Source organism: Mustela nivalis, assembly GCF_964662115.1.
Source record: "Mustela nivalis genome assembly, chromosome: 3".
Classification (NCBI taxonomy): Eukaryota; Metazoa; Chordata; class Mammalia; order Carnivora; family Mustelidae; genus Mustela; species Mustela nivalis.
Genome location: NC_139022.1, coordinates 161,107,982 through 161,180,070, shown reverse-complemented (window position 1 = coordinate 161,180,070; position 72,089 = coordinate 161,107,982).

The window sequence follows — 72,089 nt, the reverse complement described above, 5'->3', positions numbered from 1 at the left end:
ATATTTGAGACAAATTGCTTTAGGATAGTCACTTGATGATTTTTTTGGTTGTGTTTTCTTCCTATTTCTCCTTTTGTCCAGAGAAAATAATCTGAACTAGCTGTAAGATGAGGTAAATAGTAACATTAATAGAATTTTTGGCCTTCATCAGGATAGAAAAGTCAGAAGCTCTAAAAGCCTTACTGTCTTCTGCAAAGTTAATTTTCTTTGGAAGCTATATTAATTCCTGCAGGACACATGGGCCCTATTTACTCTTGAGTTGGTTACTGCTCTCCTTATAAACCTCCTTCCAGTGGTCCTGAATCAAATTATTGAAGTATAAGAAAGTTAATTGAGATATCTCAGTTATTTCAAAAAAGGATGTGGCTTGGGGCACCTGGGTGGCTCAGTGGGTTAAAGCCTCTGTCTTGGTCTCAGGTCGTGATCCCAGGGTTCTGGGATCGAGCGCTGCATCGGGCTCTCTGCTCAGCAGGAAGCCTGTCTTTCCCTCTCTGTCTGCCAGCCTCTGTGCCTACTTGTAATCTCTCTCTGTCAAATAAATAAATAAAATAAAATTTTTAAAAAAGCATGTGGCTTGACAAATTACAGTCAGCATCTTTGTTTTTCTTTCAGATTGAACAGTTTTTTCTGACTACATTTTCTTTCCTTTTTTAAAAATAAATTTTATTTATTTATTTATCATTATTTATTATTTTATTTATTTATTTTATAAAAAAATAAATAAATAAAATTTTTCATTAAAAAAATTTTATTTATTTATTTTTCGAGCACAAGTAGACAGAGAGGCAGGCAGAGAGAGAGAGAGAGAGAGAGAGAGAGAGAAATAGACTCTCTGCTGAGCAGAAAGCCTGATGTGGGGCTCAATCCCAAGACTCAGATCATGACCTGAGCCAAAGGCAGAGGCTGAACCCCCTGAGACACCCAGGTGCCCCTAACTACATTTTCCTCTTCCCTGAACAGGATAAATTTCAACCAGCAGGGCCGCTCATAGTCTCACTTTCACTATCTAATGATAACTGTATTCAGAAGAAATGGTCTTTTACATATTTAATTCTCATGTTTAATGTTCTCAGAACCCCTTTCTCATGTTTAATGTCCTGAATGTGAGAAGATGGAATCCCCTGAATTAAGCAAACAGCAGAATAGGTTGCAACACAGTATTGATTATGATTTTTAAAATATTTTAAGATAGCTGATCTACTTGTATGCTGCAGAAGATTTCAAGTTTGGGACACTTGCTTAGGTCTCACCATTTGGATACTTCTGTATAATAATTTTAAACTTTTCCTTGACTCAGTCTAGGGCTCATAGAAGAATATGAGTATACTAGAGTGAGTTAGAATATTTTTTCAACTTGAGAACTAATGTACTTTCTTAATTCTAAAATTGTGTAGTTATTGCTGCTGAAATACTGCTACTCAACTGTCAGTCTTTTAAATTCTTATTACGTTTATCTTATAGACCTTACTTTTTTTTTTTTTAAGATTTGTTTATTTGAGAGAGAAAGAGAGAGAGAGAGCAAGCACAGAGAGGGTCAGAGGGAGAGAATTTCAAGCAGATGTCCCTGAGCGAGGAGCCCCAAATGGGGCTAGATCCCAGGACCTTGAGATCATGATCTGAGTTGAAATCAAGAGTCAGATATGTCCCCTCACAGCCTTAGTTTTGATTTAAACACACACACACACAATAACATCCCTGTAACTTCTATATTCATTTTGTATATTATATACACATTATATACATATATCTTGAATTTTTTCCTGTTTTATAATTTTTGTCACTGTTTTTTGACATTATTCATCCATTTCTTTTTGACAATTAAAATTATACTTAGCTTTGCGCAGTGGCAGTATCGTAGCCAATGAGGTTTATCCGAGGCACGATTATTGCTAAATAAAATTATACTTAATAAAAATTAATTTTATGTCATTATGTCAACTAACTTGGAGTAAATTGTATCTACTAGTTTTCTTTGTTTGTTTTATGATGTTGTATTTACTCATGTGTTTTTGTGATTGTGACTCTTTCAAGATGTAGCTTAACTTTCCCTTTTACATCTCTACTTCTGTGTTTTACTTTCTCTGTCTAGATGTTTTGGCAATGACTTCAACTAACTCCAGTCCCTAGAAATGCAAAAGCAGCTTGGGGACCTTGTCACTTGATGAGAGCGGATATTGTAGAATCAAGCACCAGTAATCATGGTGGTTTGCCTCAATCACCACCTCTTCCAGGACCTCCAAATAATTCATAGCCTCAGGGAGTGATAATCAGCAGCTTGTTCCATTTACTTCTCAGAAACAGATTCTGTCCCTGATGCCTGCTTTAGAGTAGGGAGCCTTGTTTTGCCACTGTGCTCTAAATGGAATGGTTTGTTACAGAGGAAAACTTTCTTTTCCTCTCTAATGTCTGACTGCTGAGGGTCAGGAGGCTTGAAACTTCAGCCCCATAGTCTAATTTTATGTTTAAGTTCTGATTACCGATTATGGAATTGGTTATAGGTGAACTCAGCAAATTATTTTCTAAATCTTAGATTATTAATTAAAACTATTATGAGCTGGGTAGTAAACCTACTTTTGAAATTTATAAGAACTCAGCTTCATATCTAAGAACATTGTATACTGTGGCATTTTTTCTTCTTTGAAAACTGTGTCTTTTCCTCTGTTAACCTTATTTTGGACTACATTACAATGTTATCCATAGACTGAGTATATAAAAAGAATAATCCTAGAAATTCAGTGAGCTATGATTTTGGCTATTGTTAGTAAATTCTCTACAATAAGACTCAGAGAATTATTATACTGTTTGGCAAATGGTTACACAGGAAATTATATGTTGTCTCTAAAATGCCAGATTCAGGGGCACCTAGGTGGTTCAGTCGGTTAAGCATCTGCGTTCAGCTGAGGTCATGCTCGCAGGATCCTGGGATCCAGTTCCACATCAGGCTCCCTGATCAGCAGGAAGCCTGCTTCTCCCTCTCTCTCCGCCTGACGCTCCCTCTGCTTGTGCATGCACATGCTTGCGCTCTCTCTCTCTCTCTGTCAAATAAATAAATAAATCTTAAAAAAACAAAACAAAAACAACCATAATTCATAATCCAAATAAGAACATGAAAGTGAAAAGAAAGCTTTGAATATGTTCATCTGACATATTCAATTTTTCTAGCTAAGTGTTTATGGATTTGCTGGAATAAATGTTTATATACAGGGTTAAATAGACTTGTTTTTTTAAATCATGAAAAGATGAAATTAAAATTTAAAATTTTCATTTTGCAAGTAAGACTAAGTGTATTTTGTTTCTGGAAGGAAATTTATCCCTAGTTTAACCTATTTCATTTATAGGTAATGCCATGATCACTGTTTATAATGAAGTTACTGTTGGGTATATATAGTGTATATATTTTGAGATAACATAAATAAGGAAATTGAATATGTTCACTACTAAGTTAGTGTGTATGAAGTTGCATTCATTAATATTAAAAGACTATTGCTGTTCCATGAGTGTTGAGTGAATACGCTCTTCTCATTAAATATTATCATATATTAAACTAGAGACATTATGCAGATAATTGTTTTATATATTTTCTCAGTGAGAAATTAGCACTAATTGGAGCAAAAGTCTTATGTGTTGATTATGTTTTTTAAAATATTGTGGATGAGATGATCCAAGAATAACCTTAAAAATCATTTATATCTGATGTAGTGCTCTTGTGTATATTTCTTCGTAGGTAAATTGGATAAGTGATAATTATTTAGAGATTTTGAGACCACTAAATTACTTGCCTTCAATGATATCAAGAGAGTTCAGATATAATTTTTTTTTCAAAACTTATGCACTCCTCTTTATCCAAGATTAAGTAAATTTGAAGTTTTCCTTCTAATTTTATCTTTTCTGCTGAGGCTAATTAAATGGGTTAGCAGTCTTCCTATTTGGATAGAAGGTATGTAGGCCTTTAACCTAATAGGGTCTTTCATAATACTTTGGATTGGAAGGTACAAATTACTCTGCTTTGCTCGCTGAGTATCTGATTTCTATAATAAGTTATAAATACACTCTTCATATAAAGAGTCAAACCATAATAAGATAACAAGTAATCCAGTAATTTTAGCCAAACTATATATTTTTTCCAAGATCTGTGGAAGTTTGATAAATATTTCAATTTTACTAATAAAAAAGTTTAAATGTACTGTTCTCCAGAATTATTAAAATTAATACAAATATCATTACATAGACAAAAAATAGATATTGAGATTGCAGTTAAAACTGTATTTTTTATACTTATATACATAAAAATTTTTATATTTTTATAAAGAGTAAATATGGTATCTTAAATGTCTCACAGCAGAAGAACAAATTATGAGACTTGTCCTCTTATAAAAAACATAGACCCCACAAAAGCAAAATAGTGTGGCACTGTTTAATTATGAGAAATCAGTGGAATGGAATAGATAGACCAATATAATTTAAAAACCATCACAAATACATGACGGGAAGATAACTATTTAGGAGTGGCTTTTGTTAAATTAACTCTTTGGGTTTTTTTAAGCTTTTATTTAAATTCTAGTTTGTTAACATAGTGTAACATAAGTTTAGGTGCAGAATACAGTGATTCAACACTTTCCAATAACCCCTAATGCTCATGCTCACCACAACAGGTGCACCTCTAGACCCTGCCACCCAGTTCACCCATCCCCCCCACCTGTCTCTCTTCTGGTAACGATACGATTGTTCTCTATAGTTAAGACCCTGTTTCAGGGGCGCCTGGGAGGCTCAGTTGTTAAGCGTCTGCCTTCGGCTCAGGTCATGGTCTCGAGGTCTTGGATCGAGCCCTGCATCTGGGCTTCTTGCTCAGCAGGAAGCCTGCTTCTCCCTCTCCCTCTGTCTGCTTACTTGTAATCTCTATCTCTCTGTCAAATAAATGAATAAAATCTTTAAAAGAAAATAAAAAAGACTCTGTTTCTTAGTTTGCTTCTTTCTCTCTCTCTCTCTTCCCTGCCCTTTGCTCATTTTTTCCCCTTAAATTCCACATATGAGTGAAATCATATGGTATTTTTCTTTCAATGACTGACTTATTCCTCTTACCATTATACTTTCTAGCTCTATCCATGTCATTGTAAATAGCAAGAGTTCATTCTTTTTTATGGCTGGGTAATATTCCATATATATATATATAAATGAACACACACATACATACACACATATGTATGTGTGTGTGTGTATACATATGATGAGAAGTTATATAATATATATATCAGTTGATGGACAATTGGGCTTCTCCCATAATTTGGCTATTGTAGATAATGCTGCTATACCCTGGGGTGCATGAATCCCTCTGAATTAGTGTTTTTCTATTCTTTGGGTAAATACCTAGTGGTGCAATTGCTGGATCATAAGGTGGTTCTACTTTGAACTTTTTGAGGAACTTCTCTTCTGTTTTCCAGAGTGGCTGTACCAGTTTGCATTCCTACCAACTTTGCAGGAGGGTTCCCCTTTCTCCACATCCTCACCAGCTCCTGTTACTTTTTGTGTTGTTGATTTTAGCCATTCTGACAGGTGTGAGGTGAAATCTCATTGTAGTTTTGACTTGCATTTCCCGGTGATGAGTGATACTGAGCATCTTTTCATGTGTCTGTTGGCCCCTTCTTTGGAGAAACGTTTATTCATGTCTTTTGCCCATTTTCAATTGGATTATATGGGTTTTGGATGTTAAGTTTTATAAGTTCTTTATATATTTTGTAAACTGACCCTTACCAGATGTCATTTGAAAATACTTTCTCACATTCCATAGGTTGCCAGTTAGTTGTGTTGATTATTTCCTTCACTGTACAGAAGCTTTTTATTTTGACGTTGTCCCAATAGTTTATTTTTGCTATTGTTTCCTTTGCTTCAGGAGACATATCTAGAAAGAAGTTGCTATGCCTAATGTCAAAAAAGATACCAATTGTGTTCTCCTCTAGGATTATTATGGTTTCAAGTCTCAAATTTAGGTCTTTCATCCATTTTGAATTTAGTTTTATGTATGGTGTAAGAAAGTGGTCCAGTTTCATTCTTCTGTTTGTTGCTGTCCAGTTTTCCCAACACCATTTGTTGAAAAGACTGTCTTTCTCCCGAAGGATATTCTTTCCTGTTCTTCCAAGATTAATTGTCCATATAGTTGTGGGTTCATTTCTGAGTTTTCTATTTGGTTCTATTGACCTGTATTGACCTGATTGTGCCAGTACCATACTGTTTTGATGACTACAGCTTTGTAATAGAGCTTGAAGTCTGGAGTTGTGATGCCTCCAGGTTTGCTTTTCTTTTACAAGGTTGCTTGGACTATTCTGGGTCCTTTGTGGTTCCATACAAATCGACTCTTTGTAATATAAATTTTATATTAAGCTTTCTCCAGTGTCTTTGAAAACTCAAGTTGCTACAACAAATACCATGGACTATATGGCTTAAGCAACATCTATTTCTCACAATTCTGAAACCCTGAAAAATCCAAGATCAACATTGCCAACCAATTTGCTTTCTAGTGATGATCTTCTTTTTGGTTTGCAGATGAATACCTTCTTGTTGTATCTTCACATGGTGGAGAGAGAGTTAATTTTTCTCCTCTGTTTTCTTATAGGAATGTTAATCCCATCTGGAGAGCTCAACTCTCATGAATAAATTGCTTTCCAAAGCCCTCACCTCCAAATGAGGATTAGGGATTCAACATGAGTTTTGGAGGAAACAAACATTCAGTCCAAAGCACACAGTATCAAATTAAAAAATACGTAAAGTGCATAAAGGACACTAGTTAGAGTTAAATGTAGCCAATAAAATTACAAAATACAATGTTCTAACTGCTATTAAAAATAAATAAACTCCTTCTAAACTGAATATTTACCTGAAAAAAAGAAAGGCAAAACCAAAAGATACTTTCTGGATTTGACAATCTACAAAGGAAATATGACAATAACAAAACATCAACAAAATTAACATACAAAACTAGGAAGAAATTGCAAGAAAATATGAGAGGCAACATTTTTAATTCCTATCACATAGAGAAAAATATGTATTATTAGTCAATTTCACAAATGTAAACAAAGATATTCAAAATATCTTTGAAACCAAAATATCTTTGTAACCAAAATATCTTTGTAACCAAAATACGACAAATAGAAAGAAACTACCCTTTCATAATTAGGGCCCTTGCAAAAAAAATGTATTTCTTATTTTTTTATTCTTATTTTTTAATTTTTTTCTCCCTGCAGAGGGAGCCCGATGAGGGACTTGATCCCAGGACCTTGGGATCATGACTTGAGCCGAAGTCAGATGCTTAAATCACTGAGACACCCAGGTATCCCAAAATATATAGTTTTTAAGTAAGATATAACCTTAAGGGGTGCCTAGGTGGCTAAGTTGGTTAAGTGTCTGCCTTTGACTCTGTCATGATTCCAGAGTCCTGGGATGGAGCCCCATGTTGGGCTTCCTGCTCAGTGGGGAGCCTGCTTCTTCTTCTCCCTCTACCCTCTCCTGCCCATGCACTCTTGCTCTCTCTCTCTCAAATGTTTAAATAAAACATTTATGTATGTCTTTATATATATATATATATATATATATATATATATATATATGCATGTATGTATGCCTTAAGTAGGTGAAAAGTGAACTTGGCAGTATTTAAAATAATGTAGTAGCACATATTTATTGAGCATACCTTATGTGCAGGACATTTTTCTGGGACCTTAATTATATTGTACCACAAATTAAACCTCATAAAATCCTTATGGAATAAACATTATTATTATTAATAAGTATAGGCATAGAAAGATTCAAAACTTGTTTAAGTTTTCATAATCAGTGAAGTGGCAGAACCAGTATTCATTTTCAAAATTTCTTCACTAGAGGACAAGTTCTCAACCATAATGCAGTGCTTGTAAGTTTCAGTAATAATATTTACCAGTTATAAACACTATTTTGCCAGACATTATGGTAGATAGATAAATAGATATCTCAAGTAATCTCTAGAGTAAAATGTATGTTTTTCTTGGACTAGACAAGGAAACTGAGGCTCAAATAGTTCATGTAAATTTCCAAAGTAACCATTAAACAGTGTAACTGGGTATTAAATTCCTAACTCATGGAGTTTTGTGCCTTTTCCACTTTGGCAGATTGTCTTTCTCTAAAGTAAAATTAGAGTATACATAGTAAAGATTTCAGTAATTTAGACCATGTTATTTCATTTGTAGGATATCTACTGAAAAAATAATAATAAGTGGAGACAATAAATCATATTTGTGAATGTACTTGGCAACCCTGATTGCAAAAAGGTAGAAGCAGTTCAAATATCTAACTGTAGAGAATTATTAAATCCAAATACTGGCTAGAATGTAGGTATTGAGAATCAGGTGTTCAAAGATTATTTGATGATATATGCATACATTAATTTTTTCTCTATCCATACACATGAGATAAATAATGATGGAGCGAAGTTCACAAAAACTAATAGCAGTGATTAATATATTAATATAGATATTATATTATATTATTATTTGTTATATATAATTTATATTACATATAAATTATAAATATATATAAAACATAAATTATAATTTCAGTATTTTTTAAAGTTTCCTATTTCCTGTTATTTATTTTGGATATGTGACCCAGCAAGCAAGAATGATGGCAAATACAATAGCAGAAAGTGAAATGCCAAAAATGAAAGTTAAATAATTAAATAAGTAAAAACTTGAAAAAGGTTTATATCTTCTCACATAATGAACATCTCATGGCAATTGGGCAGTCCATTGAGTCTCTAAATTAGAGCAGATTTGGATGTTTCTGACAGTGTTCAGATTTTGTTTTCATCCTCCGAGATACTGAGATTCACTAGGGAAACCTAGCGTTCCAAATGTGTTAGAAAATACATAATGTGTCAACACATTGTGACATGGGAGTGATACTAGTAAAAGCTGTTTGGGTCTATTAATAACACAAAACCAGTTCATTCTAATAGCAGGGAAAATATAATTCTTTCTTTTACTTATTTTTTTTCTTTTTTGTATTTGTAGCATTATTTTGTAAATTAAGAGAAACGGTATATATATATATGACATATGATGAATAGTATGGAAATATCTTCTTCATTTGGAGCTAGTTATTTGCAAATTATATCCACAACTGTGTTTCTTTTCTGCATTTCTCTCTCCCCCTTGTATTATCCCTAATGCTATCATGCAGATTACAAATGAGAGAAGACTATTTAGCAAGATTAATGAATTGGTATAACATTAGTTCATGAAAGCTATTTGTTGGCTGTTCTGCTGTTTCTGATGCCACTTTTTCCCAAAGTGATAGAGAAAGGAGAGAACACGAACAATAGGTAAGCGAATCTGACTTTGTGAAAATGTTGCTGTTTTTAAAAATCTTAATTTGTTTAGAAGCATCAAGTATGTGTGTTTTTTAATTGTTTCAAATGGCTGATTGAAATTTGAAGGTCCTAATCTTGGCTAATACATTGAATTGCTTCCATTTGGTCAATAATATTTTGGAGAGATGACAGTGAAACCTGTCTGGATGTATACTGATTATTGCAGTTTCTACAGAAGTGTGTTTAACTAATGTGATGTATGACAAGGTGACCCAATGATAGTGATGGTAGTGATAACAAGTGGACTAGAAATCTCAGAACAGTTGTCAACTCAATTTAGTAAGGCGAAAGAAAACTCTGCAAGATTTTTTCCCTTGGGTAGCTTATTTTCCATTTAGTTTGCTCTTTCATTATTATTTTAAATTGAAATTAACTTATTTCCTCAATCTCATCTTTAATATGCTAAGATATGTCAAATGTGTCCAATTGCATTGAACAATTTGAATACATTCTATTTTAATCTTATTGATTACATTGATCTCATTCTGCTCCACAAACAACACAGCCAAAAATATGCCATCCTTTTCTGCAAATGAAACCTCTAGGTAAAGGTTAATTACAAGGCTTTTAAATGAAACAACTGAAAGAGACAATGATCAATTGAAAAGAGACCCTAATAGAATATGAGAATTTTCCCTTACAACATAAGGGTTGGAATTATAAACCACAGATGCCAGTTCCCAGCTCCCCATGCCAGCTGGGGGTACATTTGATCCCACTCTTTCCCATTGGATTTGAAAACTGCTTAATTACCCTTGTATTCTAATGACTGTGTTTGCAGCAGGGCATTGAGACCTAAATCCTTTCTCTACACAGAGATGGGTTTCAGTTTATCTGTTAAAAAGGGGGATTTTTTTTCTTATGCAGATACATATTCAACTTTGAGATAGTAAGAAAAAGACACATTTGCATGCTTTCAATTAAAAAAAAATGTGCAGTGAATCTGTTCTGTGCGCGCGTGTGTGAGAGAGAGAGGGAATGTGTGTGTACACGCGCGTGAGGGGCGGTTGGGGAGAGAGACGCAAACTGGCACTTTTTCAGGGACAGTCTAGCTATTTGCTATTCCACAGTTGCTCCAGGAGTCTGCGGTGGCAGCTGGTAGTTCTTCTCTGATGGCCATGCTTCCAGGAAACAGCAGAGAGCTGAAACTTAACCTACAACAATATAAACTCAATCCTATTAACAACTTCCTACCCTTCCCCCTTCCTACCGAACCCTTCCCAGAAAACATCTGTCTTCCTGGTCTCCCTTTTGCATGCATAAAGTCACTTCTAAAGTTCACAGCTTCCTGAGCATTTTTCTATTTTCTATTTAAAAATGTGTTTTTGCCACCATCATCTGACAACCTTTCAGCAAGCAGAAGTTGTGCCTACTATTTAGCTTTATTGTCTCTGTCAAGAATACTCAGCTCCCATTCTAAGCAGTGAAGGCTATGCGTGACTAATGAGAAGCAAAAATTATTGGGGGCAATGCTGTGAAATAAGACAATGTTTTCCTATAGGAAAATAAACCTTAATAACCTCACTCACCTCCTAGAACCCTTCCTCCCAATTGCTTGTTTGGTGTGGGGATAGTTTATTTTATCTTAATTTTGTTTCGGGGTATTTACTAGTTTTTCCTTTCCACTAATATTGCACATTCATCCATTTACATTAAACTAAATGTATTTCAAGACTCATTGGTCACCCCCAGTGCTTCCCCTCTCCTTTTAACTTCCCTGTTAAAATCCATGTTCTTAATTCACATATATTTTCATTAAGAATACTGTTTGATGATTTCCTTCCAATAGATCCATAAAAGGTACATTCTTTCAGTTTTTGTTGTTGTTCACAAATGCCCGGTGGGTTTGAAATTTTGATCAGGGACATGATAGTTGAATCGCAGTCTCAACTTCTTGGTAGTCAATAGGTGTTCTCCCGTCACCTTCCACCTTTTATTTTTGAAGATGAGAAGTCCACTAAAAAAAAAAAAAAAAAATTTTTTTGTACATCAATTGTTATTTCCTGGAAGGTGGTTCATTTTTTTGGGAGGGAGGGATAAACCTCCATATTATATTTCACAAAAATATTGCCTCTCTTACTCTCTACTCATTTTCCATTAACAACTTGATACATAGTAGCACATGATAAATATTAGGACACATAAATAAATATTGGTAGAGTGCCTGCTAATGCTATCTACTCTGCTAGATACAAATGTAGGCCCTTTTACGTAACCTCTGCTCACTAAGTTTAGAGTCGGTAAGTAAGGTGGGCAGTTAAACATTTTATTATAAAGAATACTGAGTGAGAATTGTTTGGGGTCTCAATGAATTTCTCTCTGGGGAAGTAAATAAGTGATTTGTTTTAACAGATCATACAAAAGTCATCAGGGCTTTAAAAACAACAAACCTGTTGTCTCTCTGTTTAGTTTTCATACCAAATGTCTGAAAGTTTTAGCCTAGTAAGAGAACATAGGGTGATAGTATCTTCCTTTGTATCCTTGTTCATTCACCATTTGGGCACCTAGTTTGTTATTTATGCCAAAAACACAGAGAAAGTAATTTTGCTGAACCTGACCCAGCATTCATACTCATCTGTAATCTAAACCAAATTTCATGGTTTCATCCAGGTTATATGAGGAGCTACATAGTTACCAGGTTTAGGAATAGGAAAGAGTCAGCGATTCTCCTAGATGGAAGAAAGGGCATATAAGAAAGGCTGGTAACAAGAAAGAGAAAGAAAAGCAGGTAGGAGATCGTAAAGTATACACAGCCGTATTAAAAGTAGAAACTTGAATGCTAGAAGGAGGCACTGAATGGACATGGATTCTTGATGTGAACTGATGTGAAAAATCATTCTAGAAGTCTCTACAGACAGGAGCAATATTGGAGTGATCTTCTAGTTGTGTGATAAACAGGCATGGAAACAATATAACCCTTATTTTGATGAAATGCTTTCCATTTAACTCAAAACATTAGCAATAAGGAAAACTATCTAGGTATAAAGGAGCCTTTTTTTTTTTTGTAATAATGGGTCATGTTTTTGTAAATTTTGTACTTGATTCATATCTTAGCTGGTGTAAAACATATTAGCTTTTGTTTAAAATTCAGCTATTTTCGCTTTTGAAAAAATCTCTTTAGAAAGCAGACACTAGTTGTGGAATGATTTCTGCAACTTGCAAGGCACCACTGAAATTCTGGGATTTCCTTAAAAAATAAAATAAATCTTCAGAACATTGATATAACCAAAATGAACAAAAATCCCAGTCACAATTAAAAAAAAAAAACAGTTTTGTAGGGTTAGTATTCCAAAATGCTTTTTAAAAACCGGATAAAACTCAATACCCAAAAAACAAATAATCCAATTAAAAACTGGGCAGAAGACATGAACAGACATTTCTCCAAAGAAGACAGACAACAGATACATGAAAGGTTGTTCATCATCACTCATCATCAGGGAGATGCAAATCAAAACCACAATGAGATACCACCTCATACTTGTCAGCACGGCTACAATCAACAGCACAAGTAACAAGTGTTCACAAGGATGTGGAGAAAATGGAACCCTCTTGCACTGTTGGTGGGAATGCAAACTGGTATAGTCAGTCCGGAAACAGTATGGAGTTCCCCAAAAAGTTAAAAATAAAACAACCTTATGATCCAGTAATTGCACTACTGGATATTTACCCAAAGATTACAACAATGCTAATTTGAAAGGATACGTGCACCCCTATGTTTATTGCAGCAATGGATGAATAGATAAAGAAAAAGTGGTATACGTATACATACATATATATATACACACATACATATATATATATATATATATATATATATATATATATATATATATATACACGCAAACTGAACATTATTCAGCCATAAAAGTCTTGAAATCTTGCCATTTGCAATGATGTGGGTAGAGCTAAAGAATATAAAGCTAAGTGAAATAAGTTAGAGAAAGACAAATACCACATGATTTCACTCATCTATGGAATTTAAGAAACAAAACAAATAAGCAAAAGAGAGAGAGAGAGAGAAATCAAGAAATAGACTCTTAACTCTAAAGAACAAACTGTTGGTTACCAGAGGGGAGGTGGGGGGGGAGATGGGTGAATAGGTCATGGGGATTCAGGAGTGCACTTGTCATAGTGAGCACTGGGTATAGAATTTCCGAGCCACGATATTGTATACCTGAAACTAATGTAGCACTGTATTTAATTCCAGTTAACTACACTGGTATTAAAAGTTAAAACTTAGTAAAATAAATAAATAAATAAATAAAAACACAGCTTTTTATCAATACACTTTCGTTCAGTTGGCTAAGAGGGGCATAATCAAAATGCATTTTGTTTGAGGATTTGTGAAAATTGAAAAGCTAATAGTTTCAGGTTATTTCGAAATTGTCATCTAAAGCAGCAATTTAAATGTTTATATTCAAATATTTTAAATGTAAATTAATATTTGATGTATTATTAAAAATATACAGCTTTTCCACAGAAAGCTTTTGGGCTTCTTTTCTACACTGAGAATATCATAGTCCTAAGTCCTAACATATCTGGTTCTGGGGCGCCTGGGTGGCTCAGTGGGTTAAGCCTCTGCCTTCGACTCAGGTCATGATCACAGGGTCCTGGGATCGAGTCCCGCATCAGGCTCTCTGCTTGGCAGGGAGCCTGCTTCCTCCTCTCTCCCTCTCTCTGCCTGCCTCTCTGCCTACTTATGATCTTGCTCTGTCAAATAAATAAATAAAATCTTAAAAAAAATATCTGGTTCTGTTTGAGGCAATATACTCAGAGGGCAGAATACATATTCACTTTGTATGTAGTTTGTGAGGATGTGCCTATGTGTAATTGCATGTGTGCACATGTATGCACTGCTGGGTTAGGTTGCAACCTTCAATAAATAGTTCTTCAAGGTAATTTTTGTATGCTTTTTTCTTTTTAACATGGACTCTTGAAAATAAGACAGTTGTTACTCTAAGGACTTATTGGCTCGTTGGTATATCTTCTAGTTCTACCACCATCTAGCTTTTTTTTTTTTTTTTTTTTTTTTTAGATTTACTGAAATACCGTTGCATGGTTTTCTTTAACTTTAAAATAATATAGGCATCCCATCCATGCCCCCAAGAAGCAACTATCTTACTCCACATAAAAGTTATTTCAATGTTCTTCCTCTTCAAACAATCTCCAGAAGCAAACATACTCAACAGTTAGTTATTCTTATGGATGAATAAGAATTCATCCATAATTCTTATGGATGTTATTTTGATTGCCCTCAAATTAATTTTAGGCATCACTTGCTAGCCGACACTTTATTTTTTCTGATATATAACTAAATAAAATATTATTCCAGGAGTGCCTGGATGGCTTAGTTGGTTAAGTGACCGAATCTCGATTTTGGCTCAGGGTGTGATCTCAAGGTCTTGGGGTGGGTTGGGCTCCATGCTCAGCACAGAGCCTGCTTGAGGATTTCCTCCTTCCCCCTCTACACCTCCACCTATTTGCATTCTCTCTCTGTCTCTTCCTCAAAATAAATAAACAGATCTTCTAAAACTATACTATTCCAGTTCTTCTTAAGATATGTTTCTCTTTTCTTAAATTTTGTCAGATCAAGATTGTTTCCTTTTACTTTAGATTATGGAAGATGAGAATATTTATTTATTACCCAGAGTTCTTCTTTTCCCCATATGACCTCCAAACCCGTGTTGATTTTAATTTCAAAAAATAATCTTACCATTTCATTGATTTTCTTTCTCATTTTCTTTCTTCTTTTCTTTTTTTTTTTTTAACCTTAATTATTTCCTTTCTCCTTTTTGGAGTAGAACATGATTTTTTTTTTTTTTTAATTTTGCACTTCTTGCATGTGTTGGTAGGTATAACATTTTCTTGAGCTTTCACTATTGGAATTGTACTGAACTTTAAAGTTAGTGTGATATAGAATTCTAAATTTACTTTTTTTTTTCATTTTCCAGCTTCAAAGATGTTATCCCATTGTTTTCTGACCTGTTTCTGAAGAAAATGAAGCTATCATTATATGTTGGTTGTTACACTTAAGATAGTTTATGTATTAGTTACCTTTCTTTTTTTTTTTCTTTTCTCTTTTTTATCTTTTGATATGTTGGCTTCCGGAATGTAAACTATTACATACCTATGCATCTTTTTTTTTTTTTTTTTTTTGTATTTATCATTAGCATCAGTCATACTTTTGGATAAATAGGTTTATAAAAAAATGTGTAAAGTTTCTAGTTAGTATGTTTTCAAATATTTTTCTGCATAATTTCACTTCTGGGATTCCAATTACACTTATATTATAATGTCTGATATTATGTAAAATGAGACATTGTTAATTGCTTGCAAACATTTTATCTGAGTATGCTTTAAATTTGATAATATCTATTAATCTGAGGAAGTTTACTTATCTTTTCTTCTGCAGTGTCTAGTTTGCTGGTAAGCTCATCTAATCAGTTTTTCATATTCTACATTATAATTTTATTTCATTAACTTTAAGCACTGGATACAATAGTTTAATAAAATAATTAAAATTTAAAAATAATGTTAACATCCTGGTGAATTGCATTTAAAAAACTGTTTTCAGGAACGCCTGGGTGGCTCAGTGGCTTAAAGCCTCTGCCTTCGGCTTGGGTCATGATTCCATGATCCCACGGTCCTGGGATGGAGCTCTGCATCAGGTCTTCTGCTCAGCAAGGAGCCTGCTTCCCTTCCTCTCTCTCTCTGCCTTCCTCTCTGCCTACTTGTGATCTCTGTCAAATAAATAAATAAAATCTTAAAAAAAACTGTTTTCATAGTGAAATATCTTATATTTCTTAGTGAATCTTATTTTTTAGGTACAAAAAACATGAAGACAGAACAAGCACAGAATCCAAGAACAGTGCTGCTTAATTACATGGAACTAAAAGAAAGAAAGGGGAATTACTTATTCTTGCTTGTAGATAAACACCACACTTTTATATAAGGAAATAATGATAATATTTCAGTTAGTGAGTTACAGATAACTGTTCAAGTTTTAAAATATTTTTGCTGAATGAATCAGTTTATAGACTCATCCATAAATATAATAATTCTCCTCCACAATGACTTTCTTAAAAAATAAATATTAAATGTAGATAATTTATAGTGGCAATTTACAATTGCTGTTTTCAGAATGAACCCAGAAAAATATTGTTCAATTTGAGATCGAAGCAGTATAGATTCTGATGAAAGCAATAAAACAAACTTCAATCAGCTATCTCTGTTTTCTTGTCTGATATTGTCAAAAATTTTGTGAGCAATAAAAGCAGAATGATCACATGGATAGATAAGAAATAGTAAGTTCTTAAAATAAGCAACCATATGCTCTAATCTTTGAGAAAAGAAGAAGAATTTCCAGATAAAATGGAGAAAATCTTTAAGGAAGTAGGCCAGGAAAGGAAGGAGAAAGAAAGAAAGAAAGAAAGGCAGGCAATGTTTTAGAAAGTTTAATTAAAAATAAAATAGTGGCATAATGTCATAAGAAAAATTATGCATTGTTATGTAACATATTTTTTTTAATTTTTTTTCTTTTTCTCCCCATATTATTTAAAGAATTATACTGTCTTTACTCAGGCTACCATAACAAATACCATAGACTGGGTGGCTTAAATAACACACATTTATTTCCTTGCAGCTGAAGGCAGAAATTCCAAGACAAGAGTTTCAGTATGGTAAGATTCTGGTGAGATCTCTTTTCTTGGCTTGCAGATGGTAAACATTGTAGTATGGTCTCACATGGCAGGAAAAAAAAGAAAGAAAGCCCCCTGTTACTTCTTCTTCTAAGAGCATTAACAATGATTGTTCATCTTAACTGAAGTAAAAACAAAAATCTGAAGTTAACATCCAGAGAAATAAGAGGAGCAAGTAGATATGAGAAGGGAATTCTTGAATTTGTGTTTGTGAAGGATTGGGTAATTGGTAATGAAGTTTCAGGTATGGCTGTGCTTAGTGTGGATGCCAGAGACGTATATGTTGTAATTCATTGTTGTAGAGAATATTAAATAAAGGGTGTTAGAAATATCATCTATGAGGATATTAAAATCCTCACAGTTCAGAACAAAAGAAATATTAGAAAGAATGTCACCAAACTAAGGGCCAAAATCTTTAAGAAGTAAGGGCAAATACAGATGCTTCCAATGAGATCAGATAGTGAATGTAATAATCAGACAGCATTAGCTGCAAATATGGCTTTCCTTTTTTGTTTCATCAATGCTTTGTTTTATGCTGGACTTTATCAAACAGCAATTGTCCAGAGAAGTGCACTGAATAACATAAAGTAACTAGGGACATTTTCTTTCACTTATTTCACATACTCTCAGGGAAAAGAAACTAGTTATGATGGACAGAAATTATAAGGCAAATGTCAGTCTTAAAAATTCAACACTTTAAACAATGGTCTGGATTAGAAAGAATGGGCTTCAAGTTACTGAATGTTCAAGCAAAGTCTGCATGACCATCTGTCAGGGATTTTGTAGAGAAGACTACTTACTTCCTTTTTATGACTTCAGCATTCCATGCTTGTAATGGAAACAGTAGAAAAATACCACAAGTTGATCGAATAAATTCTCTCTCCTACCTCCCGCCCCCACCTGGAGTGAAGGATGGCTTCATAGAGGAGAAAATGCTCGAACTTCCTTTACAGGGTGAGGTGGACGTGGATAGTTTGAGAGAAGAGGAAGCAAATTTTAGAAGCTAAGAAAGGCATGTTCAAGGGGCACCTGGGCGGTGAAGTTGGCTAAGTGACTGCCAGACTCTTGGTTTCAGCTCAGGTCGTGATCTCAGGGGATCTGAAGGCCCACTTCTGGCTCTGAGCTCACTATAGAGTCTGCCTGAGATTCTCTCTCCCTTCTCCCTCTGCCCCTTCCCTCTCTCTCTCTCTCTAATAAATAAATAAATCTTTAAAAAAAAAAAAAAAGCATTTGCCTAGACGTGGAGGCCCATAACTACAGACGCTAGAAAAAGGCCATGTTAAACCAGTAAAAGACAATTGGGATTCAAGGAAAGGAGCTGCTGGAAATGAGTGGAAGATGAGGCAGGGTCTGTGGGCAGGAACTTGATTATGAAGATCCTCTGCAACCAGGGAGTTTATGATATGTTGGCTGGTTTTTTGCTTGCTTATTTGTCCTATAATATACATGTGGTTACATCACCTCTTTAGTGTGACAGTCAGGTCACCATCCTTTTATCTCAATAAACCCCCTACATTCCATCTGTACCTACTCTCCCTCACCCTTTTCCATGAAGGTGAAACACTTGTGCTCCACCCCCCCCCCCCATCAGAGTCTTCTAAAATTGTATGTTCACTTTTGCCTCAGAGTCTGGTTAAAGTTGTTCCCTCTGTTTGGGACAGTCATTTCACGCAATTTTCTCTATGAGCCAATGCCTCCATTTTCTCCACCTTCAATTTGGAAATTCACATGCAACTTCCAAGTTACAGTTGATCACAAGGCCCTTGGCTGACTGTGAAGCTTTGCTAATCCTTTATTTACAGGGTTCCACAGGAACTCTGCTTTCATTTTTGTGGTACATATGTCATTGCTAGTTGAATTTTAGTCTTCCGTCTTCAACTATAAGCTCCATGAGACCAGAACCTTTGTATTCTCTTTGCTGCTGGCTCAGTCCAAAGAGTGGATGTATGATTGGATAGACAGCTAAATGGAATCAAACACAAATTAAGGGTGATTTAAGTTCAGTGGATCAAACAGGATGTAACTTGATCCAAACTGTGGTTTAGAAAATTCTCTTTGTTGAGCAAGAGGCAGAAACATGGAAAGAGATAAGGTTAGAGTGAAACTATTAGGATATGAGTTGGGAGGACACTTTAATAGCTTAGGAAAGAGGGCATTATGGAAGAAGAGCAGAGAGCACCAAGTGAAAGAAAGATTACAGAGATATTTAGAACAGTATATAATAATTAACTGACTGCGTAAGTGGCGAGAGAAGGGTGATGTGGTGGTGAAGAGGAGGGGGACATTATTCTGGCTGTTTAAGTAGATGACGGTGTCTCTTATCAGAACAAATATTGAAATAAGAATAGCTGGTCTTGGGATGAGGAAATAGGTCCAGTTTTAAACAAATCCAAGCTATTTATGTACAAAGAAAATTGACTTTACAGTATGTTATTACTCTCTACATAGGTTTGGATGGGAAATCTGAATTATGGAATCAGTGTAGAGAAGGTAATTTTTAAGTAATGAAAATGAATAGGCTTTCAGCAGGCATAAGTGTCAAATGAGAAGGCAATACTGTAGGATATTACCTCGAGGATCCTCAACCTGAAAAGATTGGGGGAAAAATAGCTAAGATAGCAAAGTTATAGGACAATGAGGAGGGACTTTCAACATGGAAGCCATGGGTAAATAAAATTTTTTGGAGCAAGTGATCAAAAAATATCAGATATGGCAGGGAGGTCAAATAAGAAGAGACTGGAAAGTGTTCTTCAGATTTCATCACAGATTATTGCTGCCTATTGTTAGAGAGGTTTCAGTCAAATGGTAGGGCCAGCAACCACAAAGGCTGAGAAGTGACTGTGAGGAAAGTTAATAAGGAGTTGGTTCCTCCATAGAGAAATGTGGCTGTATTAGGAAAGAGAAGGAGAGCACCACAAGGCATTCAGGCTGGTGGAAAGGTATTTGTTAAAATGGGATTAACCTTGATTGCAGTGGTATTTCAGAGTAAGAACATTTGTTTTGTATAAGGAAACAATATCCCCCAACTCTGCTACCTGTGCAAAACGAAGTACCCACTCAAAAAATATTAATGCTTACCCTGCTAAAATGTGTAGCATCCATCTTTTTATTTCCGTGTGAAGGTACTAGTGTTTGTTCCCTAATATTTTAATCTGAAGGTTAAGGTGATAAAAATGGTTTCATAGGTACTTAAAAGTATTTTGTGACACTGAATGGATGTTTAAATCTAACACATTTCTATTACTCTTTCAGGAACCACTGGTTGGTTTGCTGACTAGATAACAGACATCTATGGGAACTTACTTTGAAATGTCTGCATACCCATTAGGAGACAGGAGTTCTGTCCTCGTACCTCAGTAGCTAATTTATCATCGACAGTCACTTCCGTTCAGACTGCAGTCTAAATTTTAAACACTCCTTTCCTCACCTTCAACTAGTTACAATGTCACTTTGTGTATTGTCATAAATATTTCATGTTGGAAATTTGTCAAGAAGAGAAAAAAAAAAGCAATATGCACATGGTTATTCCCCGAGGTGTATTCTCTAATAGTTAAAGTGTTTTACAATAAAAAATTAAGTAAATTATAGTGCATTAACATGGTGGGATATTATTGTCTTTCAAATAATCATACAAATTTTGTGTCATATAAACAAGAAATGAGGTTCCATTAAAAGGCAGAAATGGAACGATTCAGGTATTACTATTTCAACCATAAAATATGAGTATCCCTATTGACAATATGCAGAAGATAATAAGCAAATGTGAAAATAGTTGAGATATGTTTTTGATTTATAAGATATTTTATTTTCTCCAGAATTCACTTTGTTTTTCAATAAGAAGAGAATATACCATAGGCTCCTTAGTGGCTGTTGTTCCAATTTATTCCACTGTATATAAAAAGCTAGTAAAACATTTTCAGTAATTAAATCTGTACCACATGTAACAGAGAGGTTTCTTGGCTTTTCATAAGTAGTTTTTAGTTGTAATATTATTTTCTTTGTAGTATTAGAATATTTTCTTTGTAATATCATTTTCTTGTAATATTATATTTCATTGTAATATTATTTTCTTCATAGTATATTCATCAATAAGTGCCATTTTTGTTCATGTAAATAGGCCATAAAAAACTCTCCCTCCAGGATTCCAAGAGTGATCTCAGTGATTCTTTATTTACCACAGGAAATCCAAAGATATTTTGGATTTCCTGGAGACTGAATCCAGCTCTTGGGTGAAACAATTGTTGGGCAGGAAGTTTCAGCTTCACAGATGGTTATTAGGCTTGAGTTGCCCTGAGACAGAATCCCTATGTTGCTTGTATTATTCTTATTTGGAACTAATCGTATTTTCACCCAAACAAAAGGTTCAAACACATGCAATTAAAAACAAAGCATAATTGCTTCCTTTGATCTAACTAAAACTAAAAGTCATGATTTTTTGGTGGTTTCTTGCTTTTAGAAATTGACAGCTTAGTTAATAGGCCTTCGATTGGGCATCAGGCTAACTGGTGTATTAAAGTGAATCGAGGGTGGAACGTGTGGCCCATGTCCTGGGCAAGCTCCTGGAAGCAGGCGCAGATCACAGTAGCAGTTCAAGTGCCTTCAGGCGGTCTGGGGAGAAGATAGAGTTGGTGGCGAGTGGGTGCAAGGGGCTACAAGACTCGTGGTGGAGCAGGGCTAGTAGACCGCCATTCTACCTCAGTTGACTGGCCAGAAAGCTTCGCATTTATACAAGAGGTCTTTCTTCACATGTCCACTTCTTCTAGCCTTTTGATTGCCTTCTTCAACATCTTTTCAAGGCAATTCTGGAATATGCACATCTTTAAAAACTAGGCTTCTTTTCATGCTAGGATTCCCCAAACCAACCCAGCAATATATTAGCAGGAGATGTGAAGCTGAGTAAAATCCTTCAAAGGGTAGATAACTTTGCCTCAGCCTTTCAGAGAAACCGAGAAGGCAGTGGAGGTCACAACGTGAGAAACAAGGAAGCACTAGTATTGATAAGCACGCACCAGTTAGGATGTAAGAGCCACCATGGGGACGGTCAAATCCAAGAAGCTTCTGGGATTTTACACACACTCTGTGCATGTAGGCAAAACAGGTTTTGGCAGCCTGGGGGGCAGCCCTCTGACAAACAGCTGCAAGTACCGGCTGCTGGGAAAGCAAAGTAGTTTTGATGGTTCTGCTGTGCCACAGATCATGGACACACATCCGTAAGTGTGTGTGCATGCGTGTGTGCGTGTATGCTTTTTTCAGTTGTCTTTTAAATAAATATATCTCCTTATAAAAAAAAAAATGGTCCTTAGTGACTTTGCTTGGCAGAGTTCTATACTACAGTGACACTGAAAGGGCCTTCCTTCACTATTGGCTTTCTCTCCAGTCCTTGACCTCATATCCATTACATTGAGGAATACATCCCAGGAGGGCTGAGGAATGTTTTTCAATTTGCTAAAATACACCTACCCTAACCCCAGTCACAGAGACTAATGTTCGGATAGATAGATGAGTTAACTTTTTTTTTTTTTTCCACTAAAAGAGCCAAAAGAAATGGCAATATCAATGAGAGAGGCTGGTCATACTTAAAAGAAGCCCAGTGGTTTATCAACATCAACTTCTTTCTTGGCATCTCTCACTAAGCCCTGATATGATTTACTTAAGGATTAATATGATGTCCAATTTATGATTCTCATCTAGAAGGTAAATTTATGTGAAGTCACGGGATCATATACTTTTAAAGCTGGAAGAAACTATGATGTCACTTAGCTCTGTCCTCTCATTTTACAAGTGAGGAAGCCATATTGGTAGAAAGCAAATAACTATACAGAAAAGCATAGATTTTAAAAATATGAAGCATGATAGTCTTGAGTCTCCATTCAATTATTTCCCTTCTTCCTTACGTACTGTTCAATTTTCATAATGTTCCCCACTGTCATTCTGTAATATAACTATGTTTTTATAGGTAGACACATTGAAAAGCCCAGATTCCAATGATTCAAGTGTGTGTACATTATGTCACAGCTATCACAGCTTTCTATAGTGTGTTTTAAAAACTCCTTCTTATTTCATAATTAGCTCATGTGGTAGCAAAAGATGGATGGTTTGATTTTCTAAGTGGGTATAAAACTTGAAACATATATAGTGGTTCTGAGGAAATGAAGTGCTCTTTTTCCCCCTTCAGAATTGTTTTTCATAGTGATATGTGATCAGGAAGGCAAAAATCTCACTTTTTTAAACAGTGTACATGCACAAGAGGTCACAGTTAAGGTTACCTTGGGAGTTCTAATTCTGAATTTCCTGAATTTTGTGGGTTTAAATCATAACTTTAATGTTCCATTAATGCAGGGCATTTTTTTACACTGAATTGTTTTATGTCTTTTATTCTGCACTAATGGACATTGTGTTGATTTCTATGAATACCAAGGAGAGCTCAATATTCTGGTAAAACTCTTTTTAGTTCATGTTTTATTTTTTAAATCCTTTTATTTGAGTTTGACTAAAACAATTTAAAATCTTTAAAAGCTGTCAATAACCATTTTTTTAAATTTTATAGAAAAAGACCAAGCAGTATTGTGTATTTAAAATTAAGATATGCTTTCTGAAAAGTGTGAAAATTTTATGATTTATTTGATTTAAAGCTTTAAAATACTATTAAATCATTAGGCCAGTATCTGTCATTCAAATTCAAATACATCAGACTATCCATCATTTATAAAAAAACAAAACAAAACAAACAAACAAACAAAACCTCAAACCAAAAAACAAATCACAAAAACTTTAATTCAACATGAACATAAATCACTCATAATCAAAGTGAAGTTCTTTAACTCTGGAATAATTTGTAAATTTCTTGATAGGAGTGATAATGTTTTAATTTTTTTATATAAGCAATCAGAGTTCTGAGTTAGTTGTTAAATAGATATCTACTGAATTAAACAGAGACTTTGAGTTTCTAACCTTAATTGTTTGTCTCCATTCTCTATTACAAAATATACTTCTTCTTTTTTGGGGGGCGCCTGGGTGGCTCAGTGGGTTAAGCCGCTGCCTTCAGCTCAGGTCATGATCCCAGGGTCCTGGGATCGAGTCCCGCATCGGGCTCTCTGCTCAGCAGGGGGCCTGCTTCCCCCTCTCTCTGCCTGCCTCTCTGTCTACTTGTGATCTCTCTCTGTCAAATAAATAAATAAAATCTTTAAAAATATATATATATACTTTTTCTTTTTAAGTCAGGGTGGTACACACCAGTTCCAATGAACTTAGTGGTAGTTCTAATAATGAACATTACATTGCAGCTAATTAAAAGAGAAGGAAGATGTGGCTTGGTAATTATGAATAAACCTATTATTTGAAGACAAACTCTAAGCTTAGTGAAAGCAAGGACTGTGTTTTTTTTACCACTCTGAGCCACTAGCTATAGGGTAATGCTATTTGAAATTGATATCTTTAATGGTATGTTTACTATTTTAGCACTATGTTGACATCTTCATAATATGACAAATCTAAGATATTTGCCATACATATTTTACACGTAACATATTTTTGTTAGAATGCAAATGGTTTCTGGACATATTAAGCAAATGAATTTTTGAAGCAATAGGATTATATTCTGATCCACACTTTTATTCCTAGGTATATATTCAACAGAAACATTTATTAATATTTACCAAAATTCATGCACAAAATTGTCTGTAGCCTTACTTAAGATATATGTAGGTTCATGCAATGTAATATTATACAGTAATGCTAATGAACATACTATAATTAAATGCCAAAAAGAGACAGATCTCTTAACATAACATTGCACTAAAGAAGGCAGACACAATTTTATACCATATGATTCCATTTATATAAGTTTCACAAACAGAGAAAACTAGTTTGTGGTTTTGATGTTAGGCCAGTGAATACTTTGGGGCAGGCAGTGACTAGAAAGGGGGAGTTTCTGGAGGTCATATTGGCTGGCAATTTTGTTTCCTGAACTAAGGTTTACTTACACAAATACGATCAGTTTGTAAAATCATTGAATACACACACACACATACACATATATTTGAACTTTGTTGTTAGAAGTCACTAAAATTTCTGTTAAAAAAAAAAAACTAAAATGAAAGTAAAATGTATTTGGAGTTGCATAGATTTAGATCCAAATGTATCTCTAGTTTAACTTGCTTTCAGGTCTCAGGTGGGGAAGTGAGATCAGACCATCTACATTTTAAAGTTGCTTTAAAAGTCAATGCCAATGGTTAAACTACCCATGTCATGAATAAATACTTAGATAATACCTATTGGGTTATTGCTTGTTTTTATATAAAAGTTCAAACACATAGTGAGCACATAGCTGGAAATTAAATCTATGTCTGATTCTACAGCCCACAGTTTTTCCTTAGATCATATTGCCTCTCTCCTACTGTGATTTGTCTCTTAAGGAAGAACTGCATGTTACAGCAATTAAGAAAAAAAATATTGTTGAATGGTATATTAAAAAGCATGAAGAGGAAAAAATTCAACTACTTTCGATCACTTTTAACCTAATCCTTTTTTTTTAAATTTAGGATGAAGGAAAAACACATTTCAAATTTTAATTTGCTTGAACTCTCAATGGCCTCCAAACAACACTGTCATGACAGTACCAGATGTTCTCAACTGTGATTTTGATTTACCAGTTGGTATTTTCTTTCATGAGAGTTCAGAATCTGATGACTTGCAACTTAACAAAAGAGAGAGAAAGAGAGAATGGTCGACATAGATCCCTTTATAACCTTGTCATTCTGTCACTGCATCCCAGGTAACACTGAGTTCTCTCACATAACAGCTTGTTTATTTCTCTGCCTTCTGACAAAATAGAAAGATGTTGACATTTTTTTTTTTTTCAGGGTACTCTTTCTCATCTGTGCCAAATGTCATGATATCTTGACTCACCAGTTCTCTTGCAGGTGGTTTCCGAATGATTCTAAATTTCCCCTCTACCAACCAATTCATTGAAATTGAATAAAAGCGGGGTCCATTTAAGCTAGGACACAGACCATTTGCCTGTCCTCATTTTAAGAAAGTATAAGTAAACTTCATTGTCATGTCTTGGATGAAACATTAAACATACAAATTTAACTTCATGGCAATGAAGGACGAGAAGGTCATAAGAACAATCTAGAACCTAGCATGAGAGCAGCCTGCGATTTCCCAGCAGGTTCTAAAGGAATGAATGCAGATGAAGACACTGACCAGGTAAAAAACTGAAAGGATGAAGATTTCTTATACATATTTCATTACAATGCCTACCGGGAACATCCGGGTAGCTACAATGAGGTGTCAGAATTAAACCAGTGTGTGCATTTAATACTTCGGGCAATAAATGGTGACCCTTTCACGAAGGTGAGCGTTTGACATTTAGATGTATTCATAATGAAAAGAGACGTAGTCCCTTATACTGATTCCACTTAGAGTTTCTCATCTGGAAAAACCATGGGATTGTGGGTAAGATCACAGTTACAGAATAAGCACCAAGCACGACCAAAGGTGAGTGAATAATCAACAGCTACAGGGAAAGTAGGTGCTTAGAAGAGGTTTTTCGTGTCACTGGAATCATGTCTGATGAATAGCAAAGGAGTACTGCAGAAATAAATTCCACCTCTCTAGCCAAGAACTGAGAGTAGGATTATTCCAAGCAACAATAAATGAAGCTACCCTCCTGCAACAGTGAGTTGGCATGTTTGTAAATTTCTTTTTTTTTTTTTTTCTTTTTCTGGAAAAATAGGCAGAGCTGTTTCTCACAAAAGCTCTGATATTTGGAATTCTGAGCAACAGAGTCAGGGATATGAGATTCAGTTGACAACTTGTTTAAACTATTTTTAAGACATTAAGTTCATTTCTGGGATAGATTGTTATTCCGGAAAAGGCAGACCTATAGAGTAAGAGAATAAATTAGTGATTTCTTGCGGGGTTGGTGTGGAAATAGAAAATAGAGAATCACTGCAAATGGGCACAAGGGATTTTTGTTTTGTTTTGTTTTTGTTTTTTTGTTTGTTTGTTTTGAGTGAGGGAATTTTCTAAACCTGGACTGAGATGCTGGTTGCTGTACAACTCTGTAAATTGGCTTAAATTATTAAATCATACAGTTAATCGGATTTTTACGGTAGGTAGACGGTACCTCAAAAAAAAATATTAAAAATGTCTTGAGTGTTTAGATTTCTCTCAGCAAGCTTTGCTCTTCCCTGTCTTTTCTTTATAATAGGCTTTTCTTCATTGGTTATTCTTTCATTTTGTGTTATCCCTTATAGTTATTTAAGACCCTCAAGAAGACCAAACCAACCAAACAAACAAACAAAAAAATCCCAAAGCAGACCTAAAATCCACTGACATCACTAAAAACTATCTTTTTTTTTTCTTTTCTCATGAAAGCAGAATAAAAGGAAAACAGATTAAATCAGTGTCTATTTGTTTTAAACAAGATACAGAAGATCTCTAGGCGCTTATCAAAATATAAACCTGTATGCTATAATGAAAGTGAGTCTATGCCATGCCTGCAAATTTCCTTTTATAATCCTTCTTTATGTTGAAATCATACTGTCTATTTTTTCATACTTCTGTAAAAGAATAGGAATAAACCACCCTCTTTGTGCCTTTTGTGTGAGAGAGAATTGGGATAGAATGTTACCACAGACTAACATTTAAGGAAATAGAAAGGGAGTCAGAACAATTCTCCTTCCCCTTAACTTTTACCCTGAAAAATTTATTTGGAAATAAGCTTCATATTATGCCCTTCCAAAACTCTACTGTAGCCTACGAACATAACTTCTTTATGTTCTACTCTAGTTTATCGTGTGTGTGTGTGTGGTGTGTGTACAATGCATATACGTACACACACACACACACACACACACACACACAGGGTAACCTGTTGGCTCCTCATGGTCCTCTGCCTCTTCAAAAACACCTCTTCAGAAAAAAATGTTTTCTCTTTTCTTATTGCAGTAAAACACATATAACATAAAACTGACCATCTTCACCATTTTTTTAAAGATTTTATTTATTTATTTGACAGATAGAGAGAGAGATCACAAGTAGGCAGAGAGGCAGGCAGAGAGAGAGGAGGAAGCAGGCTTCTCGCTGAGCAGAGTGCCCAATGTGGGGCTCGATCCCAGGACCCTGAGACCATGACCTGAGCCGAAGGCAGAGGCTTAACCCACTGAGCCACCCAGGTGCCCCACCCTTTCATCTTCACCATTTATAAGCATATATTTCAGTAAGTATATAATACATTGACATTGTTACAAGACAGACCTCCAGAACTTATTCACCTTGTAAATATGAAATTCAAACCTATTATACAAATTTTTTACCCTTTCTCTCAGACTTTGGTAACCGCCATTCCTTTATTTACTGCATCTAAGTGGAATCATACAGTATTTGTTCTCTTGTGACTGGTTTACTCCACTGAACATAACGCCCTCCAAGTCCATCCACGTTGTAGCCTGTCACAGGAGTTCTTCCATTTTTTTCCTGTGGCTTAATTGAAGTATAGCTAGCAAAAGATGCAGGATATTTAAAGTGTACAATGTGGTGATTTGATATATATAAACATTGTGAAAAAGTGTCCCCTCAACTGATTAATTAAACACATCTATCACCTCACATACATTTTTTTTTAAAAAAATGAGAACATTAAAGTTCTACTGTCTTAGCAAATTTCAGTTATACAATATGATATTATCAACTGTGGCCACTGTATTAGGCATTAGCGCCTCATACTTACTCATCTTATAACTGGAAGTTTGCACTCTTCTACCTACCTCTTCTTATTTTCTCCACCTTCCACCTCTGGCAACCACCACTTTTGCTCTCACTTTTTACTAAAAATTCAGTTTTTACTAAAAACACTGAAAAATTATTCCATTAGTATAATGCCCTTCAGGGTCATTCAAAGTGTTGTTTCTTCTTCTTCTTCTTCTTCTTCTTCTTCTTCTTCTTCTTCTTCTTCTTCTTCTTCTTCTTCTTCTTCTTCTTCTCCTTCTCCTTCTCCTTCTCCTTCTCCTTCTCCTTCTTCTCCTCCTTCTCCTTCTCCTTCTCCTTCTTCTTCTTCTTCTTTTTCCTGATTGGATATTATTTTATTTTACTTAATTTATTATAAATAAATATATATGTATCCTCCACATTTTCCTTATCCATCCATCCACCGATAGACTTGTTGTTCCCTTCTACTTTTTGGCTATGGTGAATAGTGCTGTTATGAACATGGATGTACAGATGTCTTTTAGAAATTCTGATTTCAATTACTTTGGACATATACCCAGAAGGAGGTCATATGGTGGTTCTATTTTTAATTTTTTGAAGAAAATACATACTTCTGTTGTGGTTGCATCATCTTATAATTCTATCAACAGTGCATGGGGAGTCTAATATCTCCACATCCTCACCAAGACTTGCTCTTTCTTTTTTTTTTTTTTTCTTTTAATAGTAACCAAGTGTGAGGTGATGGCTCATTGTGGATTTTATTTGAGCTTCCCTGATGATCAGTGATGTGTATCTTTTCATATAGTTATTGGCCATTCAAAAATCATTTTTGGAGAAAATTTTATTGAAGTCCTTAGCTCATTTTATTTATCTGACAGAGATCACAAGTAGGCAGAGAAGCAAGCAGAGAGAGAGGAGGAAGCAGGCTCCCTGCAGAGCAGAGAGCCCGATGTGGGGCTCGATCCCAGGACCCTGGGATCATGACCTGAGCCGAAGGCAGAGGCTTAACCCACTGAGCCACCAGGTGCCCCAAGTCCTTAGCTCATTTTAAATGAAGAATTTAATTGTTGTTGTTGTTGCTTTGTTGTGGTTCTTCATATATTCTGGATGTTAACTGTTATTAGATGTATAATTTGCAAATATTTTCTTCCATTGCTTAGTTTGTCTTTTCATTCTGCTGCCTTTGATTCACAAAAGTTTTTAAGTTTAATCTAGTCCTATTCACCTGTTTTTGCTTTCGTTATCTTTTGGTGCTGTTTGTGTCATTGCTAGAAATCGAAGTCAAGTCCAATATCATAAAGCATTGTCCTTATGTTTTCTTCTAGAAGTTTTACACTTTTAGATTTTATCTTTAGGTCTTTAATCTAGGCTGAGTTCATTTTTGTCTTTCGCATGTGGAGGCCCAGTTTTCCTAGCACCATTTATTGAAGACATTGTTTTGTTTTTCCCCAACTGAGTGGTTTGTTGAAGATCATTTGGTCATGCATACAAGGGCTTATTTTGGGGACAACAACTATGCTTACTGCCACCTGCAGCCTTTTACGAGAGGGATAAATTTGCCAATGAAGCGACTACACACTTGAAAGGAGGGCAATATTATGGGAGGAGCAACGATGCTCTGCCCTTTGTAGAAAGATAACCTGAGTCAGCAGGGACCTTCTCTTTTGTCATACGGTCTGGGTCTGTGTTTTGACTTGTTGCTTGACAAACTTTAAGATACAAGCAGAGTATATTTTTTCTTAATTCTTTTTCATCAGCCTTAACATTAATACTGATTTCCTTAGCTGCCTGACATTCTTCTTCTTTTTTTTTTAAGATTTTATTTATTTGTTTGACACAGAGAGAGAGAGGGAAAAGAAGCAGGGAGAGTGGCAGGTAGAGCAGGTAAGGGAGAAGCAGGCTCTCCACTGAGCAAGGAGTTCAGGATGGGACCCCATCCCAGGGTCCTGGGATCATGACCTGACCCGAAGGCAGATACTGAAAGACTGAACCACCCAGGTGCCCCAACTGCCTGACATTCTTAATTTTTCATGTTTGTGTGAGTTGTAATCTAATTTTATAGCTCAGTAGGCATTTTAACCAAGAAAAGGTGGCACTTAATCAGGGGACACTTACAAATTTTCAGTTAAAATCATAGTTGCTTAAAACGTAATCAGAATACTTTTAAACGACTAATAAATGGTTTCTTTATAGATTATTTTATAATCTGATGTACAATTACTCAGCAACTTCTTTATTCAGGAAGACGATGTTCTTTTTCTTTTAATGATATCTTAAGCAGTTTTTTCTTAGCTAACTGCAATTATTAGATCCCATTCAGCTATATTCTGAAGAAGACTGAAATTTGCATGATTCAACCGAGTCCAGATCTGGATCTAGATTGTTATATAAATCCCGTTTTTAGGAAATGTCATGGTTTGTATCTCCATATGGCAAACATCTTTCCAGATTCATCTTCTGATCCTGCCTACATTTACTCTGATATAACTCATTCTCCCTTTAAAAACAATTTCTGCAAGTTGCTTTTCAATCCTTTCAAGTTACTCTTTATTCAGTCATTATTATATCAAACACATCAGGCCTTGGGATCCCCTTACTAGGATACATCCATATGAATATCCTCTGGTAACATTATTGGATCTCTGGTGACCTGGTACATGGTCAACTTCTTCCTCAATGCTGTTGAAACTCTGACTTCCCAGAAAGGATCTATCATTGGAAGAAGTTTAGCCTTGTCTTGTGTATGCATACATGAAATCTGGTCTTTCTATTCCAATTCTATAGAATAAGATTAAGATCGATTTTAATAAAACAATTTTAGATTCCCTTTTATAAAATTGTCTGCTTTTTAAGGCATATAAAGACAGAAGTGTTAGATCCCAAATACAAGTAATTAAATTTCCCCAAGTCTTCTCACTTCCTTTATATTCTTCACCTAAAACCATATGCAAATGGTTGAGGAACTAACCAAGAAAGAAGTATAACTTTTTGTTAAAATTTCGCCTCTATCTTTTATGGAGAAATGCTTCTCAACTCAATAAAAGAAAGTATATCTACAAAGACTTTGTTTGATCTGCTAAATATTTTTACAATCATTTTGATGGTTCTACACAATTTAATGTCATGTAGTAGGTGACAGGTCTAGAAAATTCATGTCCTGTGACTTCAGTGGGATAGTAATTTAATCAAAACAGAAGATAAGTTCATAAAAGTATGAGTAAAACATATGTCAACATAGGAGTAGTGAAACAGACAACAATAAAAGCTAATTATGTGTATTATTTTCGCTTTGAAATAAAACATGGCCATTTATAGCACTGACTATAACTAAAAATTTCAGATAAAAATGCTATTCCTGTATTCATTAATCAACAATATTGCACTGTGGTTTAAAATGAAGTATTATTGCAGACTATAGATTACTGTTACTAACTTAAAGTCTCCTCTTCAAGCATCAAAGTTAAACATAGTGTTCAAAACTATGCTTTTATTCTCATGATTTACTTTTCCTTGTAATTTAAGATTGACCTGAATTGTGTTTTAGCCACAAATTAATATTTATAACTCAATGATAGAGCATAGTATAAAGAAAAACCGTGAAGTTCTAAAGTTAGTGGCTTTAGATATATGTTTTAATTTAGTAATATAGGGAATGGCTTCGGAATCTGCATTTTGGGAGGATTTCGAGGAATACTGGTGTAGGTGGTCAAAATCTTCACTTTTCAAAATTCGGACCTAGCAACTCAGGGAAAGAAAACTGTAACAGAATGTGTAGACCTTAGGTCATTTACTAGATTACCATATAACATTTCCAATAATTGCTAAACATCTCTGATGTGGATATTCTTTTTTTTTTTTTTTAAAGATTTTATTTATTAATTTGACAGAGAGAAATCACAAGTAGACAGAGAGGCAGCCAGAGAGAGAGAGAGAGGGAAGCAGGCTCCCTGCTGAGCAGAGAGCCCGATGCGGGACTCGATCCCAGGACCCTGAGATCATGACCTGAGCCGAAGGCAGTGGCTTAACCCACTGAGCCACCCAGGCACCCTGATGTGGATATTCTTTATAGCACATGGATACGACATGTCCAGAATGGAGTCATTTCTCTCCTAAGCATTCTTTTCTTTTGGATCTCCATTTCTTATGTCTTAGTAACACCTTTATATTCACCAACCTCTTTTCCCCCAACCTCATAGCCCCTCCACTTCAGCCTTTTTTAAACTCATTATACTGCCCTGAACTACTGCATTAAACTCCCATAGACTTCCCAACTCCTGTTCTAATCCACATGACACAATGGTGTCAGATTACTTTCCCTAAAGCCACCCCAATTGTGTTACATTTTGCATAAAATCTTTTAAAGAGTCTTTCTTATATACAAATGAAATCTACCTTAATTTTTTTCTGTGAAATTCAGAATTATCTGTCCCCAAGACGACTTTTCCAATTTCGTCTAATCATATTTCTTGCTACACAATCTCTCTGCTTTATTTTGCTTCAAACTATAAACCAATTAAAATGCTCACTATACACTACTTGAGTTACTCTACTTGTCCATTTTATGTATGTGAAAGCCCCGGGTCAAAACATTTCCTATTTTGCCCAGCTGGAAGCAGATTTTTGAAACCAAATACTAACTCTTGGTATTTCCTTTTAATCTTATATTTAATATTATGTGAAATAATGATTTATATATAAGTGTAATTTTATTTTTTAGAGCATATGTTTTAAGAGTGTGAAGTTTATTTCAACTTCATACACACTCAGAAACTATTTAAAGCTTTCTTCAGAATGGCCATTAATACTTTTCAATGGAAAATATCTGGGTTTTCCATTCGGCTTTTCTCTTTTGAACCAGTGCCCACAAGCTAGTACATATTATTTTAAATCAACAGAATGTATAGAAATACATTCATTGTATTTAATATTTAATAAACACTTGTATGGAAGTTACTTTTGCCAGACACTCTTTGAATCATTAAAGATATTACATATATTCCATGGGAAATTCTTAATGTTACTTTATATATGAGAAAACAATATAAATCACAATATAGTTTTTCCAAAGCAATACTGAATATATTAATCCAATATAGTAAAGGCAGTCATAGAAAATTGAGCTTTATATGTAAATTTGAAAAAGCCTTCTATCATTATAAGTTAAAATAAAATATAGAAATTTAAATCCACTATGAAAACTAACATTTATTTACAATAAAAGTGGGGATAATATAGGTAATTTTTCAAGATGTTTTGGGACTACGAACTGCTGAGATTTACTTAAGCTCTTTATGTAGATATATTAGCTTTTTATTCCTCATCATAAAGAATTGTATAATATTCTATGCATTGTTAATTAATATAAAATTACTATCTAGGGTGCACCTGGTGGCTTAGTCAGTTAAGCTGCCAACTCTGAATTTTGGCTCAGGTCATGATCTCAGTGTTCTGGGATCAAGTCCTGCATTGTGTGTGTGTGTGGGGGGGGTGACTGCTCAGCGGGGAGTCTTCTGAGGACTCTCTCTCATCCTCTCTCTTTACCCTTTCCCTGATTCTCTCTCTTCTTCTCTCTCTCTCTCTCTCTAAAATAAAAAAATAAATCTTAAAAAAAATAAAATGAGATAAAATGACCATCTAATTTGGCTTCCCTTAGAAATTTCCTTTAGTATGAGAATAAATATGTGATGGAAATGATTACAATGTTTTTTTAAAGATTTATTTTATTTTATTTATTTGACAGAGAGAGATCACAGGTAGGCAGAGAGGCTGGCAGAGAGAGAGAGAGAGGGAAGCAGGCTCCCTGCCGAGCAGAGAGCCCGATGCGGGACTCGATCCCAGGACCCCGAGATCATGACCTGAGCCGAAGGCAGCGGCTTAACCCACTGAGCCACCCAGGCGCCCCAACAATTTTTGAGCATTTATGGAATTCAGTTTGAAAAGAGATTCTCATTTTGTTATAAAACTAGGCTTTTTTTAATCTAGGAAGAATCATTAATATGAATTACTATTCTATTTTTGCTAAGGATGCTCTTTCATTCTTTTCATGTTTTTGATGTATACGTGAAATTGTCAAAAATATAAATTATAAAAGAAGAAAGTTTATAATTATAAATTTAAAACCAAATATCCCCAAAGTCAGGTGTTAAAGAACATAGGTAGTTAAAATTTGTATGGAGAGATAGGGCAATAAGGAATTGCACAAAATATTAAAATAAATTTCCTCAGTAATTATTTCATATTTTTTAAAAGATTGTATTTATTTATTTGACAGAGAGAGACACAGCGAGGGAGGGAACACAAGTCGGGGGAGTGGGGGGGGGAGCGGGCTCCCCGCTGAGCAGGGAGCCCGAGGCAAGGCTCCATCCCAGGACCCTGGGATCATGACCCAAGTGGGAGGCAGACATTGAACGACAACAGAGCCACCAAGGTGCCCCTGTAATTCTTTCATATTATAAAATTGGTTTTAAAAATAATTCTTTTTCACTCAATGTGAATTTGACTCATTCAAGTTTTAACAGTTTTAGTAAGGTCCTAGAAAATTCTGTGCAATGTCTTTGTAGGTAACTAATTAGGTATGTACCAACTTAGAATTTATTTATTTGTAAGTAGAATTCGTTGTGTTAAAGATGGTGTCTAAAGACATGGGACTGGAAGTTATTTTGAAGGTAAGGACAATGGAGAAGACCTAAGGCACTAGTTTTCACTGTTGAGCACTCCAACATTTAGGGGAAAAGTGGCCATTTTCTTTTCCATGACTTTATTTGCTTCAGGCAGATACAACTTGGTACCTTAATCTTATACCTTTAATTGAGACATCCCATGGATGTTCTTATAGGTAACTTACTTAGTAGAGAAAGGCAGAAACTAGGAAAAAAAATAAGAAAGGAAGTCAGAGAAGCAGGAAAACATCGAGTGGAGTATATGTGGTTATAGGAATTAAAAAGAGAAGTCGAATCCTCCACGCCCTCACTGGGCCTGTGAGACTGTTAACCTCATAGGCACCTCTAATAATAAAAGAATAACGTTCACATTCTTTAATCCACACAAAATGCCTTGAAGTGGGAACTATTATTATTTTTATGCAGATGAAGAAATTGGAAGTGCAAGGCTGTTGAGTGGTTGCTGAACACTGGAGAGCTCTGTAAGTAATGGGAGAGACCAGTCAACCCAAGTAGTGACAGAACAACCAGTTAGGAAGGGACCAACTGAGTCCGAGTCCAGCACTCAGCATCTATGATTTGTTTTTAACTCACTTTTTCTTATGGATTGAATTGTGTCTTGTAAAAAGATATACTGAAATCTTAACCCCCAACACCTCAGAATGTGAGCTTGCTTAGAAATAACATCCTTGCAGGGTCCCCTGGGTGGTTCAGTCAGTTAAGGATCTGCCTTCAGCTCAGGTCATAATCTGAAGGTCCTGGGATCCTGCCTTGCATTGGGCTCCCTGTTCAGGAGAGCGGCTGCTTCTCTCTTTCCTTCTATCTCTCCTCACCCCTCATGTGTGCACTCTCTTCTCACAAGTAAATAAATAATATCTTTCAAAAAGTAAATAGCAGCATTGCGTATATAACTAGCAAAGTTTAGAGGTGGTCATACTGAGTACAGGAAGCCCTTAATCCAGTATGACTGGTGTCCTTTTAAGAGTAATGACTGACAGGGCGCCTGGGTGGCTCAGTGGGTTAAGCCGCTGCCTTTGGCTCGGGTCATGATCTCAGGGTCCTGGGATCAAGTCCCACATCGGGCTCTCTGCTCAACAGGGAGCCTGCTTCCCTCTATCTCTCTGCCTGCCTCTCTGTCTACCTGTGATCTCTCTCTCTGTCAAATAAATGGATAAAATCTTAAAAAAAAAAAAAGAGTAAAGAGTGACAAGAGTGACAAAAGAGAACACCATGTCAAGGCAAAAGACACACCCAGGGAAAAGACATCCACGTGACAAAGATGGATGCAAAAGCTGGAATGAGGAATCTATAAACCAAGGAAAACCAAAAATGTCTAGTAACTGCCAGAAGCCAGAACACAAAATCCTCCAAAATGTATCAACCTTGTTAGAATCTTGATATTGGTATTCTAGCCTTTAGAACTGTGAAAGAATAATTTTCTGTTTTAAGCCACCAAATTTCTTGTACTTGTTACAAGAAACTAGTACATTCTACAAGACATTATCTTTCTCAGAACTTTGTTTTATCTGACAGTTCTTATTTTGAATTACATTGTAGCCTATGCCTTCATTCAATAAAAACAGCTGACTGTCCACTACATGCAAGGGAAGCTGTTGGAAAATTGTGAGAAATGGCATACAGTTGGATTTGAAGGAAACAGTCATCATTCAAAAGGACATACATATCACTGGTTTCTGAAGTAAGTGGGTACTGAGTGATAGAAAAGGATGTCTGGACTTTGTTTTGCTTCAGAGCACCATGGAAAGTTTCTGGCCAGAAAAGTAATGTGGCAAGAAGTGCATTTCAGAAGATCAATATAACTGCAAGGGATTAGATCTTATGGAGTAGAAATAACCGGATGCAACATGAATAGTTAGGAAACTGTAAGTCTCAGAGGCAGTGGTGTAGGTAAGACATAGGAAGACAGCTAGTATTGGAGAGGAACCTTTGAAAGGGATTCTGGGGAAGGAAAATACAGAAGATATAATACTTGCAAAGGGGGAAACAGACAAGATACAGATAATTTAATGTTTCAAACCTGGATGAATGAGATTCTAGATGTCTCATTATAGAGACAGTTTGTGACAAGAGATCTATTTTGTTTTACTTTATATTTAATGTTGATCTTGTCCTGTGTGCGTTACTGGTGTTGCAACTCGGATGAAGAGATCTTAAAGGTAGCTGGAGGTACATAAACCTAATTTAGAAAAGAAATAGAAATAATAGCAGCTAATATCCCTTGGCTGATGGTACAGTCTGGACCACTCGATGTTAAGAGCTTTCAGGTACTGTCTTATTAATCCTTAAATGCTTCTGTGAACTACAACTGCTATTATAAATCTTTAACAGATGAGGAAATTTGAGGCAGAGGAAGGTATAATAATTTATCATTGCTACACTATGAGTAAGTGGATAGCCAAGATTGGAATCTTATCAAGATTGTCATGTATCAAACTGTGGAGTCATCCTCACTTAAAAAATAATGGACAAATTAAATAATTAGATGAGATTCGTGGAAGTGAGCTTAGAGAGTCAGTAGAGCCAAAATCACAGTGTTAGGATATGTAAAGTAATACACTCCAAAGGGAGTACTTTCCAGTTATTTTGAAGATATCGAAACCTGCCCTGCCTAGCTGTAGGTGTTTTTCCTTCAAAATCAGGAAGTATTTTAGTTGACATGACCCTCAATGGCTCCACATTCATTTTACCATGATTAGATTAGAGATATCTTGAACTATCGCTTATATTAAGCCTTAGCATAAAAGGTATAGTTATATAATATTTAAGAATTTTAAATAGAAAAGACATAAATCTCTTAAACTATAAGGCTAGCCAGAAAAGCTTAAACCCCTCTGTGGCTCAGTCTTAAATTTAATAAATGTACACACGAAGCACAAATCATTTAAAAGTGTGTTATTCTTTTCTAGGATAGCTCATAAAAAAGTTTCAGTAAAAAATAAATAAAATAATAGCAGTGTGCCAGAAGGGACATAGTGTTCTGTGCATGTACATTTCCCTGGAGATTTTGACTGAATGGATTACCTTTTCTATTCCCCCCTCTTAACCAGCTTTGACATAAGTGTGGTAGACGGTTAAGTTTCTATATTTAGCCTAAATCTGAGTGAATTTCACCGAAGTGTGAAGTAATTTTAAGTATGTTTTGTATAAAAATTTGCTGAATTTTAAAGTCACTCTGACATCACAGTAATTAAAAATTGCTCAAAACACAAATCAGTGTAGTTAAATATACTGACCATGTGTGATGTTTAAAATATGGAATTATGCTATTATTTCTGGTACACATGGGAAACCACATTTTTATTATAGTCACAGCTAAATATTTTGTGTAGAAAAGAAATATTGAGGGACAATAATAATATTTAAAATAAGTTTCATCACCATAACCTTAATAGATGCCTAGAAAAAGAAACTTATAGCTGTTAACTAAATCCTTCTGAGTTTCCTGCTTTTGTAGAAAGCTGTAGTAATCTTCAGTTTATGGAGAGTGAACTGACCCGATTTCTCTGCAAGGCTTAGTCTATCATGAGTATTTTTAGCCCAGCTGATTTCTGTGAGAAATACATCATTATCATCCACTTTAGAATATTATTTGGTGAGTATAATAGCAGAAACATAAATTACATATAGAAGGGGGAAATATTACTGCTGTGATTCTTTCGCCATGATGGTTATTGAACTTTCTTTTCAGCTGTCCACCAACCCACAGATAGTAATGGGGAAATAATGGCAAGAAATGTCCATTAGACAAAGGAAATTATATCTTGAGCAATAACAATGACTATAATAACCTACTTAACTTATCATTTAACTCTTTAATAACTAGCAACATACCAGGGGGCATTATAGTGGAATCTCACTAAAAAAGTGATTTTTTTTCAACTCTATTGCATACACACACACACACACACACACACACACACATATATATATATATATATATATATGTATGTACATATATATATATATATAAACTTATTTGTTTGAGAGAGAGAGAGAGAGAGAGTGAGCTGGAGGGACAGAGTGAGATTCTCAAGCAGACTTTGCACTGAGCTCAAAGCTCCATCTCAAAGCTCTGAGATCATGGCCTGAGCTGAAACCAAAAGTTGGACACTCAAATAACTGTGCCACCTAGGCACCTCAGAAATTATATATTTTTATGGTATACAACTTGAGGTTTTGATATAAGTATAGATTTTTAAATGATCACCAAAATCAAGCTAATTAACATATCAATCACCTCACCTAGTTTCCAAGCATGTTGTAAGAAAACTTAAGGCCTACTCTGTTAGCAAGTTTCATGTTTACAAGATGATATTGTTGACTCAGTCACCATTTTGTGCATTATATCCCCAGAACGTATTCATCTTACATGACTAAATATTTGTATAAAACTTCTTTTTTCCCCTTTATATAAAACTTTTCTTTTCCCCTGTCGACCACCATTCTACGTTCTGTGCCTATGAATTTGACAATTTTAGATTCTACATAAAGTAAGATTATGCAGTATTTGTATTTCCTTTTTTTAAAAGATTTTATATATTTATTTGAGACAGAGAGAGAGAGAGAGAGAGAGAGAGTTTGTGAGTGCACATGCAGGGAGGAGGGTCAAAGAGGGAGAAGCAGACTCCCTGATGAACAAGGAGCTTGATGCAAGGCTCAATCCCAGGACTCTGAGATCATAATCTGAGCAGAAGGCAGACACTTAACCAACTAAGCCACCCAGGGGCCCCTATAGTTCTATATCTGAATTATTTTACTTAGCATAATGTCCTCCAAATTCATCTGTGTTGTTGCATATGGCAGGATATCCTTTTTAATATCTACACACACACACACACAGAAACATTGTATTTCTTGATCATTCACTAGACTTTAAGGTTATTTCCATATCTTGGCTATTGTGAACAGTGTTGCAACTTGGGGGAGTTCATTGACGAATATCTCTTCATAATAGTGACTTCAATTTCTTCAGATATATAACCATTAAGAGGGATTGTTGGATTATATGTCAGTTCTATTTTTTTAATTTTTTGAGGACCCTCCATACTTTTCCCATATGGATATATCTATTATTTACACTTTCCTTGAAAGTGTGTAAATGTTTTTTTTTTTTCCCTCTACATCCCTGTCAATACTTCTCTTTTCTTTTTTCTCTCTTCTCTTCTCTTCTCTTCTCTTCTCTTCTCTTCTCTTCTCTTCTCTTCTCTTCTCTTCTCTTCTTTCTTCCTTCCTTCCTTCCTTCCTTCCTTCCTTCCTTTCCTGAGCTGGGAGAGGAACTGTGACAAACATCTGCACATTTGTTCTGACCACATGATCTTCCACTCTTGCTTTGCTCTCATCACTCCCAGGGTGGGACCCAGCTGGGTCCCCTTGGTTGTCAGAGACAGACAGAAGCTAGCCCTTTGGGAGGCATCCAGAAAAGTTGAGGGGTTAAATGTGCAACCCACTTCCATCTAAGGAGAAGCAGGAGACTTGGTCTTCTTGATGGAGTGAACCAGGGTTGGGGGGAGCCTTGGGATAGTCCCACATGTCCTTTCAAACTCCCAGAGGACTAACGATTGCCTTCCCATCCACTCAGTGATGAGTAAGAAGCCAGTCCCTTAGGAAGAGAAGTTGGTGCATTCATGTGCAATTTAACCTTTTCTAGGAAGAAGCTGGGACCTGGGCTTTATTGCTACAGTATATGGGGCATTTTGGAGGAGTGACAGAAAGAGTCCACAGGGCTATTCAAAACCATTGCTTTATTTTCTTTGGGCACAGGATTAGTGAATGCCCACCCCATCAGTTCCCCAAAATAAGAGAATTAGAAGCCAGACCTCAGGCAACACTTAGAAGTCAGGGTTCTAGAACTGTAGTTCAGCACTTTTCAAGAAGAAATGGAATCTTGGTTTTATTACTGGAGTGAGCCAAGGGAAGAAGCCATGGAGAGTACCTACATGTCCAGTCAAACTCTGTCTGATCATCTGTCCCATCAACTGCCAAGACAAATTAGTTAGAAGTCAAGCATTTGGGTAGCAAACAGAGAAGTCAAAATGTTACAGATGTCATTTAATTCCTATTAGAAAGCAGCTGGGAGCTGAGCTTTATTTCCTGCTGTCACTGCACTGACCCAGCCGAAGAGCCGTGAGAAGTGCTAGTGCATCCATCTAAACCCCCTTTTTTGCTTTCTGTGTTCCCAGGGGACCAGCAAATGTGGTGTCACTAACTTTCAGAGGCAGGTAAAATAGGAGTCAGCCTCTTAGGTAGCAATCAAAAATTTAGGGTACTAAATATGTTGTTCCAAAGCCTTCTCTTCTTAGAAGCTAGAAGTTGTGCATTCCCTACTAATTGTACGACAGTGCTGGGAGTGGGGTTTATGGCATGATTATGTGTCAATCCTTCCTCCCTGTTTTAGTGTGCTTATTTTCTCTTAGTTGGTATGCAAGTGTCTGTCAACTAGTAACTGATCCATGTGTAGTTTATTATTCAGTGTGTCCATATTGATAAATATAGTTTTAAAATATCCATCAGGCACTGAACTGTGTTTTTATTTCACAGGAGTATTTTAAATTAGCATTTTACCCTTCAATCCAGTGCTAAATATATAACTGGACTGTGTACTCAATATTATGTATTCTCTGAATGAATGGGTGTGCATGAAGATCACTCAAAGCATTCTTTCTGCTTCTATTCTGATTTGACCTACATTTTTCTTAAAAGAAATTGTTGAAGGAGAAAAAGAAAATCAAACAATCAGTTGTATAATCTCTAGGTTGTCAAGACATCTTCTGGTTATAGATCTAAATTCTCAGACTGAATATAATGTTTTCTGATATACAGATATATACACAGTTTATTCTTGTTGTTCTTTTTCTTATTGTTGGTGTTGTTTTTTAAAGATTTTATTTATTTTAGAGAGAAAGTGTGTGTGAGCAGGGGGAAGAACAGAGGAGAGAAGAAGATGAAGATAATCTTTAGCAGACTCCGTGCTGAGCCTGGAGTCGGATGTGCGGTTTGAGCCCATGACCCTGAGATCATGACCTGAACCAAAATCAAGAGGTGGATGCTTACCTGACTGAGCCACCCAGGTGTCCTGATATAGTTACATGTTTGAATTTCATGTATAAATATCTATTTACTCTTGTGTTTTTGTCCTAAAATAATTTAAAAATATGTAGATATGTTCTATGATTGATGACATATGAGATACTTCTCCCTAGTGTACAAAAATTTTCTAAAAGAGAAGTCATCAAACTTCAAAAGCACTGTTTTAGTATTTTAATTTGAAGATCAACGGATTCTCGGTAGTGTAAAAATGAAGCAGATAGTTCTTTGGCTTGTCAGAAGAGACTTCAAACTCTGCAATGATGAAAGAAAATCACTGGATATTCTAACTAAAATATGGTTTAAAAGTGAAAATGGAATTTCTTTCCATACTCTTTTTGTTTGGTTTGGTTTGGTTTGGTTTTAAAGTAAGAGAGATTAAAAGGAGGCAAATGAAGAAGACCATTTGCATTTTAGAGTCCCAATCTGTGGCCAAATAGAGTTTTTAATAGAATTCCATGAACTTAATAAAATTTTAAAAGTTAAAGAGTACTTCCCTATGGCCCTGCAATTGCACTCCTGGGTATTTACCCCAAAGATACAGATGTAGTGAAAAGAAGGGCCATCTGTACCCCAATGTTTAGAGCAGCAATGGCCATGGTCACCAAACTGTGGAAAGAATCAAGATGTTCTTCAACGGATGAATGGATAAGGAAGATGTGGTCCATATACACTATGGAGTATTATGCCTCCATCAGAAAGGATGAATACCCAACTTTTGTAGCAACATGGACGGGACTAGAAGAGATTATGCTGAGTGAAATAAGTCAAGCAGAGAGAGTCAATTATCATATGGTTTCACTTAATTGTGGAGCATAACAATTAGCATGGAGGACATGGGGAGTTAGAGAGGAGAAGGGAGTTGGGGGAAATTGGAAGGGGAGGTGAACCATGAGAGACTATGGACTCTGAAAAACAATCTGAGGGGTTTAAGGGGCAGGAATTAGGAGGTTGGGGTACCAGGTGGTAGGTATTATAGAGGGTACTGATTGCATGGAGCACTGGGTGTGGTGCAAAAATAATGAATAATGTTATGCTGAAAATAAATTTTTAAAAAAGGAATGATAAAAAAAGTTAAAGAGTACCATTTATCTGAGATCTCTGTAGCTTTGTTATTTGTTATATATTTGTCGTTAAAGAATGATTCAGTAAAGTGAAACTGATTATGTTGTTTGAAACATTAATTCTCTTTGCATTTGCTTTGAAGAAGAGAACCTTGAATCCAGCAAATCATACAAATAATCCCAATTTTAACCATCTGGAGGCCCAACACTTTGAACATCATGTATTAGGTAATTGTAAAGAAACATTGGTTCTAAAAATGAAATGATATGATATTCACATACATAGTTATTCTTATTTTTTTTTCACTTGACAGAGACAGAGAGATCACAAGTAGTCAGAGAGGCAGGCAGAGAGAGAGGAAGCAGGCTCCCCACTGAGCAGAGAGCCGGACACGGGGCTCGATCCCAGGACCCTGAGATCATGACCCAAGCTGAAGGCAGAGGCTTTAACCCACTGAGCCACCCACCTGCCCCCATAGTTATTCTTTATACTTCATTTCAATAATCGACTAAGTTTTGACAAGTTTTGATTATAATTTCATTGCACATATATGCCTCAGGTTACATTTTGTTTTTCTGAAATATCTTTTCCCCAAGGTTTTATTTTGTTTGCTACAAATGAAACATTTTATATGTTTTTGAAATCTGCTATCAGAAAAGTTGAGTGGTAGGAATCTTTTGAACCATTTAGTCCAAATAACATTTCATAGATGAGTAAAACAAACAAAAAATAAGAAAAAGAGGAAATTTTTATAAGATTATTTAGGCAGTTAGAAGAGAGCTTGAGTTTTCTAGTTTCTTAACAAAAATACACCTACTCTTTTATTTTCTTTATGTTGGTATTTGATGGGCAGATACTAAGGCATTCATCTGTTATTCTATTGTGGTAAATCAGATACACTTATTGAAAATGTTAAGCAAGTAATTTTGCAGTGTAGAAATAAATTATTTTTATTCATTTAATTCTCTTTCAAAAACAAAAATAATTCAAAAATTCTTACTGGGAAAAATAACTAAGCAACCCATGTAATGACACAATATTTGAAATATAGTACATACCAGAGTATAGATAATATTTTTAAAGATTGATATCAAAGTGAAGATAAAATATTAAAATGTGCATAAAATTGACTTTCATTTTAACAAAACTATTTCCTTTAGGTGAGAGAGAAAGAGAGTTGAGAGCAAGAAAGAGATGGAGGGAGGAAGGAAGAAAGATTTACTCTAAAAAATTAATTCACTTGTTTATGGAGGCTAAGATGTCCAAGACCTGCAGTTGGTAAACTAGAAGCCCAGGAGAATTTATATGTAGTTGTTCTTTTTATTTTTTTATTTAAGATTTCATTTATTTATTTGAGAGAGAGAGTTAGCAAGTGTGAGCGAGAGAGAGAGCACAAGCCGGAGAAGCAGAGGGAGAAGCATACTCACTGCTGAGCAAAGAGACGGGACTTGATCCCAGGACCCCAGGATCATGACATGAGCCAAAACAGATGTTTAACTGACTGAACCACCCAGGCACTCCTCTATGTGTAGTTCTAAGCCATGTCTAAAGGTCTGAAAACCAGAGGGCCAGTTGGTATAAATTTCAGTCTAAAATCCATCAGGCTCGAGGTTTAAGAAGAGCATACAGAATCTAGGAACTAAAAAAGGTCAACATCTCATCTGTTGGTGGGAATGCAAACTAGTCCAGCCACTCTGGAAAGCTGTGTGGAGGTTCCTCAAAAAAGTTAAAAATAGAACTATCCTATAATCCAGCAATTGTACTTCTACAGATTTACCGAAAGGATAGCAACATAATCATTCAAAGGGGCACATACACTATGATGTTTACACCAGGATTTTCAAAAATAGCCAAATTATGGAAAGAGACCAAATGCCATCAACTGATGGATGGATAAAGAAGTGGCATGCATATATGTATGTGTGTGTGTGTGTGTATTTATGTACATAAATATATATTATATTTATATGTACATATGTGTGTATGTATATTATATTTATATGTACGTGTATGTGTGTGTACAGAAAATGAGACAAAAGTGAACACATATATAATGGAATACTACTCAGCCATCCAAAAGAATGAAATATTGCCATTTGCAATGCCACGGATGGAGCCAGAAGGTATCATGCTAAGTGAACTAAGTTAGTCAGAGAAAGACAAATGCCACACAATTTCACTTACATGTGGAATTTAAGAAACAAAACAGATGAACAGGGGAAGGGAAAATAACAAGAAAGGAAGGCAAATCAAAAGGGACTCTTAGCTCTAGAGAACAAACTGAAGGTCGCTGGAGTGGAGGTGGGTGGGGTGTTCAGGAGGGCCCTTGTAATGAGCACGGGGTGTTGTATGTAAGTGATGACTCACTAATTTCTACTGCTGAAACCAATATTGTATTATAAGTTAACTAACTAGCATTTAAATAAAAACTTGAAACAATCAAAATATACAAACTTAGATTTTATTAAATTAAAAAAATTAAAAATCCTGCAGTTATTTTAAAAAGAAAATAAAAGTATTAGAGTTAAATACGTAAATGTTTCTAAGAGGAGTTAGTCTTAGGGCGCCTGGGTGGCTCAGTGGGTTAAGCCGCTGCCTTTGGCTCGGGTCATGATCTCGGGGTCCTGGGATCAAGCCCCACATAGGGCTCTCTGCTCAGCGGGGAGTCTGCTTCCTCCTCTCTCTCTGTCTGCCTCTGCCTACTTGTGATCTCTGTCTTTCAAGTAAATAAATTAAAAATCTTTAAAAAAAAATAAAAGGAGTTAGTCTGTATAACACAATTTTATATAATATTTGTTGTCATTGCTGGGTTTCAAATCCAGAATTTATAGAAGTTATTCTTTTATAGAAAAATACTGATATAATTCTGGCAAATCTCACATTGGTGATGTTATTGCTCAGTTTCTTTCTTTTTTTTTTTAAGATTTTATTTTTTTATTTGACAAAGAGAGAGACAGTGAGAGGGGAAACAAGCAGAGGGGCTGGGAGAAGGAGCAGCAGGCTCCCTGCTCAGCAAGGAGCCCAGCAGGCGGCTGGATCCAGAACCCTGGGTTCATGACCTGAGCCAAAGGCAGATTCTTAACCCACTGAGCCACCCAGGCACATTCATTGCTCATTTTCTTTAATCCAACCACAGGACCTTCATTCAGTGTCTGTAGCTCAGTAACCTCCAACAGGTAATTTTCGCAAGATGTTCTCTCTTCCTGAAATTATTTTCATAATTCTACCCCACCTTTATTATTTTTTAATATAATTAATGCCTACAGGTCTCAGATCAATCATCATTTACTTAGAGATGTTTTCCCTGATAAATTCCTCTAATAAATATTTTATCTTACCAAATGCCTCTTCTCTTAGAAATTTCCCAAGGTTTATTTTTGTATTTATTTGGTGGTTCTTTAATGTATTTCCTGTCCACTATAACATAATCTTATTAAAATATGCTTAATTATATTTTCTCCTTTCATTGTATATACAGCACCTGCGAACCTTCACAAAAATAATATGCTCAATACGTATGTGTAGAAGGGCTAAATATACAAAACCAAGCTGAGCATATTTAGCTAAAAATTGTAAATATGTGTGAATAAGCTAGCTAACATAATCTGTATTAGTCTTGACACACAGCTAACTATTGATATTGCATTTAAAAGATGAAGATTATTTTTCTAAACTGAGACATAAAATTTTATTATGTCTTTATTATTCTATCAAATATAATGTCAAATTTATATTTGATATGTATGTAGGGGATAAGAGCTTATACAGGTTTTCTTTCCTGTGAGCTTTTCTAAAGCACTGTAGAGACATTGAAATTTTTTTTTTTTAAGGAAATCAGAAGTGCCCGATGTAATACATCACATAACTAGGCAACCTAATAATTTGTTTCAAGTATTTTGAATCATCTAATACAAGTTGTAGCATTAAGAATTGTATAGTAAAAAAACATTTTACTCAATATAATGGCTGTATATATGTTTCATAACCAGCTAGTGGGTGACATATTTTAAAATTTTCCTAGAAACAAACAGAAAATACCTAATCATAGAATCATAGACTCAGATTTTCAGGAACACTTATGCAACCAGTGAGATTTCCCTGAGAACAGGAACCTCATCTACAGCATCTTAAGTAGTTATTCATGTATTCCCTTATGTAATAATTGTAAATGCTTTGGACAGAAGGCAGTTCTTTGATAAAATCTCTAATTATCAAAAAGGTCTTCCTTATATTGATCCAGCATTTTTCCCTTTGCAGTCCTGATTTTTTAATTCTAACTCATCTTTCAGAGCAGCATACAAAACGCCTTTCTTTCACCATTACTAAAATATTTGAAGACCTCTGATTCCTTTCTTTGTGGGGGGGATAATTGATCCTTGTCCCACACAGACCATGGTTTTCAAGATTCCATAACAAAAGCAGTCATTCCAGCACATTTTAAGTGACACTTGAGAATTTCACTGATATTAAATTTGATCCTTTTTCTATGTTTTTACTTCACTGTGGATGTTTGTCTTCTGTTTTTTTGTTGTTTTTGTTTTTTTGGTTTTGTTTTTGGTTTTGTTTTTACCACATTAGCTATCCTAGCTTTCTTTATTCTACAAATATTCTAAGTACATCTTCTCCATTTATAACAAAATATTAAGAAAGAATAAACAAATTAAGGTAAACAGAATAAGTTCTATTAATCACTGATAGAAACTTCTTCCATTTTCATAAAACTGTCAGATTATATAATCTGAAACCATTCCTCTACAAAAAATTAGGGGCGTCTGGGTGGCTCAGTGGTTTAAAGCCTCTGCCTTTGACTCAGGTCATGATCTCAGGGTCCTGGGATCCAGGCTCTTATCAGGCTCTCTGCTCAGTGGGGAGCCTGCTTCCTCCTCTCTCTTCCTGCCTCTTTGCCTACTTGTCATCACTGTTTGTCAAATAAATAAATAAGATCTTTTAAAAAATGAATTATACTGGATAACATCTGAAAAAAACAATTTTATATTCAAAGATGAGCTTTCACATGACAAAAATACAGAAATAGTGGAAGACCAAAAATGGAGAGAAGGTTGGAAAACAAAATAGAAAGCAAATGTAACAAGTGGTGTTCTAGTTCAGAGGGTAGAAGAATATTCAGTTATCTCAGCAACCAAGTAATCTGGGCTTTGAAAAGAGGAAAATAGGCCACTTTAAGGAACCAATACTCAGTGAAACTGTGCATTAGGAGAAATGTATGCAGAGCAAAGATGGTGACATGCAAACTTAATGTTTCCTGGGCTCCGGGAGAAGAAAAAAAAAAATGGTCCTACCTGACTTTTGGTAACTACGGGTCTTCTCTGATGTCTGCATGGTTTTGAAACCTTGACAAATAAGTCACTATTATATAGTCCTAATAACTGACGTGCCTGATGGAATAAAATTCAAATGACTCTCTTTTTAGAAAAAAACAAAAAAAAAAATAAAGCCACTCATAATGTGCTAACTGGTAACATTCCACTGAACAGGAACTTACATTTCAAATAGCAAAAATATATTATAATTAAATAAATGTTTTAGTAGAAGTAACAAATTAGCAGAATCAGACTGTCAGAAAGGTCAGATAGTATAAAGTGAGTATGAAACAACTATATCTCAAGAACACAGGAGAATTGTAACAAATATTGAGAATTTTTAACAAATAGAAAATGAAATGAAAAAAAAAATGTGTTCATTGGATTAAAAAAACTCAGAGTGGGACAAAAGAGCACATCGAAAAGAGAATTTCTAGCCTGTTTTTGGCATTAAATACTTTATACTAAAGAAGCACAAAAAGAGAAAGAGATGGAAACCACAAGAAAAATTAGCAGATAGGAAGGATATAATGAGAAGAACCAACATATATTTCACTATACCTCTAGTGGGAGACGATGTTAGCAAAGGCTGAACATAAGCAAAAAGAAATTTTGGGAAAAAAAAAAAAAGCAGAGATTAAAGAGGGAAACATAAACAATGAAACAATTTGACAGAGATGTTCTAGCATAGTAATAGAAGCTGAGAGGAGTAAATAATTTCTTCAAAGTGCTAAGAGAAACACTGTCAAGCTAGAATTCAAGGATTAGCCAAACTATCACTTGCAGTGAAAGAAAATAAATATTCAGATTTTTAAAAAAGGAAGATAGTTCTAAGCCACAGCTCTACAAAAAAATGAAATTTTAATCTTGAATTTTAGGGATAATAAAATTAAACATTGAGGGAAGATATTTATTCCAGAAAGGAATGGAAATGGAATAATAATAAATAAGTAAACATGTTGAGAAATAAAATTTTAAAAATTAAAAAAATGTATTATATAAAACAAAAATCATGATGAATCATTTGGGAGAAATAAAAGGATAAATACAAGAAAATTGTTCTAAAAAAATTGTTCTAAAATACTAGATAATAATTCCATGTAAAAAGGGAGAAGTGATCTAAGGAAAATTATTCCAAGTTGTTTGTATTGTAAAAATAAATCTGAAAAATAAGTCTGGAAGGTGACTAGAGCTATTTATGATTGGTTTGTTAAACAATATATAAATACCTAAAATACAGGGACATCCAATATAAGAATAAGTATAGAGTTGTTAGTTAGCTTCCAGGCACCAGATTTTAGAAATAAGTAACAGAGAAGAAGGATAAAGGAAACAAAATAAAAAGTAAGTACAATGGCAAACCAGTATCTCCTGTGATATGTTGCAGGCAAGTGGAAGGTAATAGAAGTATGCAATTATTGGTCTACCGTAAAGAACTATTTTTTGCCCCCTTGGGTGTGCTGCGGTTTATGAAGCAGTTCCATATTTTCTTCTACATTTAATCCTTACAAAACTTCAGTTCTATGAAAGAAGTCATTTTAACAGATGAGATATTGAGTTATTTTTTCTTCCAGTATATATTTATTTGTGGAATTGATTTATTAATCAAAGAGACTAGAGAAAATACTCAAATCCATGCCTTCTGTTTCTAGGTCAAGAGCCTTTTCCATCTGCAACTCAGTCTACAATCAGTCATTCGAACAACTGTGCAAACATAGGTCATGATAAAACCCACTTTACAAAATTAATGTAAGATATACAAGTTACACCAAGTTACTTTATGTTTTTGCATCCTCTAGATAGAAACCTTTAGAAAAGGATGCAAATGTCAGTGTAGATTGCTACAGATTCTGTAAGCTTTGTTTCTTACAGTGACCACTGTCACCTTACTCAAGTGGTCATAGAATTTGTTTAATACTCTGTTCTGGAATCTGGAAAGAAGTCAACATGAGGTTGACTATCCTGTTTTTTTAGAATTTGTCTTCCCATCCTCATCCCAGTTTGAACAAGAAATCAATTGGCTTTTCTTTCATCTTAAATTCAAAACATTTAAAACAATACATATTTGGTAAGCACTAAAATACATGAGAAACCTTGAAATTATACAGAGTTTTGTTTTTTTTTTTAAAGTCACTTATGGTCATTAGGTGTTTCTTTTTTTTTTTTTTTTTTTTTTTAATTTTCCAGTTTTCAATCTACAACTGATTTTCCTCTAAAGTTCAGAAGAAAACAAAACAGAAAAGTTCTCTCTTTCATTTTTCATTATTGTGGCCTTTGGTACCAACATTGGTATTATTCTTTCCATTATCCTTTTCTTCGATTACAGATTAAAACAAATGAGCAATCCTAAAACAAAGTAAAACAATTACTGGTTTTCCTTAGAAGCTTTCACAACGGTGTTTGATCTTTGACTGTTTTTTTTTTTTTTTTTACCATTCTTTTAATTTTATTTCACACATCAGTTTCTGACTTGTTTATGTGTACAATGGTCTGTTTTTTTGTACATATTATGTTAAAAATAAATCTATTATGGAGATTTCTTTGCATCTACTAATCAAAGTTTTGTGAACTTTTATAATGTAATAAAATAAATGATTATACAGTATATTACTTATAAAGTGGAAATGCTTAATTTCTAATTTGTTCTAAAAGGTGGACAAATATCTAAAGTGGCAATATAGCAGTCTCTGGTGTGATACTCCTTAGGGTTAACTCCTCCTTCTACAATTACTGTTTATAATTTTTCAACTCATCTAAATATTTTCTGCATCTGTTTTCTTGTTTATATGAGGGAATTGATTTCTCATAAAGTTATGGTAAAATTTTGAATCATTGAAAGCTTTTTAAATTGTGATAACTCTCACCTGTGACCTCCAGCAGCAAGCTTACCTGCTGAGGGACCTGGAACTGCATAGCCGCCTGCAGACCTTGGCATCAGGCCCACCCATCCTCCTGTGTTCCCTGGCAACAGAACTACCTCCTGCAGAATACAGCACAAAGCCTGCCCAACAAACAGCATGCCTAGAACCTCTCCTCTAAATATCATTTTTAGGATAAATGGATAAAGAAATTATAGCATATACATTAATGAAATATTACACAGCCTTAAAAAAGGAAATCTTGCCATTTGCAATAAAATTGATGAATCTGGAGGACATTCTGCTAAGTGAAATAAGACAGTCATGAACACAAATATACTCCATGATACCACATATGTAAGGAATCTAGAATAGTCAAATTCAGTGAAGCAGATAGTGAATGGTGACTGTTGGAGAATAGGGGAAGAGGAAACCATAAAGTATTAGTCAAATGGTACAAAGTTTCAGTTATACAAGGAAAGTTAGTCCTAGAGAGCAATTGTATGACACAGAGCCTGTAGCTGTCAAAATGTCCTAAATAAACAAATCTATTTTCTAATTAAAAGATGGTATAATTTAATTTCTGCAGTTTTTTGGAAATACTATCTGGTAATATCATGGTTATATTGACATGTGAAATGTTGACTTCCTTTCTTAAGTTGAGCTCCAGGAGTAAATTTTCTTTTTCTTCTCAGAATTTATGTTATGTGGAAATCAGTAACTACTTCCTACATTTTCATTAGATTTTAGTTCAGAACAGGAGTTCCTCTCAATATTTCTAGTGTATATGAATTCAAACCAAGATAATATTAAACCATATCTCTCTGAATATTTACCCTCTAGTTGGTAGAGCTACAATGTTTTTACCAGTTCATTTCAATCTGCCCCCCTCAATTATTTTCATCATCCAGGATCTATCCTTAAATTCATGAATTATTTTTCCATATAGGAAAATGCTCTCTTGATATACCCAATTATATGTTTTCTTTCTTATTATTAGATACTGTTTTTTGAATAAGATTCATTTTAATAGTATATGAAGTCAAGATCTCCACTCTATATAATATTATGGTATTTCCATGTGATATTTATGTCTTGCATTAAAATTTCATATTACTTTGTCTATCATTTGTAATCTACCTTATTTGCATCTAAAAATACATTTTGTCTCTACATACTTACATTTATAATTATTTTCCTTGAAATTACTAGGAAATACTCTTTTTCCTATTTTTACCAGTCATCTTTAGATACCACATCTGTTGTCTTCACTTATACCCAGTTTAAAAATTCTTCTGGGCTATACTCTTTCTCCTCACCGTGTTCACGTTAAAGGTCTTTTGATAGAATGGAGATTGCCATGCCAAAAAAGTGAGCTTATCTTTCTGCCATTTCTGCCACTTTTTGATGTAGGCCCAAGTTTGTAAAAACTGTTATTTGGCATACTATTTATAGCTGGCTGTTCATCTCCCTTACTTCCCTTATTTATTTATTTTTTTTCAAATCAGACCTTTTCACTGGAAGGAAAGATGAAAACTCAACCTGAGCCTTCTGGTCCTTCAGTCTCATTTCTACATTAAATAAAATAAAATTTTCCAAGTAAAGATACAGCTTCCTTGACAAAATTTTATTTCATAATCTTTAAACAAATGCTTCTTAATTTTTCTCAAAAAGTCTTTGTTCAAAGAGCATTGGCTATGACCTCTTCTTTTATTTTTCTATAATTATTATTCATATGTAATATGGTACAAGTATCAAGCAATAAAACGGACCTCTAATTTAATTTATTATGTGATTTTCCCCTTGTTTACTAAGCTTCCATTAAATTTAAAAAAAAATTAAAATTCTCAGAAACGTGTTCCACAAACCCAGCTGGCCAGGGAGAGGATCTTCTCGAAGGGATGCATCTCGATGTTCTTCCACAGATTGCACATGTAGTCATGATTACCCCTTAATCAACCATATCTGTGGAAGAACATTCTCAAAATGGCTACACAAGTCTAGATCCTGAAGTATATTTTCTGAAATAAACTTGCCAAACTAAACCATTTTTCCCTCTATGAAACCAATTTTCATGTCCATCCATACCATCTGTTCCTCATGAAAATGGAAAATTAGCTTTGTGTTGACCTGGCATCAGTCAGTTCCATTATCTCTAACTAGTTCATTAAAAAAATGCTAGGGGTTTCTTCTACCAGAATACACAACATTATTTTCTTTTGGAATTCAAAGTAATTATAATCACTCCATTATTGTGCTTTACCATGTCACTTCTCTCTTCAATTTTTTATGAGATCAACTTACTCAGTTTTATGGTCTTAGGCAATTCCTGATATCCTGGGGACATTACAGATCCTATTCCCTGCTTTCCAGGAACTGTATATTCAATTTCCATCAAGCCATACTCATTGAAATCCCAGCACATTTTTTTTTATGTTAGAATTAAGTTACCATCTAGGTACATAGCATTTTTTTTTTAATTTTTTAGTTTTTTAAGATTTAATTTATTTATTTGACAGACAGAGAGAGATCACAAGTAGGTAGAGAGGCAAGCAGAGAAAAAGGAGTAAGCAGTCTCCCCACTGAGCAGAAAGCCTGATGCAGGGCTCCATCTCAGGACCCTGAGACCATGACCTGAGCCAAAGGCAGAGGCTTTAACCCACTGAGCCACCCAGGCACCCCTAGGTACATAGCATCATTTTAAAAACAATTTACGGTCGAAAATGGTTTCTATTTTTTTTTCATAATGTTAACGTTGAGAATGATACCTAAGGAATATAACAGACTGTAACAAAATATCTAATATTTGTAAATGAATTAAACTAATTTAGTTTTTTTTCAGCTGATATGATCTTTTAGAGCTGAGTTTTGAATAGCCAGTCATACTAGAATGGAAAAATTTAAACATGATAGGGGGCTCCTGGGTGGCTCAGTGGGTTAAGCCGCTGCCTTCAGCTTGGTCATGATCTCAGGGTCCTGGGATTGAGTCCCGCATTGGGCTGTCTGCTCAGTGGAGAGCCTGCTTTCCTCTTTCTCTCTGCCTGCCTCTTCTGTCTACTTGTGATCTCTCTCTGTCAAATAAATAAACAAAATCTTTAAAAAAACAGAATAGAGAGCCCAGAAATAGACCCTCAAATCTATGGTCAACTCATCTTCGACAAAGCAGGAAAGAATGTCCAATGGAAAAAAGACAGCCTCTTCAATAAATGGTGCTGGGAAAATTGGACAGCCACATGCAGAAAAATGAAATTGGACCATTTCCTTACACCACACACAAAAATAGACTCAAAATGGATGAAGGACCTCAATGTGCGAAAGGAATCCATCAAAATCCTTGAGGAGAACACAGGCAGCAACCTCTTCGACCTCTACCGCAGCAACATCTTCCTAGGAACAACGCAAAAGGCAAGGGAAGCAAGGGAAAAAATGAACTATTGGGATTTCATCAAGATCAAAAGCTTTTGCACAGCAAAGGAAACAGTTAACAAAATCAAAAGACAACTGACAGAATGGGAGAAGATATTTGCAAACGACATATCAGATAAAGGACTAGTGTCCAGAATCTATAAAGAACTTAGCAAACTCAACACCCAAAGAACAAATAATCCAATCAAGAAATGGGCAGAGGACATGAACAGACATTTCTGCAAAGAAGACATCCAGATGGCCAACAGACACATGAAAAAGTGCTCCATATCACTTGGCATCAGGGAAATACAAATCAAAACCACAATGAGATATCACCTCACACCAGTCAGAATGGCTAAAATCAACAAGTCAGGAAATGACAGATGCTGGCGAGGATGTGGAGAAAGGGGAACCCTCCTACATTGTTGGTGGGAATGCAAGCTGGTGCAGCCACTCTGGAAAACAGCATGGAGGTTCCTCAGAACGTTGAAAATAGAACTGCCCTATGACCCAGCCATTGCACTATTGGGTATTTACCCTAAAGATACAAATGTAGTGATCCTAAGGGGCACATGCACCCGAATGTTTATAGCAGCAATGTCCACAATAGCCAAACTATGGAAAGAACCTAGATGTCCATCAACAGATGAATGGATCCAGAAGATGTGGTATATATACACAATGGAATACTATGCAGCCATCAAAAGAAATGAAATCTTGCCATTTGCGACAACATGGATGGAACTAGAGCGAATCATGCTTAGCGAAATAAGTCAAGCAGAGAAAGACAACTATCATATGATCTCCCTGATATGAGGAAGTGGTGATGCAACATGGAGGCTTAAGTGGGTAGGAGAAGAATAAATGAAACAAGATGGAATTGGGAGGGAGACAAACCATAAGTGACTCTTAATCTCACAAAACAAACTGAGGTTTGCTGGGGGGAGGGGGTTTGGGAGAAGGGGGTGGGAATATGGACATTGGGGAGGGTATGTGCTTTGGTGAGTGCTGTGAAGTGTGTAAACCTGGTGATTCACAGACCTGTACCCCTGGGGATAAAAATATATGTTTATAAAAAATAAAAAATTATAAAAAATAAAAAAAAAACATGATAAATCACATATTATAATTCAAATATGATAAAACACGCATATATCTTATAGAAATATAAATAAAGCATGGAGTGTAAAGAAAGACTATTAGTACTTTAATAAGAATTCCCACTAAGTTACTTTTAATAATTTATTTCAAATGATTTATTTCAGAAGAAATATATTTGTATTACTCTTATTCACTTTCAATAAATGTTTGTTAAATAGATGAAGAATCTAAAAAAATTTTCTAAATGTCATGAGGACCATGATACCACATATATCATATGAATGGTCACATATTGAAAAGTGAAAGAATTGTCACTTATGGGAAAGTAAGGTGAGTTTATAGCAGGTTTTTTCATAGTTGTCAGAAATTGGAAGCAATCAAGATGTTCTTCAATAGGTGAGTGGATCAATAAACTGCCAAGCTATGAAAAGACATGGAAAAAACTTAAATGCATATTAGTAATGGAAAGAAGCCAGTCTGAAAGACTGAACACAGTATAATTCCAACTATATGGCATTCTAGAGTAGACAAAACTATGGGGACAGTAAAAAGATCTGTGGTTGGCAGAATGGTAGAAGAGTGTTGGGAGAGCATAGAAAATGTTTAAGGCAGTGAAAATACTCTGTATGATATTAGATGGTGGGTATATGTCATTATATATGTGTCCAATCTCTTAGAATGTACAATAATGAACTATTCCATGAATTATGAACTCTTGGATGATGTCAATGATGATGATGATGAGGTATCAATATAGGTATTTGCTTTAACATAGGTACCATTCTGGTAAGTGATGTTAATAATCGGGGAGGTAATGCATGTGTGGGAACTGGAGGAAATGAAAAATATCTGCACTTCCCTCTTAATTTTGTTGTAAACCTGAAACTGCTCTAAAAAACGAAATCTTAAAACAAAAAAGTAAGAGAGAGAGGATGGGAGTTAATACTAGATCCATTTATTAAGATGGAATTCATACTGACAAGAAATGTTTTAGTCAGCAAGGTGAGGAACACAGGGCCTAGGTAGGGAACGTACACATACGGCTGACAAAATTGTCATCACAATTCTGAGAATAAACAGCATGTGAAGAAATGGACAGAGCTTGACAGCAAGAAGCCTTGGCCAGCCCCTGAGATATCCAGGTTTATGGCCTCTCAGGCACACAGGAAGGTAGAATGGACATGGAAAGGATACCAACATTCTGTCTGTCACAGTTGAGTGGCAGGTAGACCACGGATCAGGAGCCCATGTTTTCAAAACAGCACTAAGATAGGGATGAGAAGTGGAAGTGGAAAATTACAGTGTTTTATTTGCCACTGGGAGAGCAGTGTGAGAGACAAGAATGCCCTTGTTCTAAGTCATTCCACCCGTAATGATTGATTCCCGATGGCATTCCAGTTCTTTCTTGGTTGATAGTTTCCTTCTTCCGACCCAGTCTATCACAAATGTTTAAAGTCCTCTGATGTTAGTGATTTTACTTCCTAACTATAAAAATAGTATATATTCAATTTAGGCCACTTAACTCAGAAAAACGTAAATGGGCTTCATTATCTTCAAGCAATGACTATTTCCAGAAAAACAAATTGGAGAATAATCGCTCTTTAGACAAGTTTATTTATACTCTCTCTTTTGTTCTCTGCAAATGCCTTACCAAAACGACATTTCCACTTTACAGGGTTTGTATATTTTATCTGGTTTCATATTTATTCTACTTTCTCTTCACTAAGTAGGTGGCTGGGAAACCCCCCGTCTTCTCTCAATTGGGCTTTCTTCTTTGCGAAAACCTGTTTTATAGACTACTGAAAAAGTAGGAGAGTCTTTCTGAATATCAGTGTATTAAACTTGTATTTTATTGAGCACGTTTTTCATGCTGCAAACCACGTGTTATATCTTTAAAATGAATGTATCACTAATGGATATGGCTGTATTTCTCTGATGACTCTGACATCAATAAATACGTGAAGAGTAAACTATTCTGATGTCACTAAGTGAAAAGTAAGATGTTGACACTATGGGAAAAAAATCATGCGCACAATAAAAATTTCAATCTGGTTGACTTTCATTAATTTCTCAGCAGAGGTCACAATCTTGCTCTCTTGAAGGCCCAGGCATGCTGAGGGTGTGAGATTACATTCCAATTCAAGTCAAATATTTACTCTCATAGAAACCTATCATAATACAGCATGTTAGACTGAAATCAGTTGCTATAATTAGTAGTTGTGTATTAGTTTCTGATCGTTGCTATAATAAATCACCACAAATCTAATAGCTTAATAACATTTGTTTTCCCTCTTATAGTTGCAAAAATAAGAAGTTTAAAATCAAGGTGTTAGCAGGGCTTTTTCCTTCTGAAAATTTCAAGGCAGAACCCATTTCCTTGTATTTTACAATTATTAGAGGCCACCTGCATTTCTTGGCTTCTGGTTCCTTTCTCCATCTCTAAAGTGTATCACTCCAACTTCTTCTAGCTTCACATCTTCTAATCTCTGACCCTACTCAATTGCCTCCCTTTTATCAGAATTCTATGATTATATTAGAATCATCCAGATATCCAGGATAATTTCCCCATTTCAAGGTCCTCAACTTAGTCACATCTGAAAAGACCCTTATTTTCTAATAAAATCACATATTCACAGGTTCCACTGATTGGGATGAGGACATCCTCAGAGGCCTTTATTTATTTTATCATAACATGGAATGTGCAACTGTTATCATCAGGCCTTTTTAAAGCATAAATTAAATATGTAAAATGGAATAAAATTGGACAGAAAAACTTACAAACTAAAGCTAAAATAACTTAAAAACCTTTACAATTCTAGCATTCTAGATTATTCTTTTCCTTTGCCACAGATTAAAAAATATTTTTAGCACAGATCACAATAAGACAATCTATATTGCAAACATATTGTTTTACTTTTTATTGAAGATAAAATATTTTCTGTAGAAAAAATAAATATATAAAAATGAGAATCTATAATATATGTATCTGTATTAAAATTGTTCAGTAAATGCAAGTAAATATTTTTAAAATGTATTTATTTCAGGTAACTTAATCAGAAACATTTTATGGTTTTTCAATCACTGACATAAATAATGAACATAAAAGAGCTGAAAATCTATCCCAAATCATGTATAAAATATGTCAACAGAATGCTATACAGAGATATAAAGAGGTTCAGAAGATATTTATTTAAGTATTAGAACCAACAAAACATATTTATCTATAGGAACTGGAAGTAGGGGAAAGAAGAATTAAAAAAAAAAATGTTCCTAGATAGTGCTATTAACCAGGATGAAACGTTTAAAATGGGAAACAATTTGACAGACAAAAATGTCTGTTTTCTGTTCTGATGTTGAACTATCTATGGAACATCCAAGCTGATATATTCAAGAAGTAATCATGAATCATTCCACCCAGCATCCTGGCTTCTCTCTTCATAGCCATCCATCTCCACTCTGAGACTGCAAAAGCTAAAGTAGCTTTCTAAAATACCTGTTTTTACCCTATGGATACAAAATAGGCATGTCCAATTAGATGTACATATAGAACATTTCGAATGCACAAGAGAGTTGGCTAGAGAGACCATCTTTCAGTTGATTGGCTCTTCCCCCACCAACTGAATCCTAAAACAATCTAGTTCCCAACTTCCATGCATCAATAAGCGGGGGCACAGGTAGAAAAAACATTTTGGTACATGGATCAGAGCTACAGTTGTGATTTCTTTAACTCAACAATTCTTGTTGTGGTTTCTAGGGTCTTAACCTTACACTTACACCTCCAGTCCTTCCAAAGATTTTAAAAGTATCTGATTAATGAATTGAATCCTTTTCTGTTAAAAAAAATATATATATATAGAATGATTCTGGTACACTGAAAAGAAATTTAAAAATTAAAAATTTAAAAAATACATAGAGAATGGAAAATGTTTCCTTTTAAAAGTCCTCAATTAGTAAAATTTCAATGGAAGTTACCCTATGCATCTGGATTTTAAAGCAAAGAATAAAATTGAAGGTACACATTTGGAAATCATGAGAATATAGATCTCAGGGATGGATAGAAAATTGAACGAGGTCGTCCTGGAAGTGTTCCATGCACTGAAACATTGCAGAGCTTTGATTCCATAGCTTTCTCTATCTTTGTATGGCACTGAAGACAGAGAAGCTGGCAGTGAAAGAGAAAGTAAAATATCAAGTCTTACAGAAGATTTCAAATCTGTTTCAACATTTCCTTTTCCATTATTTTACAAATTTCCTCTTCACTGTTCCTCTGTGTTTTCCAAACTCTCATTATCTCTTGACGTGGTAACCCTATTTCCAGCTTCATTTGCCTATGCTGGGCCAAACGTAAACCTGTTTGAATATGCATACTCTCTAATCATGAAATTATTCCCTTATTCACTGTTTGAAATCATTTCTTGTCAAACTGTAAGCCAAGACATTTTCAGTTATTTTATTTCTCTATTCTTGATTTTAGACAGCTGAGCAATTATGTGGAATTTTGCAAAATCAAACTCATCCAGCTCTCTACAAATTCATATCATCTAATATCAAATGTTCACTCAGCAGTGCTTGATAAGCATTGTGCTAAGGTTATAACCTAGGTTGTTTCCTATTACTACACACACACACACACACACGCACGCACGCATGCATACATACACACCTTTACATTTTTGTCTCTGAAAAATATCATGTTCATTCTTCCCAAGCTAATCCTTCTCTTACTTATCATGTCTCTTTACATTTCATCCTGGATCCATTCATTCATTCAAAATTTTTATTTAAAGACCATAATCCAGGCCATGATCCGTGGGCTAGGATATAATAGTAAACTAAATACAGAATATGTAGTATTGCCCTTCTTAGAGCTTGCAAAGAATATACGATAACCATCAAGTTAACCTGTTAACTTTTTCAGGATGCTCTTTTTTTTTTTTTTTTTGGTATGGGGTTGTCAGGGAAGACTTCTTTGATAAGGAAATATATACAAAGAGAGCTGAAGGAAAGTCCTCTGTATTTATGCTGCTAAGGGTTTATATTGATATGCAAGAGCTTCTAATATTTAAAACATACATCTATTTTCTTTTTTTTAATATGCCTCTATCTCTTATGTGTGTTAAATCTTTACTTTTAACTTGGTTTACAGTATGTTGGATATATATTAGTCTTTCAACTATATAGCCTAATTATCAAACTTTTATGACTTCTAAACTTTTAATGAGGGTTCAGAATAATTTTCTAATCAGTAATTTAAAGAGATTAATTAATATATTTATTTATTTATTTATTTATTTGGCATTTAGTATTTACATTGTATTGTATATTTACTATTTCTTTGTGTTTTTTTTTATGCTTAGAACTTGGATCCACTTGTAATTTATTTTGTCCTAAAGTGTAAAATACTGATCCAAATGTATCATAGATAGATGATTAGATGGACATATATCCAGCTGTCTCTACAGCCATCTTTGAATAATCAGTTCTTTCCATACTGATCTGAAATCTTATCTTTATTCTAAACTAAATTTCTACATATATTTGAGTTAATTCTAAGCTTCTTAACTTCTTCCATTGAACTGTAAGATTATTATTACTTAATGTTAAGCTAAATAATATTTAAATATAATAATTTATTTTAGTAAAAACTGATTAATCCAATGAAAATATGAAGTAATATATAACTAACTTGGCTATACAAGCCTTAGAGATACATAAATAACTTTACTAAAAAAGCTTTTATTGATCAATATATATCAGAACCTTCATGACAGATTATTGTTTTTGTAATTTCTAGTTCTTTATCTGAGTAGAGTTCTTACAACATTTACAACTATAATAAGGTCCAGTGAACACAATGTGAATAATTTGCAGCATACTTCTTTTTTTCGTTCTTTCTTTCTTTCTTTTTTTTTGAAGTAACATTTATGCACAAAACTTTTGTTCCGTTTTGGTAAGGCACTTTAGCATATGCTGGTTAAATTCTGTCTTCTTGTTACAGCCTAAATCTGTTTTCATTCAGGTTGTTTGCTTTATGCCTCCAAGCTAAAAAAAGATATTTAAAATCTTGGGAGAAATGATTCACACTCTCTTTGGCAGCTAAAGCTACAATCTTTGCCTTTTGCTCACTCCTTGGAATCTGATGAACTAAAAGATTAAGACAGCCATACCACATGTATAAACCAAATGCTTTTAGTTCTCATACTGACAACACAATTGCATATGGCTTCTCAGAGAAAAGTCACTCATCTCTGTTGTTAAAACTGTTTTCATAGACCAAAAGTGATGGGAACCTGTCTCAGGAATTTTTTTTTTTTTTAAGTGATGCACAACAACATGTTTTTCCTATTGAACAAAATGACAAAGGTCAATTTCCCGTGGTAAATGTAAAACCTAAAGCACACATAATTTCCTAATCTGTTTTTTTGTTAGTTTGTGTTTTGTTTTGTTTTCTGGATCTCTCTGCCAGGACCCATAAAATGTGATAAAATTTGCTATTGTCAAGGAACATTAATCAAGAGTCAAGGATTCACTATGACATACATCTATAGATCTAAGAAAAGTCATTCTGCCAAGGAAGTAAAATGTAAGTAGTTTGGGTTTCATTATATGCAAATTGCCTTTAAAATTTACTGAACACTCACTCTGCAGGAAAAAAAATGTGATAACTTCTAAGAAGAATTTCTTATTACTATGAGAAATAAGGATGAGGCTAGGATTTAATAAATGGTTCCTTTAGTTCACAAACTTTAGGAGTATTATCTTATTGAAAAATTAACAGCACTGTCATGTAAGTGTTATAATGCTGTAAGAATGAGACGAAAGGGACCTCTGGGTGGTTCAGTCAGTGAGTGTCTGCCTTTGGCTCAGGTCATGACCCCAGCGTCCTGGGATGGAGTCCCACTTCATGCTTCTTGCTCAGCAGGGAGCCTGCTTCTCCCTCTGCCTACTGTTTCACCTGCTTGCTTGCTCTCTCTCTCTCTGACAAATAAATAAATAAAATCTTAAAAAAAAAAAAAGAAAAGAAAAGAATGAGAAGAAAGTCCCAGAGAATTCACATCTGCTTCCAGAGGTTGCTACATGGAGTGAAAGAAAACTTAGGCTATAAACCAAAGATCTGTACAATTCTGGACACTCTGTCAAAAGATTTTGCAAAACTATACAATCTCAGTCTCTGGAAGCAGGAGTGTGAATCCTGTAAATGTAACTCACACGTTGACTGAGTCTGGGCAAGATCCTTAACCACTTTAGGCTAATAAAACCTGCTTCATGAGCTTCTGAGGCAGTGTGTGTAAGAAAGCGTAAGATATCTTAAAGCATAAGTATGCAACAAATTGAGCTATTTTCTTTATTATTATGGAATTCTTATCCATCGAGTTAATACACATTCAAAGACCTATTCTTGTCCTGAAGGATCTTATAATCAAGGATTTGAACAAGTTGCCTAATAACCACAATACATGGTGTCATCTTATACAATGATAAAGATGAATAACAAAGCTAGAAGAAAGTATTCTACAGAAAGTAAGAAAGAGAAAGATCAGTTCTATGCTGATAATGAGTCAGAAAACTGTTTAAGAAGAAATAGAGCTACCCTATGACCTAGCAATTGCACTATTGGGTATTTGCCCTAAAGACACAAATGTAGTGATCCAAAGGGGCACGTGCACCCAAATGTTTATAGCAGCAATGTCCACAATAGCCAAACTATGGAAAGAGACTAGATGTCCATCAACAGAAGAATGGATAAAGAAGATGCGATACACACACACACACACACACACACACACACACACACCAGAATACTATGCAGCCATCAAAACCCCTGAAATCTTGCCATTTGCAACGATGTGGATGGAACCACAGGGTATTATGGTAAGGGAACTAAGTCAATCAGAGAAAGACAATCATCATATGCTCTTTCTGATATAAACTGAGGGTTGCTCAGTGGAGGGGGTGGGAGGGGTGGGTGGCTGGGTGATGGACATTGGGAAGGGTATGTGCTATGGGGAGCGCTGTGAATTGTGTAAGTCTGAAGAATCACAGAGCTGTATCCCTGAAAACAAATAATACATTATATGGTAATAAAATAAATAAATAAATAAGATAAAATAAAAATAAAATAATACAAATTTTAAAAATTTAAAAATTAAAAAAAAAGAAGGAAATAGCCCTGAGATGAGCACTCAAGATTGAAAAGTTCACCAGGTGATCGTGAGGGTGTGGTGGAGGACAACTTTAGGTATAGGACAAAACCACAGTGTAGAAATAACTATTAATAAATTGTTGAGGAAATGTGTCTTGAGTGGAGCGTATGAGTATTGCACCAGTGTTTGTAAAATAACTGGTGAATATCCAGTTTGGAAAGATTAGCTGGGCCAGGGTGAGCGAGGCCTCTCTGCCCGTTTGTGCTATTGCAGTCCAGTGGTATGACCAGCGACATGACATGCCAGAAAAGTACAATTTGGCACTAAGAATCATTTCCAGACTTGATTTCTCTGAGATTTATATTTTATGTTCTTAATGCTTATTTGTTGCCAAATACATGACAGTAGCTAATATTAACATGCTAACACAGCAGCCCTTAATTTAACGATATTGTCCTAGACCTATGCCACATATTATGGGTATATGAACCCAAATTATTTTCTTTATGAGCTTACAGATTCTTTTGACAAGTATTTTGTGAAAAAGAATTTTGGGCCAACTTGTTCATATTTGTGGTAAAATTATGTGACCAATAGGAATCTGAGCTACAGGACTCTTTTTTAAAAATAACACAACTTAATTATCTTCAAGAATCCCGTGGTCTTTTATTCTAGTCCAAATCTCCCTCTAACTAGCTATGACGTGCATCTGTTATGCAGGCTTCAGAGTTCTTTGTTTTAATATTTCTAAACGAGTTCTGGACTAAGTGATATCCCTGGTCATTTGCGGCCAAACCTTTATATGATTGTGGTTACATTAAATACACTTCTTACAGGAATAAGAGAATTAGAAATTAGGGTACATAAATCAGGGAAGTTGAGAAAGGGGCAATAAATGGGCATAAATTCATTTCTTAAAAAAATAGAAAGTTTAAGTTTATATAAATCTTATAGCATCATATTTCCTATATAAAAGAGTAACAGCAATAACTTTCAATAACTTTCCTCTTAATTGAAAACAGTCTACAATTCAAAAATGCTTCTACTATTTTTAAAAAGAATTTTCCATGTGTGCCAGTTTTATGCTTCCTTCTTGTACTCTGATACTACGTGTTATTAAAGCAGTGCTCTCCAAACTTGAACGTACTTATCAATCACCTGGGGATCTGGTGAAAGCGGAAATTCTGATTTAGTAAATTGGGCATGAGACTAAGATCCTGTATCTCTAACAAGCTTTTAGGTGATGCCCATGATGCTGTCTGAGGATAATATTCCCTGTAGTAAGGTACTGAAAGACTTCTCTCAAGATTTCTTCTTTGAAGGGCTTTGCTTCTCTCTGAGTGGTGGCTGTTATTCATGTTTTCTGAAATCCCAGACTGAAATCCATCGGATCCAGGCGTTGGGCCCCAAACCCTGGAATCATCCTTTCTCTTAGCTCCAATGTCCAAATTTGTTGAAACCACCTTGGCACATATTCAGAATATGACCATTTCTATCTTCTAACTGTATTTCCAACAGCACCATATATTAGTAAATTGGTCAAAATCTTTCCAACTTCCTCCTGGATTATTAAAATAGACCCCTAAATGCTTCTAAGTGCATACCCTTGCCTTCCAAATTCTTCTTTCAATATGGAATCCTGGGTGACACTTCTGAAATCAAAGTCAGATCATGTCACTGTCTTGGTGATAAGTAGCGCACCACCCATTTCATTCCAAATAAAGACCATTCATCTTAAAATGCCCCAAAAGGTCATACATACTCTTGTTTCCCATTACCTCTGTGAATTCATCCTTTGCTATGCCCTCCCTTGCTATAGCCACACTGATCTCTTTGGTACTCCTTGAACATGTGGAAGATGCTCCCCCTCACTTTCTCAACAAGGTCAATTATGACAACTCAATTAAAAATTGTAACTCACTTTACAGTCCAGTTCTGATTCCTCTTACTATATTCTTATTTTTTCATATTTTTTTCATGTATGTGTGTGTAGACACACACATATATGTATGTATGTATATGTGTATATGTGTGTGTGTATATATAATTTTCCAGCTCCTCACATACTAAAGAATCTATTGAGTATTTTCATTGATTAAAAAAAAAAATCTGTTCAGTCTAGTAGAATATAAACTACTTGAGGGCAGAGATTTTCCTTGTTTCCTTTATTCTTTCCTCTGATTATTAAGTCTCAGAAATTCAACAGTGCCTAACACATATCGGGTACTTATCGAGGATATGTTGAATGTGGTGACCAATACATGACTTGGGAATCTAAGCAGAAGTTTTCTTGATATCCTTAAAGAAAGTGTTAGATAGTAGTAAGCTGTCAAAGAAATAGGAAGTGAAGAAATTGAAACAGCTTATGATTAGAAGCATGCCGGGAAGAGGAACTATATGAAGGAATCAAAGTGAGATATTTATTTCCCTTTTTTAAAAAGGAAGTAAAACATGTGATCATATTAGTAAATTTAAGGAAATAATCATTACATATAAAGATGGTAACTGATGAAGCTATGTTTCAGAGGATACTTGAGAAAACCAAAGGCTCAAATAAAGAAACTGCCTTTGAACAGGAGCACCTTGTATTCTTTCAGGAGTAAAATTGGTAGAAGTAAAAATATATTTATAGATTCAGGATCAGGACTCGGAAAAAATCCACTCCAGTTTATTCCAGCGTTATTAGTTCATGGAGGTTACGTGATAGGAATGCTGAGAAGAGATGGAAGACAGTAGGGTAACTGAACATGTCAAATCTCCATGCAAACATGTCTTTAGCATAGAGAAAAAGGCTAAAGAAATAATATGTGCTAAAGAAATCATACCTGTGGAGTCACATATGATCATATAGCAAGGTATGGGTATCTGCATTGCTAAAACGGTGCTAAGTTGGGATTTGCTCAGCAAATATAGCAGTGGACAGAAATGGTTCACAAGATCGAATACTGAGCTGCTAAAGCCAAAACTTATCAACCGTCTCATACTGGAGTCAAAAAAAGAAAGAATAAGGAATTTCACTCAGAGCCTGAGATATGACAGTTTTGAATAGGTTGAGCGGATTAGTTAAGAGGGACAATCTTGTCCAGGTTATGGCCACACATGTGGGTGGTTAGAGAGGGTTGGAGGTGAGGATTAAGGATCCTCGGAGGATTAAGAGTTAAGAAGATTAAGAAAGCGATGTGAGCATGGTGTTGATTTATCATTTATAAGACAGAAGGTTCACCATGCATCCTGGATCTTCTCAGGACAGGTCCGTTCTCGCTGTTTTTGACTGTTTTTCCATTTTAAATATTAGTAAGTTTTCCTTCATACTCCAATGGGTCCCAGTTTGAATAAAGACCTATTAGGTAAACTTATATGTAGGATGTATCATTACATGAGCTAAAGGCCAAATTCTTAACTTTGGAGAGTATCAATGAGTCAATTAATTACATTAGTGAAGGGGAATAGGCAGATAAGTAGTGCAAGAGATACAGACTCACACACTTCAGATTAGATTACTAAAAGTGCAGTGAAAATATCTCTTTGTATTTAATATGCATCTTCTCCAACATTTTATTCAAAACAAAGCAAATCATTCCTAAACCATCTAGGACTTAAAATATGAAAAAGTAGATATTGTGACTACTATGTTTCTATTCCTTTAAGCTAAATACCCTATTTCTTTCAGTGCTTCTCATTTAAGTAATTTTTTTACATTCTTTTTTTTTTTTTTAAGATTTATTTATTTCGGACAGACAGACAGAGAGAGAGAGTGCAAGTGCTGGGGGCGGTGGTGTTGCAGAGGAAAAGGGAGGGAGAAATACACACAGGGCTCAATCTCAGGACCCTGAGATCAGACCTGAGCCAAACCAAGAGTCAGACACTTTTAACAGACTGCACCACTCAGGCACCTCCACAAATAATTTTTAACTCTTTACTGCCTTGTTCACTTTTTTTTTTTAATATAATTTTTTTTACTTTTAAAATATAGAAATAAAAAAATAAATGCAATGTTTTGTCTTATCTGATGAATGAAGACTAAAATAGGTTGTAATAGTTTTTACTGAGTGCTACTATTCCTACTTAGGATGCTTACATATAAATTAATTTTGGGTGCTTTTTTGTTATTGATCTGTTTTGGTTTTGCATGCCATAATATAGTTTGAATCCACAATTTCATTGGTTTGGCTAATTCTCCTAGAGTTAATTTTGTATCTCCCTAGAGTTTCAGACTCATATATTTGACTCTCTCTCTCTCTCTCTCTGTCTCTCTCTGTCTCTCTCTCTCTCTCTCTATGTATGTATGTATATATATATATATATATATATATATATATATATATATCCACAGATATATATAGAGATGTAAATCTATGTAGATCTCTCTCTATATATATAGATATATATCTATCTCTAGATCTATCTCTAGATAGATATATCTAGAGATCGAGACAGAGATATCTTGATCTCTAGATCTATCTCTAGATAGATATCTATATAGATAGATAGATAGATAGATAGATAGATAGATAGAGAGAACACAAACAGGGGGAGTAGCAGGCAGAGGGAGAAGCAGACTCCCTGCTGAGCAAGGAGTCCAATGCAGGACTCCACCCTAGGATCCTGGCATCATGACCTGAGCAGAAGGTAGATGCTTATCCAACTAAAGAACCCAGGAGTCCCTATTTGACTCTTTTGTGATAGCTCAACTTGGATGTTGATGAACTATATTATCAGGGTCTAAACAGAATTCCTTTTTAATTTTTTTTAATTAAAGTATAATTAACATCCAGTGGTATACTAGTTTCAGGTGTATGATACAATGATTCAACAAGTCTGTACCATTATTCTGTGCTCATCACAGTAAGTATATTTTTTAAAAATTTTGTTTATTTGTTTCACAGAGAGAGGGAGAGAATGACCACAAGCAGGGGGGGTGGCAGGCAGAGAGAGAGGAAGAAGCAGGCTCCCACCTGAGCAGGTAGCCGGATGTGGGACTTGATCCCAGGAAGCTGAGATCATGACCTGAGCTGAAGGCAGACACTTTACAGACTGAGCCACCCAGGCACCCCCAGTAAGTGGGGTTTACCCCCAGTAATCCTCTTTATCTATTTCACCCATCCTCCCACCCACCTACCCTCTGGTAACCGCCAGTTTGTTTTCTGTCCAGATTTGTGTCTTTTTTTCTTTGTTCATTTATTTTGTTTCTTAAATTCCACATATGAGTGAAATTATATGGTATTTATCTTTCTCTGTCTGATTTATTTCACTTAGCTTTACACTCTCTAGGTCCATTCATGTTGCAAATGGGAGATCTTGTTCCTTTTGATGGCTGAGTAATATTCCTGTGTGTGTGTGTGTGTGTGTGTGTGTGTGTGTGTGTGTGTGCATGTATACCACATCTTCTTTATCCATCCATCTATTCATGGATGTTTGAGTTGCTTTCATATCTTGGCTCCTGTAAATAATGCTGCTATAAACATAGAGGTACATATATCTTTGAATGAATATTCTCATTTTCTTCAAGTAAATACTCAGTAGTGGAATTACTGGATCATATGGTAATCCTATTTTTAATTTTTTGAGGAAACTCTGTACTGTTCTTCACAGTGGCTATACCAATTTAACATTCCCACCACCAGTGTGATGGTTTCTTTTTCTTCACATGCTCACCGATACTTCTTATTTCTTGTCTTTTTTGATCTGAGTCATTCTGACAGATGTGAGGTGATTTCTCATTGTGGGTTTTAATTAGTATTTCCCTGATGATTAGTGATGTTGAGAAACTTCTCATGTGTCAATTGGCCATCTGTATGTCTTCTTTGGAAAAATGTCTATTCAGGTCTTCTGCTCATTTTTTTAAATAATTTTTTTTTTAATTTATTTGAGAGACAGAGAATGAGAGATAGAGAACATGAGATGGGAAAGGGGCAGGGGAAGAAGTAGTTTCCCCACTGAGCAAGGAGCCTGATGTGGGACTCGATCCCATGACCCTGGGATCATGACCTGAGCTGAAGGCAGACACTTACTGACTGAGCCACCCAGGCGCCCTTTCTGCTCATTTTTAATTGGATTTCTTTCTCTCTTTCTTCTTTTGTGTGTGTTGAGTTGTATAAATTCCTTATATATTTTGGACATTAACTTCTTATCAGATATATCATTTGCAAATATTTTCTTCCATTCAGAAAGTTGACTTTTCATTTTGTTAATGGTTTCCTTCACCAAGCAAAAGCTTTTTATTTTGATATAGTCTCACCCAGTACTTTCTTTTTGCTTTTGATTCCCTTGCATAAGGAGACATATCTAGAAAAATTTTCCTAAGGCCAATGTCAAAGAAATTACTGCCTATGTTTTCTTTTAGGAGTTTTGTGATTTCAGGTCTCATATTTGTGTTTTTAATACATTTTGAGTTTACTTTTTGTATGGTATAAGAAAGTGGTCCAGTTTCATTCATTTGCATGGAGCTTTCCAGTTTTTCCAGCACCATTTATTAAAGAGACTTTTCTTTCCATTGTATATTCTTGTCTCCTTTGTTGTAGAATTATTGACCATATAAGAGTCGTCTTACTTCTGAGGCCTCTATTCTGTTGTGTTGATCTATGTGTCTAGTTTTGTGCTACTATCATACTGTTTTGATTTGTGGCATATCCTCGAACCTGGGATTGTGATACTTCTAGCTTTGTTCTTTATCAAAATTGTGTTGGCTATTGTGGATCTTTCGTGGTTCCTTACATATTTTAGTATATTTATTCTAGTTTTGCCAAAAAAAAAATCTGTTGGTTATTTGATAGGGATTGCATTAAATCTATAGGTTGCTTTGAGTAGGATGGGCATTTTAACAATATTGGTTTTTCCGAACTAAACAATTTTTTATCTGATTTTAAAAGTAAAACTAAAATCCAATTGCTTCTCTCTTTTCTTCATTGTTACAGTCCTTTTCCAAAATAGCATCATTTTTGCTTACATTATAGTAAATACCACCAACTGTTCTTTGTACTTCCAATTTCTATGTTTGTCTTTAATATACATGATATAAAACAATATTTAGAAAATTCATATATATATATATATATATATATATATATATATATATAATTTGTCAATGGTTTCTACTGTCTTTATGAAAAAATACAACTTTTTGTCATGCCTTTTTTAGTCCCTACATAAAATTGCCTACCTCTCTAACTTTATCACATCCCACTCTTTCCTTCACTCCTCCCCTTTTGGCCATGCTGGCTTTCAGGAGTTTCAAATTATGCCATGTTTGTACATACTTTAGAGCCTTCACACTTTGTTCTGCCTAAAATGCTCTGGGTAGTCACATAGTTGGTTTCAATAAGATTGTCAGCATTTCAGATAGTTATGCTCTGATCACCAAATCTAAAGTGGCATTTCCAAGTTACTATACATCATAACAGTCTGTTTTTTGTTGTCGTTTTTTTTTCCTTAACACTTGCTACCATTGAAAGTATTTTTGTATGTGTGTGTGTGTGTGTGTGTGTGTGTGTGTGTGTGTATTATGTTTAGCCTTCTGGCCAGAAGAGAAGCTCCATAAAATTGGTATTTTTATCTTTATTGTTAAAACTGTATTCCCAGTATCGAGAACGTGTTTGGGATGAAGTAGCCATTTCAGTAAATATT